The sequence below is a fragment of the Aethalodelphis obliquidens genome, unplaced genomic scaffold, assembly GCF_003676395.1.
Source record: "Aethalodelphis obliquidens isolate GAN/ISIS:26980383/991018 unplaced genomic scaffold, ASM367639v1 scaffold25, whole genome shotgun sequence".
In the NCBI taxonomy this organism is placed as follows: domain Eukaryota; kingdom Metazoa; phylum Chordata; class Mammalia; order Artiodactyla; family Delphinidae; genus Aethalodelphis; species Aethalodelphis obliquidens.
Window position 1 is genome coordinate 16537413 of NW_020837969.1, and position 72089 is coordinate 16609501.

Genomic DNA, 72089 nt, shown 5'->3' on the forward strand with positions numbered 1-72089 from the left:
CTCTCAGGCCAGTTCTTTACCACTAGAAGGCCACCCTAGGCAGCACGCTATTATCATTCTCACCTTTACTCAACGTGTGTCCTAAGTAATTTTGCCTCCACCTTCCCTGCACCTAACCTTGACCTCTTGCACTTCCCCTCCTGGTGTGACTGACTTCTCCCAACTAAACTCAAGCATTTCACCAAAACTATAATTTGAGCTCAGCCCTAGAGTGACCCAGTCTCAGCCTGAACACATGACCTAATCTCAGCAGATCACTCACCGTTCAGGGACCCAGCACCAGGTAACTGGGCCAGCAATCCCATCAGATGCATCCCACAAAGAAGTCAGTTCTACTCTCTGAAGGTGCTTGCTGCAGCCAGTTTGGGAAGAAATCAACACTTAATAATGCAAAGACCTGCAGAGTCAGTAGCTAAAGTTTATTGGGCTTTCCCCCCAATTAAGTGTGTTTGTAGTAATTCCATTGGCAGAAATTACCAGTATACTGAATTGTCATGTATTACCTGTCACTATTTCCATTTTGCCCTGTTAACAAAGACTAGAATTTAATTTCCAAGGTCTCAGCGCAGATGCTCAAATGAAACTGTTACTTTCATAGGAATGAAGAAATAGCAACTCATGTCTGAGGATAAGTCATAATTAGAAGAAAAAATTATTTAAGAAAAATATAAGGAACTAAGGCAGCATAAGGCATCTATCTCTAGGTTTAAAGGAAGTTGAAAGACAAAATAGGATGAAGACAGATTAATAAAGAGCTTCCTGCATGGTTATCAATAAAAATACTTTTTCATAGAAATTAGTGGGTTTTATTTTGGTTGGCTTTTTTTTTCCCGTTCCGGAGCACAGGCTCTGGACGCACAGGGTCAGCGGCCATGGCTCACGGGCCCAGCTGCTCCGCGGTACGTGGGATCTTCCTAGACCTGGGCACGAACACGCCTGCATCGGCAGGCGGACTCTCAACCACTGCGCCACCAGCAAAGCCCTTTGGTTGGCTTTTTATTAGTGGTTGTAACTCTTTCTATTTCCTGGATCAGTGAGTCCAAAATTGGATATTAGAAGCCACAGGGGTACTGCAACTCAGGTAACCCTTGAGGATAAGCAATTAAAACAGATTAGGAAATGGCTTCTTTTCACAGCTGTAGGCTAAGTATCCCGAAACCAGGTTGCTCCCATGCCCTGCTGTGAAACTGAAAATGTTAATGCTCAGCTGGGGAGGTGGGTCTCTCCATACCCCATTTCTGGCCCTTCTTCTCTCTCTGTCACCTCCTTTCTGTTCTCCTGGACTCACAAGTTGAAATGAAGTAGATTTGTTTACACTAAGGAACTGATAGCTGTTAACAGCTTAATATGTTCTCTCTCCCACTGGTATTTGCACTTTGATAGAAAAGAATGCCTTAACTTAGAAGAATGGATTGTTTGGGGCAGGTGACTGGAAGAGATCAGGGTTCAGGAGGGGCAGGTGCACAATCCCATGTTGCTCACTGGGAGAGCTTACAGAATTAGTTCAGAGAGGACCTAGACCATGGATTCTCAAAGGGCAGGCCAGGGACACCTGGGAGGCCCTGAAAGCCTGCCAGTGGTTACATGAGGTCAAAACTACTTTTGCGATAATACTAAGATGTCATTTGCCACTTTACTCTTGTTTTCTCATAAATACAGTGGAGTTTTCCAGAGGCTTCATGATGGGGAGTATCACAACATATTAAATGCAGAAACTGGAGAATTCAGATGTCTAGTAAGTCACATGCTAAGGAGATTTGCAAAAGTGTAAAACAATTCTTCTTTTCCCAATAAAATTTTTTTTTAGGTTTAGAATTTTTAAAATGTTTAATAAAAAAATTTTAACAAATAAGAACGTCAATGAAATTTAAAAGCAAATAAATTTTAATACATTTAAATTTAAAATCTTAAAATTTTAAAAACAAAATTTTTTTTATTTTTTGATGTATTGTGATGTATTTTGTGCCAGCATTTTTTTCTAATGCTTATTATTACATAGTTGTGATCATATATGGAAGGTAACAATAACCCTGTTATTTTCCCATACTATTTTGGAATAAGTACTTGACATATCATTTAAAAAACACTTTTAAATGTTGTAAATGCTGTATAATATTCCATTGTATGAACATGCTGTACTGTACTATTTCTTTTGTTAAATATGTAAGTTTATCATTCCCTGTTAGAAATAACGGTGATGAACATCTTATATCCCAAGTTAGAAACTAAAATAATATTTATTTAACTGAAATTTGAATCCCTAAAATGTATTTTAATTGGGACACAAATATATTGAGGTTGTCTATGTTACACTACACAGAAACATCAAAAATATAGATTTTGGCCCAAATGTTTAGGTAACACCATTCTTTATGTGATGTTGTTCTCATTTTTAAACTTTCATGGTATTCTCAGGATGTTTTGTATATCCATTAGTCCATTTTGGATTATTATGTCAAATCAACCTTCCTAAAAGGCAGCTATTTTTTTATTGCAATTAATGTCTACATGAGAAGTTTTGTAAAAGTCCTGGACACAATTCTCAGTTTAAAAATGGAATGTCAGACACTAAAGGGACATTCAGTTTGGCTGATAATAAAACAAGTGTGGAAAAGCTTTCACCAACTGAGCAGAAGGGCAGAAAAATTAGAATAAAAACACTGAGTGGGTGTGACTCAGCCAGAAGACAAGCACAACCTAACTGAAAAATAAGGCATCAATTATAAAACAAATCTATCCCAGGAAAGGGAAGGAAACTATGTATGGCAACGCTCAGCAACGTGAACGTGTGACAAATGTGATGTATATGACCGTATTTGCACTACTTTTTCTCCCGATTAGACATGGATTAACCAGAAAACAAAGATTCTGCAATAGAAATCCTTAGTACAAGGAAACCCACTTCACAGTCATCCAGACAAACAATCTAACCTCGTGGCCAACCCATGCTGACCATAATGCAGTACAGCAAAAAGTGACCCCAAAGAAGCAGGCAGGGGAAATGACACTGTTTTGTCATCATTTTCCTTGGAGAAACAAGGATGCATGACGTTTTATTAATAGGTACAATCTCTTTATGTAAGTAACCTGGTAAAAGGTAATAGGGTGATTTCATGCTCTGCTGAAAGGAAGTGGGATGTCTTTCTACCCTAAAGCCCTTGGTGCTCTTTCAAGCAATGCATGCAGCATATTTGCTACTTCTTTACCACAGATAGAATCTCAGTGATCTAAAAGAGCTGATCCAGCTTCCTGCAGAAATTCTGCTTAGGCCCACTGTTCATTTCATACACTCCAGGGCCTGTTGGCTCATGCAATCACATCCAATACGGACACTGACTAGTGGAGTAACAATGACAGCAGTCTTGGTTCTTTTGTACCTTTTGGTTATATCACAACATGCTAATTAATGCAAGACCATTAGGTCAGCGCCTTGTCAGGTGGACCTGATACCTTTTACATTATAAAATCTCCTTGGAAATATCTTAATAAGTTACCAACAACCCCCAAATTCTGATGTTTTTAACAGGATTTATTCCTCATAAAGTCCTGGAGATATCTATTCCAGCCTGTTTTGATTCACAAGTGCTATTTACTCACTCAATTAACAAACCTATACCGAATGCCTAGTATGTGCCAAGCACTTCTAGGCTGTAAGCATAAAGCAGTAAATAAAACAAACAAAAATGCCTGACCTCATGAAGAAAAAAAAAGTGGTCCAGAGACAGGGAGTGCCAATTTGACATTTTAAATATGGTGGTCAGGGAAGGCCTCACTTAGAGGAAGCCATTTGAACAAAACGTAGTGAGAAGCAATCCACAAGGATATCTGAGAAATAATGTTCCAAGCAGAGGCCCAGAGGAAGGAGCATCACGTAACAAGTTTGAAGAGTAGCAAGGAGTATAGAGCAGGTGAACAAGGGACAAATACCGGAAGGCAAGCAGGAAGAAGGGCAGTGGGGGCAGCAGATGGTGAGGGTCTTAAATGCTGTTGCAGGGCATTTGGTTTTTACTGAGAGAGGTGGGAAGCCATTGGGGGTTTTGTACAAAGGACTGATCTTACCAGACCTGACTTTTAACAGGACCCCTATATAGAGAATAGACTGCCAAGAAGTACAAACAGAAGAGGGAGACCAGTTAAAAGACTACCGCAATAATCCAAGTGCAAGATCATGGCGACTTGGACCAGGGTATAGCAGGGTAGGTAATGAGAAGTGGTCAGAATATGGGTCAGTTTGGAAGATGGCGCCCCAGAACTAGCTGACAGATTGAATGCAGTGCATGTGGAAAGAAAAGAGGACAAGGATGGTCTCCAACCTCGTTAGATACACAGGTACTCCCTTTTCAAAAGTTTGCTTTACACTTTGCTTTTACGAAAGACCTACATTAGCACCTGTTTTCACTAATGGAAAGAAACCTGAAGAGGATATTTGCTTTTACAGAAAAAGGCAAAAAGTGAAAATGGCATTGAGTGTTTGTTTTGCAGCGAGCTGTTACAGAGGCAGTGTGCACCCCCAGCAGCGCGAGTGGCACCACCAAGCTCCTTCCCCAAGAACTACACTCAGCATCAAGCCCCATAGCTTTGAACTGTGTCTGTGAGCATCTGTGCTTTACCTAGACTTAATCTGTATATTCCTTAGTAAGATGTGTCCTAAGGTAACTGCTTCTTTGCTTCACACCATTTTGGCTTATGAAAGGTTTCATAGGAACACTCTACTTTTGGATAGCGGGAGGGAAACTGTATAGGTTTGGAGTTCAGGGATGGGATCTGGACTAAAAATTTGGATCTGGGAGTCATCTGTGTATGAATGGTGCTTAATGATTTAAGACCGTGTTAGGAGTTCCCCGGTGGTCCAGTGGTAAAGAATCCACCCTCCAATGCAGGAGACACGGGTTCGATCCCTGGTGGGGGAACTAAGATCTCACATGCTGCCAGGCAACTAAGCCCACGCGTCACAACTACTGCCTCAACTAGACACCCCGCGGGCCTCAAACTACAGAGTTCACGTGCTCTGGATCCCGCACGCCACAACTAGAGAGAAGCCCGCGCGCCGTGACGAAGAGCCCTCACGCAACAAAAGATCCCTCATGCCTCAACGAAGATCCTGCGTGCGGCAACTAAGGCCCGACACAGCCAAACAAATAAATCAATTAATTTTAACAAAAAGATATAAGACTGTGTGAGAGCCCTAAGGGGTTAAGTGAAGGTAAAGAAGTTGACAGAGGAGTGAGCTCTAAGGCGCTGCAGTGTGTAGAGGTCAGGACGAGAAGAAACAAGCAAAGCAGAGCGAGCACAAGTGGCCGGTAAGAAAGGAGTGCGGCTGGCATGGTAAACCAAGTAAAGGGGAGGAAACGACCAGGAGCAAAAATGCTGTCAATGGACTGAGAACTGACCACTGGATTTAACAACATGGAAGTTATTAGCACCCTTGAAATGAGCCGTTTCTTTGAAGGGACTGAAGCAAAAATCTGATTGAAGAGGGTCTGAGAGGGAAGGTGAAAAGAGAATTTGGAGACAGTAGATCTGAAAACTCTTTCAAAGAATTTCACTCCAAAGAAAACATAAATGAGGTAGTAGCTGGAGGGAAATACAAGATCAGGAAAGATTATGGTTAGATGGGAGACATTCCACTGCGCGTGTTGTTAGGAACGCTGTAGTAAAGGTAAAAAGGATATTGCAGGAGGCTGAGGGGAGAGTTGCTGGAGTCGGAGAGAGATGTTGGGGTTGGTGTTCAAGGGTAACACAGAGAGAAACAGGGGAGAAGGCAGAGTATTTGGATGTAGATATAGACAAGTGGGTTGATGGGGAGTCAGTTTATAGACGCTCTCATCTTATTACTTCTATTTTGGGGGTATTTTTTCAATGAAATATGGCCCAAGGTCATCAAATAAGAGTGAGAATGGGAGAGGAAATGTTGGCGGCTTCCAAGGAAGGAGAATAATTCTCCTTGAATGAGTGAGGGAAGATAGCAGGATGTCAGGGCACACTAGGAGCCCACTAGGCGTTAGTGACAGCTCCCCTGATATATGACCTGTACAGTCACCCAGGGCCCTGTACTCAGAAGGGTCCAACGATTGGTTTAATGTATTGCTATCTCTATCTGAAATTCTTTAAAATTTTATCTTTGAAACTGTGTTCTCTAAATGAAGTCCAGTGGAACAAGGGAGCACGTGTGTGGGCAGAGAAGATACATCAGGCAGCAGGCAACGCAGGTGGCTGCGGTCCAGCGGCAGCCTGTCCACATGCACAGGATCAAGGCTGGGAGCAGACGAGGTAGCACACTCACAGCTGGCCTTAGGGCAGTCCTGGGCGCCACAGTCCTAGGCAGACAGCCCAGATTGGCAGTTGCAACCACAGAGGCAGCAGCAAAAGTGGCAGGGGTTCCAGGAGAAAGGAGGGCTCCGCATGGGGGCAGCTCCTGGAACTGCTATGGGAAGTCACTTGCCCCGTCCCCAGAGCCTGCCCCTCCAGCGTCCGTACAAGTATTAACTCTCTGGTCTGAGCACTAGGACAGGAACTGTTATCTCTCAGGCAGCAAATTTTGCCAGTAAACTGTTATCAAATAAAAGCAAGTACGTGGATATCACAGTAAAGCACATCAGGGAGTTAGTAGAATTCTTTAAAAAGTTTAGAATCTCCAGTTTCAAAATCTGCTGCAACACTGCAAAGAAAATAGCCACAGGCTTAGAAATAGAAATTTAATTAAAAATCATCACATTCAGCAGAAAGGAATACTATTATCATATGAAGCTTCAGATGAACCGATTATTAATAAAGAGGCCAATTTCTTCTTGTAATCGAAAATATAGCAAAAGAATGCATAAACAAGCATTTTGAAATACATACAAATCATGACACCACTTTCACTTACTGGTACAACCTCCACAAGTTACAGGAAATATCAGAGGAAATATTAAAAAGCCATTGTATAAATTTACATCCAAAATTAAATTCAGACTTGCTTGAAAACGATTTTATGAAAAGTTAAATCTTTTTAGAAAACTTGTCCTGCAAGAATCATCAGCTCTAGAAGTACTAAAATTTATCATCAAAATAATTAATCAGAAATGTAATATACTCATCATACAAGGGATGAGTGCAAGGAAGCAAGGATCATTGGGACCACGTCAGAAGATGCCTACCACAAATGACACTGAGACAGTGATAAACTGTCAATAGCTTTAGGAATCTTTTCTAGAAATTATTGGTTGCTCTGCTTCTTCCCTTATATCTGACCTATGTGCAACCAAAGATGGCTTATTGTTTACTTCTGATAGTAGATAAGAAGTGTTTTGACAGTTCAGGATATTGCAAGCCACATAATACATTTTTCATGTTTCTGCGAATTCCCTTTTCTTGCTATATGACATCGTTTCTCAACAGCCCATGTTTCATCTATTTATAATTAATAATCATGTCAACAAAGATAATAGCATAACAGGTTAAAAAAAAAAGTATGCCAATCTTGTCATAGCCTATACTATAAAAATTCTTAAAAGTTCCAGTAACGATTTCATTATCAGAAAGATCCTCCTCAAAATTAAAAAATTTATCAAAATTTTTTTGCAATCTTACATTTTCCTGAAATTGCTTTTAATTACATTGACTGAAAATGAAGTTTATAAAGAATAAATTTTGATGATGTATTATAAGTGAATTTTCAGAAAGTGAGCCAGAAAAATCTGCTGATCAATTAAGATTTCATATTAATGAAATATTATTTTATTGTTATTACATTAAATTATGCCACTAAATATTAATTTTTATACTTTTAAAATATATGTTATTAATCATGTATCACCTACCATGTACTGTGGTTTATAAGTTATAAAATATTTTCAAAATGAAAAAGCTTTTCTATTTTAGTGCATTTAATGATATTTTTTCCTGCCTTTTGTAAGTGTCATGTAAGACCTCACAGAATGACTATTCTCAGAGTCTCTTTGCATGGATCCAATACTGTCTGAGCTAGCTCACTAGTTCTTATGCTAGAAGTACCTGAAATTTTATCAACTAATGCTGGTTACACTCAGTCTTCCTACCAGTCAGTGGACTGCTCTCAGAGGGTGCAACACCTGAGTAGCTCCCACGGTTTTCTGCGGGAAAGTTACCTTAGATGAGCAAGTATATTGAAACTTTTCAGCTAACAAAATTCTTCACTGTGTGCAGTTTACTTGTTTAAAATGTCACATATTCCTTCAACATGTTTGCTTTCTTTACTACTCTGTTAACATCTGATCATTTCCTGAGTCGGTAATAGTTATCCTAATTACTATTTGTGATAATTAATTTTATTTGTCAACTTGACTGGGCCACGAGGTGCCCAGATATTTGCTCAAAAATTATTCCAGGTGTTTCTGTGAGGGTGTTTTTGGATGAGATTAACATTCAAATCAGTAGACTGAGTAAAGCACTTCCTAATGTGGGTGGGCCTTATCCAATCATCTGAAGGCCTGAATAGAACAAAAAGGCTGACCATCCTGTGAGAGAGAACTCCCCCTGCCTGACTACTTGAGCTAGAACATCAGTCTTTTCCTGACTTAGAACTTAAACTAAAACATGCACTCTTCTTGGGTCTCAAACCTGCCAACTTTAGACAGGAATTTACCCCATCGGCTCTCCTGGTTCTCAGGCCCTCAGACGCAGACCGAAACTACACCATTGGTTCTCTTGGGTCTCCAACTTGCTGACTGCAGGTCTCGGGACTTGTCAGCTTGCATGATTGCATGAGCCAATTCCTTATAATAAACACACACACACACACACACACACACACACACACACACACACGCACACACCCTGTTTGTTCTGTTTCTCTGGAGAACTCTAATATACTGTTATTCCTCAGTTCACAGTTATTATTCTCATTGTAGTAGCCATAATGTGTCAGCATCCCTCAGCCACTGCACAGCCACAGCTGCACCCCAAATTCTAGCCAGCTTACTTGGATATAACTCACAATACAAACCAGGTGAAAGAACTCATGTGCCTTGTCCATCACATCCCACCTCCCACCCCCATGCCCCGCAGAAACAATTCAAACATCTGCTACGCTGATGGTCGCTTAATAGAGTCATTGTCATACTCTCATATTCAACATACGTTAAGAAAATGTAACTGTGAGACATCTTCACAACTATTAACTTTTAAAATTCTTAAAATATTTTTGTGAAGAAAGTATTACTATGCCCAGTTTAAACAACTGGCACAGGGAGATTGAATAGCTTGATCAAATTCATACAGTTAGAATAGAAGAAAGAACATGGGCTTTGTAATTAAAACTTTACTTTCCACTCACCTTTTGTAAGTTACCTAAACTCTCTGAAATTGAAATTTGTCATCTATGAAATGGGGATAATACTGCCTACCATAAGTGCTCATTGCGAGAATTTATGCAATCAAGTATGTTCAAATGTCCAATAGAATGCCTGATGTTTATGACACCCAATAAATTTTAGTCCTCTCTCCTCCAAGCTCTTATTGCCTATCTTGAGGAAGACAGTGCATTGCATGTACACCTCTGAAACAAGAATTAACATAGTCCTTCTAACTCTATTTTATTCAAAGCTGATAATTTATGCCAGGGCTCTTGTTATTGTTGTTTTATGAGCATGGTATTTTTCCTTCAAACTTAAAAATCTTTAGAAGCATATAGACTCCACCATTCCGTTATCCTACATCTTGTCTGATTCACACATTCACATCACCCTCCTAGTCCCTACAAGGTTTGAAATTTCTGCCTCTGCAATGAATGTATCCTATGATTCTACAACCTCAGTGACTTCATAACATCTTGATTTGAGCACAATTATCTAGTTCTATTTCAAAATTTTGGAGAGTGAGACAAATAATCCATATGTTCTGACGGCCAGAAAGTTGTTTTCCCTACTTCATCTGCAAATGTTGTCACATTAGCTACATCCAAAGCCTAGAGCTCAGCAGTAATTTATAACTGTCAGTATACCTAGCAACTCTTAAAAAAAAATTGGGGGCAGGGCAGGTGATTTAATTTACAGCAAGGTAGCCTAATTTTCAAAGTATTGTTAAATCAGTATCTCTAAATTTTGTGTGATGTCCTATTTATTTCCTTTTCTCTGGAGTGCCTTCAAAATTACTATTGTAACTTGAGACGTGGACCATATAAAATGGACCAAATGATAAGATAACGGGCAAAAGCATTTCCAAAATGAGACCTGCTGTCAACCTTGTCTTTGGATCTGGCAAACTTCCACTGGCCCCCAGCCTAGTCTTGTTTCAAACTGATTAGCAAACATTCTGGTTAATCAATCCTGTCCCAAATTAAGTTGTAGGTAAGAAGAAAGGAGCAGTATGATTTGCATTACAAAGCTCTCAGGAATCTGATCCATGAGATGTGACTTTTCTGAGCCTCTTTCCTACTGAGTAAAAATAAGGCTGGTCTTCTTTCTAAATCAAGAGGGAGGGACAAGTAAACCCAGAACACTTTGCATACTAAAGAATGGGCTGAAATTGAGCATTCAGATGTTTCTACTTTTGTAGGCAGATGAAAGTGCGTAGTTTTTTACATAAACTATATTTCTACCTTCACAGGTATCTTGGCTCATATGCAGGAATGCTTGAAAATCTCCGCTTGGTTCGAAAAATTGATATCTAGTCTATTCTGAGACAGAACCACTGTCTTTGTTATTGGCTAATCATATCACTTTAGGCTTTTATTATATATTATAATGCTTCAAAAATTAGGATGTGACCTGGGACATATTGCAATCTGTGGGACAACAATACTGAAATAAAATTCTCTCCTCCAATTATCTGGAGATTTTATAAAAACTGAATTTTATTCCAAGTTACCGCCTGAAATTATGTTACTACTGGAGTAATAAACTCAATCATGGCCTTAGAGCACAGAGCAAATTTTATATTCAGGAGAGGCCTAAGAAGCCATCTAGTTCAAAGCTGTGGTTTTGGAGCTCAGGACATTGTGGCTCAGCAACATTAAATGGTCCGCCTAAGGTCACACCGCAAATTAGTACCAGAGCTTGAGTTAAAATGTAGGTTTTGTGATTCCCAGGCAAATGTTTTTCCAGTGTAAGAGTGGTAATTTTGTGTCTTCAGGAAGCTTACGATATTGTCCCACAGTGACTTAGAAGAATTTGGCTCCTTATGAACCATTTAGTAATACAGAAACAAGCTGGTTTTTAATGAGTCTAGAATTGACTGTGTGACCCTATGTATAAAATATTAAACCAGGAAACAGATGTGATGTGAAGCTGGCAACAAGCCATGTCATGCTATGTATACCCAAACTAGGAGACAATATAATTCTACCTTACCTACTTTATGACAGTATGAGTAGCTTGTAAGTATTCAAATCCTAAAGAGCTGGCTGCAATCCAGGGCTACCTGTGTCAGGGTGCTAATAAGCTTGGGAGCTCTTTAAACTACAGGACCCTCAAATTGTAGGAGAGAAGCAGAGAGCAAGAAAAGAATCAAATCCATCATTACTGTAAACCAAATAGAATTTTTTCATCCTCAGCATTATGTATGGTAAGAAAATAACTTTTTTCTCTACCTTCTTCTATTCTGTATCTGGGGCCTGTGAATTAAACTGACACAAAACAGATAAACAGGAGAAAAAAGAATACAAATTTAACTGATGTTTTTACATTCATAGGGACTACATAGAAAAGAAGTAAAAACTCAAAGAAATGGTTAGACTCGGAAGTTTATATACCATTTTAACAAAGGATGATAGATTATGAAGTGCCTAGACAAAGGAAAGGGGGTTGTGGGCTTCTAGGAAGAGCAAATTGTGGAAAGAAAAATATGTGTGAAAGCTAATGGAAGACAAGGGCTATTTTAATAAGGTTTGTTTGTGCACGCTGTTGGTGCCAACTTCCCATCTTCTTCGTGACCATAAAATTCCCCCAGAGAGGAGATTCATGGCAGTTCTCATTTCTCAGAAGTTCCTGCATTTAGTCACATAAGGGAAGCTCTGAGAAGGCTTCTTTCTGAATCTGTTGATTCTCAATTGCCTTCAGCTCAAAATAATCCACATGCCAAAATGGCATATTAGAAGGTGGCATATTCTGATCCCCTTCAATTCAATAGGAAATGGGAAAGGCCATCCAGAACCATCTTATACAGAGAAAGAATCTGGCAGGTAGAAGAACAAGAGATCTCATGCAATTCTAGAACTTAATTGCTGGAAGATGGCTTAAAGACCATCATGTACAGCTCACTGTTTTTACAGGTGAGGAAAGTAAGTCTGCTGTAGCCTCCCCCAAGGTCTTTAGCTAGTGGATAACAGAGAAAGAGCTTAAGCAGGTCTACTGACCTCCAGTCCAACTCAATACTTCAATAAAGTCAATTAATTAATCAATCAGGGATTTGCTGGCAGATGTGCCCTACAATGTCACATGGGAGACATGGTCTCCATCCTTGAATACAGTCTACATCAATACAAACAGAATAACTGCAGGACTTTCTTAAAAGCACCTGTATCTCTGATACTAAGTGGCATATGAAAGATTGTTCTAATATCAGACATAATTTAATATATACACTCAATAAATGTTAGTTTATTATATGTTTATTATATTAATGTTTAATATATACACTCAAAAATACTCTAGGTTAAAGAAAAACAGATTTCAGTGTACCTTTTCCATCAATTCTATAGAAGCAAGTTATACCTTAAAAAACTATCCAATGTAGGAAAAAAGTGTTCCTATTCCCTAACCAATGTCCATGGATTATTTTCCATAACAACTTAAATATGTACACTCCAAATCCCAATCCATGTAACTTTTGATACTATTGTTCCTTTCATATGAGGTGTCCCAAAGTGCTATCTGGATAGAAAGAAGCTTATAAAACAGAAAGGAAAGAGCATTTGTAGGTTGTAGATTCTCTTACAGCTGTCAGAGAAACATGGAGGCCTATTTCAGAGATTCTTTAAAAATATATTTCTGGCATAATCCTTTACTCTTTCAATAGAAAACTTCAAGTTTTTTTTTTTTTTTTTTTGTGGTATGCGGGCCTCTCACTATTGTGGCCTCTCCCGTTGCGGAGCACAGGCTCCAGATGCATGTGGGATCTTCCCGGACCGGGGCACGAACCCATGTCCCCTGCATCGGCAGGCGGACTCTCAACCACTGCGCCACCAGGGAAGCCCGAAAACTTCAAGTTTTGAGACTATGCTAAAAATGAGAAAGCAGAATCTGGACTTTTGCACTTATTAACACTTCACGGCACAGTTCCATTTTTGTAATTCTGGAATAGCTCTTATTGTGCTCACCAAAGTAGGAGAGGCACACAAATAAGCATTTGAAGATACAAAGTTAAATGGGCAGTACAGAGCATTCATCACGGAGGAATCAACATAAAGCAAACGTATGGAAATGGAAAATTACTAGCTATGTTCCAAGAAATTGTTCCTGGAAATACGTTCCAGGTGAGCAAATTCCACTGCCAGTTTTGGGTGTGGAGTCCAACAGATCTGAGTCTGGACTGGCCCTCTCTGCCTTGTATCAGGAAATTTACCCCTCTTTGATTTCATGTCTGTTTTGTACAGTGGGAGTAAGAATTCTTATAGTGTTGTGGCAAAGATGAAATACGGATAAATGAATATGAAGTTCTTGGCACGTGTCCTAGCAAATAATGAGTTAAACAAACATAAGCAATTATACTGATTATTATGAGTTGTTACAGTACACAGTTATATAGAGAAATAGGAGGATGTGAGCTAGTAAGTGGTTGGGTCCAATGGTGAAACTATCAGTTACACGGTATACTATCAAATCTACTGAAATGGTTACTGAAATCTCAAGTATATGTTAGAAAAATGCTCAGAAGTCAAACCGTTCCAAGAAAAATCACTTGTGCCCATTATTAGCTCATTATCATGGGCCCTTAAACATGCTCTCTCCTGATGTGGAATGTACTATCTGTGAGAGGGAAGGAGACACTTCCATTATGGGAAAACATGCTTTGGATTAGCACCTGGTAGAGTCACTGAACGCTAGTAAATTTTGCTTCATGCTCATTAAAGTGAAAAGCCAACAATGCTAGCTTGGATCCATTTCTGATACAGCAGATAACTAGCAAAATCACAAGCATTGTTAAAGCATTTCAACTAACATATACAACAAAGGCAGTAAACTGCTTTGGATGTCTCCTAAATAAAAATGACCTGTGTGTTTCCTATGTAAAAATGTCATTTTTCTTTAATGTGGAAAATTCTCCTAAGGAACAAGAGATGCCCACTGGCTTGACTTGCAGTTATGTCTCTTTTTATTCACTGTGCATGGTTACTGATAATTCTTAGCAAATGTGTTTAATTCAGATGATGTCATACTCAATTTTTTTATGAAGTTGTTCTTTGTACATCTCTTCCTAGATCCCAGATTACAAACTCTTCAGAGGGAGCACAACAATGTTTTGTGTTTCTCTACGTGCCAAAAGTAGTCATAATAGAGTTCATATGCACATGCAACAAATGTTGCTTGAATAAATTGCACCTTTATCCAAAAGAGTGAAATATCCTTCCTAGTCATTATACTATCTCTACAGGGTGTTTTGCATATAAAGAATCTAAGAATTAATGAAATTAGATAAAAGACCTTGGAGTATCAGACACAGTGAAATTACCTCCAGTTACTAGAGTCTTAGAAAGTCTGCACCAAGAGAGTGTTTCAAGAGATTCATGGGTAGAGGTTGTACAAAATTAACCACTAAGGTCCCTCAAAACTCTGAAATTCTATGATTAAATACTCTACCAATGCTATTTCACAAATATATCTTTTAATGGTCCTTAAGAGATCCTATTTTACTCATTTTTGAAAGGTCATTTAATTTTTTTGTTGCTGTTAATTTCTTTTTGAATTTTATTTTATTTATTTTTTTATACAGCAGGTTCTTATTAGTCATTCACTTTATACACATCAGTGTATACATGTCAATCCCAATCGCCCAATTCATCACACCACCATCCCCACACGCCGCTGCTTTTCCCCTTTGGTGTCCAAAGGGGATTGTTTGTTCTCTACATCTGTGTCTCACCTTCTGCCCTGCAAACCGGTTCATCTATACCATTTTTCTAGGTTCCATATACATGCGTTAATATGCGATGTTTGTTTTTTTCTTTCTGACTTAATTCATTCTGTATGACACTCTCTAGATTCATCCACATCTCTACAAATGACCCAATTACGTTCCTTTTTATGGCTGAGGAATATTCCATTGTATATATGTACCACATCTTCTTCATCCATTCACCTGGCGATGGGCATTTAGGTTGCTTCCACGACCTGGCTATTATAAATAGTGCTGCAATGAACATTGGGGTGCATGTGTCTTTTTGAATTATGGTGCTCTCAGGGTATATGCCCAGTAGTGGGATTGCTGGGTCATATGGAAATTCTGTTTTTAGTTTTTGAAGGAACCTCCATACTGATCTCCATAGTGGCTGTATCAATTTACATTCCCACCAACAGTGCAAGAGGGTTCCCTTTTCTCCACACCCTCTCCAGAATTTGTTGTTTGCAGATTTTCTGAGGATGACCATTCTAACTGGTGTGATGTGATACCTCATTGTAGTTTTGATTTGCATTTCTCTAATAATTAGTGATATTGGGCAGCTTTTCATGTGCTTCTTGGCCATCTGTATGTCCTCTCTGGAGAAAGGTCTATTTAGGTCTTCTGCCCATTTTTGGATTGGGTTGTTTGTTTTTTTAATATTGAGCTGCATGAACTGTTTATATATCTTGGAGATTAACACTTTGTCCGTTGATTCGTTTGCAAATATTTTTTTCCATTCTGAGGGTTATCTTTTGGTCTTGTTTGTAGTTTCCTTTGCTTTGCAAAAGCTTGTAAGGTTCATTAGGTCAGATTTCTTTATTATTGTTTTTATTTCCATTACTCTAGAAGTAGGAGGTGGATCAAAAAAGATCTTGTGATTTATGTCAAAGAGTGTTCTTCCTAAGTTTTCCTCTAAGAGTTTTATAGTGTCCGGTCTTACATTTAATTCTCTAATCCATTTTGAGTTTATTTTTCTGTATGGTGTTAGGGAGAGTTCTAATTTCATTCTTTTATATGTATGTCCAGTTTTCCTAGCACCACTTATTGAAGAGGCTGTTTTTTCTCCATTGTATATCCTTGCCTCCTTTGTCATAGATTAGTTGACCATAGGTGTATGGGTTTATCTCTGGGCTTTCTATCCTGTTCCATTGATCTATATTTCTGTTTTTGTGCCAGTACCATATTGTCTTGATTACTGTAGCTTTGTAGTATAGTCTGAAGTCAGGGAGTCTGATTGCTCCAGCTCTGTTTTTTTCCCTCAAGACTGCTTTGGCTATTCGGGGTCTTTTGTGACTCCATACAAATTTTAAGATTTTTTGTTCTAGTTCTGTAAAGAATGTCATTGGTGATTTGATAGGGATTGCACTGAATATGTATATTGCTTTGGGTAGTATAGTCATTTTCACAATATTGATTCTTCCAATCCAAGAACATGGTATATCTCTCCATCTGTTGGTATCATCATTAATTTCTTTCATCCGTGTTTTATAGTTTTCTGCATACAGGTCTTTTGTCTCCCTAGGTAGGTTTATCCATAGGCATTCTATTCTTTTTGTTGCAATGGTAAATGGGAGTGTTTTCTTAATTTCTCTTTCAGATTTTTCATATTTAGCACATAAGAATGCAAGGGATTTCTGTACATTAATTTTGTATCCTGCAACTTTACCAAATGCATTGATTAGCTCTAGTAGTTTTCTGGTGGCATCTTTAGGATTCTCTATGTATAGTATCATGTCATCTGCAAACAGTGACAGTTTTACTTCTTCTTTTCCAATTTGTATTCCTTTTATTTCTTTTTCTTCTCTGATTGCCATGGCTAGGACTTCCAAAACTATGTTGAATAATAGTGGTGAGAGTGGATATCCTTGTCTTGTTCCTGATCTTAGAAGAAATGCTTTCAGTTTTTCACCATTGAGAATGATGTTTATTGTGGGTTTGTCATATATGGCCTTTATTATGTTGAGGTAGGTTCCCTCTATGCCCACTTTCTGGAGAGTTTTTATCATACATGGGTATTGAATTTTGTCAAAAGCTTTTTCTGCATCTATTGAGATTATCACATGGTTTTTCTTCTTCAATTTGTTATTATGGTGTATCACATTGATTGATTTGCGTGTATTGAAGAATCGTTGCATCCCTGGGATAAATCCCATTTGATCATGGTGTATAATCCTTTTAATATGTTGTTGGATTCTGTTTGCTAGTATTTTGTTCAGGATTTTTTCATCTATAGTCATCAGTGATATTTGTCTGTAATTTTCTTTTTTTGTAGTATCTTTGTTTCGTTTTGGTATCAGGGTGATGGTGGCCTCATAGAATGAGTTTGGGAGTGTTCCTTCCTCTGCAATTTCTTGGAAGAGTTTGAGAAGGATGGGTGTTAGCTGGTCTTTAAATGTTTGATAGAATTCACCTGTGAGCCATCTGGTCCTGGACTTTTGTTTGTTGGAAGATTTTTAATCACAGTTTCAATTTCATTACTTGTGACTGGTCTTTTCATATTTTCTATTTCTTCCTGGTTCAGTCTTGGAAGGTTATACGTTTCTGAGAATTTGTCCATTTCTTCCAGGTTGTCCATTTTATTGGCATAGAGTTGCTTGTAGTAGTCTCTTAGGATGTTTTGTATTTCTGCGGTGTCTGTTGTAACTTCTCCTTTTTCATTTCTAATTTTATTGATTTGAATCCTCTTCCTCTTTTTCTTGATGAGTCTGGCTAATAATGGTTTATCAATTTTGTTTATCTTCTCAAAGAACCAGCTTTTAGTTTTATTGATCCTTGCTATTGTTTTCTTTGTTTCTATTTCATTCATTCTGCTGTGATCTTTATGATTTCTTTCCTTCTGCTAACTTTGGGTTTCGTTTGTTCTTCTTTCTCTAGTTCCTTTAGGTGTAAGGTTAGACTGTTTATTTGAGATTTTTCTTGTTTCTTGAGGTAGGCTTGTATAGCTATAAACTTCCCTCTTAGAACTGCTTTTGCTGCATCCCATAGGTTTTGGATCGTCGTGTTTTCATTGTCATTTGTCTCTAGGTATTTTTTGATTTCCTCTTTGATTTCTTCACTGATCAATTGGTTAATTAGTAACGTATTGTTTAGCCTCCATGTGTTTGTGTTTTTTACGTTTTTTTCCCTGTTAACTGATTTTTAATCTCATAGCGCTGTGGTCAGAAAAGATGCTTGATATGATTTCAATTTTCTTGAATTTACTGAGGCTTGATTTGTGACCCGAGTTGTGATCTGTCCCGGAGAATGTTCCATGCTCACCTGAGCAGAAAGTGTAATCTGCTGTTTTTGGTTGGAATGTCCTATAAATATCAGTTATATATCTGGTCTCTTGTGTCATTTAAAGCTTGTGTTTCCTTGATAATTTTCTGTTTGGATGATCTGTCTATTGGTGTAAATGAGGTGTTAAAGTCCCCCACAATTACTGTGTTACTGTCAATTTCCTCTTTTATAGCTGCTAGCAGTTGCCTTATGTATTGAGGTGCTCCTATGTTGGGTGCATATATATTTATAATTGTTATATCTTCTTCTTGGATTGATCCCTTGATCATTATGTCATGTCCTTCCTTGTCTCTTGTAACATTGTTTATTTTAAAATCTATTTTATCTGATATGAGTATTTCTACTCCATCTTTCTTTTGATTTCCATTTGCATGGAATATCTTCTTCCATCCCCTCACTTTCAGTTTGAATGTGTCCCTAGGTCTGAAGTGGGTCTCTTGTAGACAGCATATATACGGGTCCTCTTTTTGAATCCATTCAGCAAGACTGTGTCTTTTGGTTGGAGCATTTAATCCATTCACGTTTAAGGTAATTATCGATATGTAAGTTCCTATGACCATTTTCTTGTTTTGGGTTCGTTTTTGTAGGTCCTTTTCTTCTCTTGGGTTTCCCACTTAGAGAAGTTCCTTTAGCATTTGGTGTAGAGCTGGTTTGGCGGTGCTGAATTCTCTTAGCTTTTACTTGTCTGTATAGCTTTTGATTTCTCTATCGAATCTGAATGAGATCCTTGCCGGGTAGTGTTATCAGTTGCAGGTTCTTTCCTCTCATCACTTTAAGTATATCATGCCACTCCCTTCTGGCTTGTAGAGTTTCTGCTGAGAAATCAGCTGTTAACCTTTTGCGTTAATCATTTTTCTCTTGCTGCTTTCAATAATTTTTCTTTGTCTTTATTTTTTGGCAATTTGATTACTATGTGTCTCAGAGTGTTTCTCTTTCAGTTTATCCTGTATGGGACTCTCTGCACTTCCTGGACTTGGGTGGCTATTTCCTTTCCCATGTTAGGGACGTTTTCAACTATAATCTCTTCAAGTATTTTCTTGGGTCTTTTCTCTCTTTATTCTCCTTCTGGGACCCCTATAATGCAATGTTGTTGTGTTTAATGTTGTCACAGAGGTCTCTTAGGCTGTCTTCATTTCTTTTCCTTCTTTTTTCTTTATTCTGTTCCACATCAGTGAATTCCACCATTCTGTCTTCCAGGTCACTTATCCATTCTTCTGCCTCAGTTATTCTGCTATTGATTCCTTCTAGTGTAGTTTTCATTTCAGTTATTGTGTTGTTCATCTGTGTTTCTTTGTTTTTAATTCTTCTAGATCTTTATTAACATTTCTTGTATCTTCTCAATCTTTGCCTCCATTCTTTTTCCGAGGTCCTGGATCATCTTCACTATCATTATTCTGAATTCTCTTTCTGAAAGGTTGCCTATCTTCACTTCATTTAGTTGTTTTCCTGGGGTTTTACCTTGTTCCTTCATCTGGTACATAGCCCTCTGCCTTTTCATCTTGTCTATCTTTCTGTGAATGTGGTTTTTGTTCCACAGGCTGCAGGACTGTAGTTCTTTTTGCTTCCACTGTCTGTCCTCTGGTGGATGAGGCTATCTAAGAGGCTTGTGCAAGTTTCCTGATGGGAGGGACTGGTGGTGGGTAGAGCTGGCTGTTTCTTTGGTGGGCAGACCTCAGTAAAACTTTAATCTGCTTGACTGCTGATAGGTGGGGCTGGGTTCCCTCCCTGTTGGTTGTTTGGCCTGAAGCGACCCAACACTGGAGTCTACCTGGGCTCTTTGGTGGGGCTAATGACAGACTCTGCGAGGGCTCACGCCAAGGAGTTTTCCCAGAACTGTGCTGCCAGTGTCCTTGTCCCCACGGTGAGCCACAGCCACCCCCGCCTCTGCAGGAGACCCTCCAACACTAGCAGGTAGGTCTGGTTCTGTCTCTCCTGGGGTCACTGCTCCTTCCCCTGGGCCCCAATGAGCACACTACTTTGTGTGTGCCCTCCAAGAGTGGAGTCTTTTTTTCTCCCAGTCCTGTCGAAGTCCTGCAATCAAATCCTGCTAGCCTTCAAAGTCTGATTCTCTAGGAATTCCTCCTCCCGTTGCTTGACCCCCAGGTTGGGAAGCCTGACGTGGGGCTCAGAACCTTCACTCCAGTGGGTGGGCTTCTGTGGTATAAATGTCCTCCAGTTTGTGAGTCACCCACCCAGCAGTTACGGGATTTGATTTTATTGTGATTACGCCCCTCCTACTGTCTCATTGTGGCTTCTTTGTCTTTGGATGTGGGGTATCTTTTTGGGTGAATTCCAGTGTCTTCCTGTCAATGATTGTTCAGCAGTTAGTTGTGATTCTGGTGTTCTTGCAAGAGGGCATGAGAGCACATCCTTCTACTCTGCCATCTTGAACCAATCTCCTGGGTTGTGGCGGCATTCTTGACTCACAGCCTGTCCTTTCAATTCACCTCCTGCTCTGCTGCCAGAATCACCTTGCTGGTTACCCTTCTTCATCACCCAAACGTGCCCCAGGGCACAGCGAGGAAGCCCATTTAATTTTTTTAAGTGAGTTAATTAGTGAGCAAAATAATCTTGAGTGATTGCAGGTGGCAATACTACCCTATTACCCTACTAAAAGCTAAGGTGACACCAACTTAATTAAGGGTGACTGATAATTCTCCTTTATTACTACACCTGAATTCATATTTAGATACTTTTCATTAATGCTCTTGGGGGTCAGTTAAAAGATAAAGGGGAACTCAGCTCATTAATAAAATTTAGAAGTTGAGTTTCCAGGCTCTATATGCTAATTACTCTCTGCCACCACTAAGGCATTTTAAATCTGCATAGATGAACACACAAGCAATGAGAAGAGACTGTCTGGAAATGAACCTAGAAGAACGAAAAAAAAGTAACACACAGAATAAACAAGATCAACAGTGCTGCCAATTCTTGTCTTGTCCCAGTGGTACTTTTAACTTATTAATGTTGGCTTATGCTGTTCTCGGCTGACCTGCTATTATAAAAGCCTCACTGTTTGGTAACCAAAGGGAAAAGCATTCTTCTAGCTGATAACCTGATTATTACTTTTGAAAACAAGGGACATAGCAGGTAATGATCTTTCTGCATGGGACCTCTGCAATTTGTAATCACTCAAGCTTTCAGAACATAAAGATGTGACCTTGTGCTTCCTATATTGTGCAATGCTGATTGGTACAAGGAAAATGCCAATAGAATCCTCCTAATTGGCTCCCAACACAAGTGGAGTGATCACCACGCAAATCATTAATAAAGACTCATTTCATTTACTCTAAATAAAGGAGCATTAACAAATCTCTTTTATTTGAATGTCCCTTTGCATATGTGTGTCTGTTATTTAAAAGTATGACCAGTTCATCTGGGAGATTGGGATTGACATATATACACTAATATGTATAAAATGGATAACTAATAAGAACCTGCTGTATAAAAAAAAAATAAAATTTAAAAATATATATATATTCCTCCTGTTCTTAAAACAATCCTCCTTTGTGATATGGTATCACAACATTAAAATAAAATCTTTTAGGGCTTCCCTGGTGGTGCAGTGGTTGAGAGTCTGCCTGCCGATGCAGGGGACATGGGTTCGTGCCCCGGTCTGGGAAGATCCCACATGCCGCAGAGCGGCTGGGCCCGTGAGCCATGGCCACTGAGCCTGCACGTCCGGAGCCTGTGCTCCGCAACAGGAGAGGCCACAACAGTGAGAGGCCCGCGTACCACAAATAAATAAATAAATTAAATACAATCTTTTAAACCTTAAAAAAATAAAAAATAAAAAGTATGACCAGGTTTGACCCTGAAGCCTTTTTGTCGGTAATGTAAACTCTTGTTACATTTCTAGCTTTTTCCTGACATTAGCATTCCAGTTGAATGGTGATCATTAAATCAATTTTAACGTAATAATTGAGAGCATTCTTTGATTGCAGTTTTTAAAAAGGTGCACTACCCATGAATATTTCCTTCACGATGCTGAAAACTAGTGAAAATACTACACTGATAATTTTCTATTAAACAGCAAAATGAGAGTTTGACTATGACTTAATAACACCTTCACACTGTATGGAAGGTGATTTCCATAGGAAAATTGATGGCATTTTATCTGTCCTGCATATTGTTGAAGGACCCTGTTCTCTCTTTAAGTAAACTTTCTTACGAAAAACTCACTTACTCCCTTGAAATCAGCACACATTATGCAACCTTCAAATAATACCTCTTCCGGGGAACCTTTCCTGATATCCTCCAGAATGAATCTTCTCCTCCTTATGACACCTACCATTTTTTACTTTTTCTTTACAATTCACAGTTCTGAGGGGTATCATTCACTTAGACATGAACAGCAACCCCTGGAGTTGTGTAGCCACAATGTGCACAAAATAGGTAGCAGTCCTGAGGAGATTTACCTCATTCACCTTCTTGGTAATATTAGCTGGGAGCCAAAGTGTATCATTTAAGGCGATAAAAATCAAATTTTAGAAATATAAGCATATTTAACAGTAAAACAGCAAATACTAAATAAACGTTGATAATGCTATTGATTAAATTCCAGTGGTAAGAGGAAGGGAGGAAGAAGCAAAAGTGGAAACACCTAATTTTAACACCAAGCAAATAGAGAAGCAACAAATACCATGTAAATTAATGGATGACTAAAAACACTATATAAAGCTATCATTTGAAAGGTAACCACTGAGCAATTATCCAAACCTAGCTACCAGAAAAACTTTTCACAAACAAATAAATTAGACTACATGGTGAAAAACTTCTGAAAATTTACAAACACATAAAATCTGACATAAGGCAGATGAAAAGACAATCATGATTATATTAATCAGTGTAAATATAATACATATCACATGTGATATATATAAACAAATGTTACACAAATACAAACAAATCATTAAAACATTGCTGAAAGACACAAAAAAGAATTTGATCAGACTTCCAGGAAAGCCGTGCGATAAACTTGGCATATACATCTCTCCTCAGCAAAACCACCATTTAACTGGTAAATATTATAAAACACAAATGTTTAAAACCTCTGGAAATTGACCTAAGGGCATACCGCAAATCAGTAAGCATTTATTCAAGAAAAACTCCTAAACGTCGATAAGAACAGTGAGAATCGGTGACATTTCAGCCAGAACCTGCTCCCATTCCTTCCGCAACTTCATAATACAGAATGTCTACTCTATTTCTTGAGGCCAACAAGATGCGAGCTCCTTTAACACCACTCCCAGTCAAAAGGCTAAGATTTCACCCCAGGAGAGGCAGGTTGCCAGCATCTCTCACCTCAGTCACCGGCCCTCCTAGTGAAGAGGATTAGTCAAATCATGAGGCAAAGATGGAATATTTCAGTAAACGGTGTTCGAACCAGATAGACATATAAAAAAATGAAATTGAATCCATTTCTCATTTTACATACCAGAAAAAACTCTAAATAAAACAAAAATTTAAATATAAATAAAACCATTAAAGTAACATAAAATAATATGGAAGAATTCCTTTAAAACCGAAAGTGAATACAGCCTAACTATTTCTGAAAACCCAGAATCCTTAAAATACTAACAACTTACTACGTAAAGAAAAAAATTTCCATTTGGCCAGAAATAATAAGCAAAATTAAAGGGTATATGACAGCGCAGAGTGGAGCGGCTGCCAGAGATGCCTAACTTTGTGTTCTGAGGAGCGGCCAGCGTCAAGATGGAGCAGGCCAGGGGCCGTTTACACCTGAGACGGACCACAGAACAGCACGTACCAGAGGTAGAAGTCCAAGCCAAACGGAGAAGAAGAGCCTCACTGAGCAACCAGGAGTGTCACCTGTACCCAAGGCGATCTCAGCAGTACCTGTGGTGGATTTCCAGGTGGAACTGAGACAGGCATTCTTAGCTGAGACACCAAGAGGTGATTAAAGCAGTATTGGAACACCCAGGTAGCTGATTCCAAGAGAGAAAACAAAACAAAACAAAACAGGTTAGAGTTGATGCAGTCATGATCAAGAATAAAGAACTAATTAAAGGGTAGCGTGTTTGGAGGTCATTTAATTATTTGGGATATGTTCAAAAAAATTATTTTTTCTTAAAGGCTTCATACAAATAAACACATAGCAGAAAGTTTAAAAAAGTAAAAGCAGGATCTTAATGCTTTTACCCTGACACTTTTGTCATGTGTTACTTTCCAGACATTGTATAGTCCTTGCTTTTTAGGTAGTTTTATTCATATTTAACTTGTACTGATTTTCAGCTTAACATATGAAAAATATTTCATTATAAATAGCTGATGAATATCCTGCTAATATGTTTTATAATTCCTTTTTGTGAGAAACTTCATTTCTTCTGCTGGTAATTTGAAATAAAGCTTCAGTGAATTGCTTTGCATAAAACTTTAGATAGGATCATTTCCTTGGATATGCAGAGGTAAAAATAAATAGAGTCAAGGAATTTGAAATTAAGGTACATTTTCTGAATTGTATTATGAATTATATTAGTCTGTATTGTTGTGAAAAAATATAGTGCCAGTTACACTTTCATCTGCACTGGTTATGTTAATTACATACAATTTGTTTCTATTGAATTATAAATACACATCACATCCATTAGCAAATGAGAAGCTAAGTATTTCCCATGCTTATTTACTAATTATTTTTTTGTTTTATCTTTTTCTTACCTTGTTTTTACCAATGTGTTTGAATCAGCTGACAATGTAATAAAGCTATTAATCTACGATTTTTCAATGTTATGTAGATTTATTTACAGTGTGTCTTCTTGTGTTGGTTGCTTCGATTTTTAGGAAAATGCTATTAATTTTTATTTAATACTTTATTTTTCCTTTCTGACTTTTTAAAATTTTAAGATCTCAATCCAAAGGGCTTAAAATATACTTTTTAGAAACTAAGAGAGGAAAGGGGTTTATAGATGAGTTTTCTTCTAGATTTTCTTTATTTCTGTTTTGAAATATAACCCCTCAACTCAAATTAATTAGGCCTGTTTATGGCCACCATTTCGAATTTTAAAGCAAAGGGAAAACCCTCCCCAGCTGAATCCTTTACCCAACATTCCCCAGTAATTGCTTGGATTTGATTGCAAACAACAGAATCTGATCATTGTCCTCAGCTGTTCCCCAGAGTAAAGGCATTTTTTAAATAAGTGCTCATATGACTTTTTTTAACCAAGAATTTTTTGGGTCCTCAGTGCAGTTTACATACTCTTGTAAGTTCTGAGTAAAGTATTATTTAAATTATACATTATGATCTATAAGTAGGGCTATCCAATTTGCTGAGTTTCAAGTGCTGGTTTCATCTAAACAGTACTAGTTACTAGGATTGTTCTAGAGCAGGAGTTGGTAAAGTATCTGGCCCATTTATTGCCTGTTTTTGTAAATAAAATTTTATTGGCACACAGCCATGTCTTATTTATTTAAGTATGGCCTATGGCTGTTATGGGCAGTACAGTGGCAGATGGGAGTATTTGTGACAGGTTGAATGGCAGGCAAAGTCTACAATATTTATTACCTTTCCCTTTAAAAGAAAAAGTTGGGTAACCTCTCTCTTAGAGAACCACTTTCAAAGATGAAGACACTAAGGTGGAGGCAGTAGGGGAGTGGTGATACTATACAATGTGGTGAAAGGAAAGGGGCTGTAGAAGGAGAGTATATGAAGTAAATATTCCAGGGTAGAGAACCAGATGAATTTCTGGGATAAGGGTCAGGTCTAAGACTCGTGCTAAAGTTTGCTATACATGTAATGGGTAAAGACATTTTAACAATTGATATGTTTTCTTTTTCATTATAAAAATCTAAATCATGTCAGTGATAGCCAAGAAAAATGGGAAGGTAAACCACAGACTTTAAATACCCATGTTTCAACCGCGGCAGCACGAGGTTGAATTTTCTTTCATTCTGCCCATTTGCTTTTCTTTTGAAAATGTAGTTAATTGTAATCATGCTTTTAAACTATTCCACTTACATGTATATAATTAATGTTCCTTCATTTTATTACATAGTCCTCCCAACTATCATTTGTAATAAATAAATGATGGTCCATTCATAAAAAAAGGGTATATGACAGATTGATGGGGAAACATCTATAACCATATCACAGATAAATGGTTAGTCTTTCTAATATATAGGAAGTTTTAGAAATCAATAAGGGAAGGATTAGCAACGGTAAACAAAAGGATCCAAAGGTACAAACAGATAATTCTCAGAAAAATTCAAATGACTCTTTGACAGATGTCAACCTCAGCTATAAAATGAGAAATGCAAATTACATTACCCTGAAATACCATTTTTAACCTTTCAGATTGGCAAAAACTCAAAGTTTTATGGAGCTGTGGAGTGTAAAATTTTACTATCCCTATGCAAGGCAAATAGGATCTATCAAAGTTACAAATACATATAATTTTTGACAGAGCAATTCTACTTTGGGGTTTATACAACAGATATAAGTACTTGAATATGTGCATAATAATGTATGTATAACTGTATTCATTGAAGCATTATCAACAAAGGATTGGAAAATTACCTTACCATTTTTCAATAGGGGACTGGTCAAGTAAATTATAGTATATTCAATGGGATTTAAAAATTGCATAAACTCTACATACTGACTGAAATGAAATATTGTTTACAAAAAAAGCAAAGCTTAGAACAGTGTGTTTAATATACCATCATTTTTGTAAAAAAGTGAGAAACTAAGGTATATATTTGGTTTTGTTTGCATATACAAATAGAAACGCTGAAAGGATGTGCAAGGAACTAATAATAATAGTATTCTAATGATGTGGGCCATGGGAACTGGATGGAGACAAGTGTGAGATCAGGAGGAAGACTTTTCAATGTATACTTTTTTAATATATTTAACCATGTGCACTAATTTCCCACTCAAAACAAATCGATTTTTTAAATGAAAACTTAAGATGATATAGGTGAGACAATTCATTCTCCCTGGCCCAGTCACCACTCCTTTTTGTGAAACCCTCCAGAAAAATATGCCTACAGACAACAAATGCAAAAAAGTAAAATAAAATGCAACATCTATTACTAGGTGAGTGAGGTTTTGGCCCCAAACTCCACAGATGAACCACCTGGAGAACTCTTTCAGTCTTGTGTGGAGACGTAAATGGACTCCATCCTCTTGAAAGCAAATTGGAATCTCGGAGTTACATACACCCAGGGTCAGAGAAAGAGAAAGCAGAGAGAGAATAGGAACAACATTTTCTCCAAAGCCCAGGGGCAACCTAGGCCTTCTCCAGTCAGAGCTGTAGCTGAGGGCTAGGCTGCCACACAATCAGATTGGTGCCTGAAACCCTCTTTCCTCTGCCTCGTAGAAACGTTGGAAGGGAGATAAATGTCCCTCAGTATCTTATGGTTAGAATGAGAAGAGAAACCACACATACTCTGATTTTCACTCCTTCAAGGCCCCACTTCTAGAAAATGTGAATCAATCCATATCATGGAACTGGAGCACTATTCCTTGTTTGGGGGAAATGGATTTTATTGACCTTGATCAACACTCAGAGACAAGCGGTTAAGGGAGAGCCCTGTGCTCCCCACAGAGGCTAACTAGATGTTTCCAAGAATAAATTCAGGAGTTTATCAGTTATAAAAGACACGGGTTTATTCTTTCCTGTCAATAAATATTTACACATACATAACCTACATGAATTGACTCTACAATGGGCATACACTTTTTATAAATTGAAAAAAATCTCACATTTACCCAAGTGGAAATGTAATTATAGGTAATACAATGCACACAGTTTCAGCTTAAATTTTCAATGGAGCATTTCTGCATGCTAACATAGACACAGAAGCTGTTCTATGGAGGTCCCAGAGACAGATCTATTCAATCATTTGCATACTATTAAACGACACTTTTCTAGTGAAACTAGAAGGTATTAAGCCTCTATCAATGTATTTTCTAATCTATTTTATCAATGTTGCCATGAGAGGTTCAGAGGTTAAATATTTCCATGTGTGGCTCTTCAATTTTTTTCATAATTCACGTGAATTAGAAGTTTAAATGTAGTATAATAGTTTAATAATATAAAACTTAAGTACCTAGTATTTAGAATATGAGGATTCTGGACAGCCAAAAATTCCAGATAATTGAGTCAGTCATCATTATGAATATTAGATCATATCTATATAACATATATAGATATTATATACCTATATAATACAATAGATATATAGAATCTATCATATAGAATATTGTATATAATCTAATATATAATTTATTCTGTATAATCTAATATGTAATCTATTATATGGATCCATAATAGACGTTATATATACATATGCATAATAGATATAAAAAGGCCTATTAAAATATGTGGATTTATTTGCATAGCTTAGCTTTTTCACCTATTTCTTGTTTTTTTCTCCCTGCCATTATTATCAGTGATCCCGTATAGCACTTTTTCTCCCTATTCCTAATTTTCTCATTTTCCATCTACTATGAGCTGAGGAATCATGTTGAAGATTCTTTAAATAAAATGTAATGTAAGATTAGGCTTTGAAATAAGGGCTAAGGGAATCACTTGAAGCCATGGGCATGGGATTTTAATGCAGGTACTTAGAGACATCTACTTTGGCTGGGTAGAGAGCTTTGTTGCTTATTGCTTTGGGCTACCTCTATTAGAAGAGTGTGACACTGTAAAAGTTTGAGCAAAATTAGGCTACCCCATTATTTTATTCCTTGATTTTTTATAAAAAGAATTGTATTAAAATGCATATAAAATCATAAGATAAAATAATTTTTTAAAGTAAAGAAAAAATGAGGTGAAATGTAAGGCAAAGGGAAAGAAAAGAGAGCCAGGGGAAAGACTCATCACAATGCCAACCAGTCCTCCAGATGAGTAACAGATTTGCTTTCATGCTTTGTAGTCAATCCAAAGAAGGTAACAAAATCCATGTTGTCCACTTAGTGTAAATAAAACAAGTTGTTTCAACAAAGCACAGATTTTGTGGATAGGGAGTCCAGAAAGCAATTTTTCCTTGGTTTCTCATCAAGAAGTCATTGTGAAACATAAAAATAACACCCTCAACCACTTTATAAGAGATGCAAGGATAAATATCACCAGACTGTTTTTATAAAATTCTACAACATAAGTCAACAGCACAACTCAATGGAAAAAATTCTATGGGGGAAAGAAAATGTTGCAGCTCACTGAAAACACATAAAATGACTTATTCCAAAACAAAACAACAGTTGACTATGGTTGCTCCTGGTGGCCCAATGGTAGTGTTTTTGACAGTGTCAGGTACACACTTGGTCAGGTGACAGTGTGGATCTACTTAACTCCTCCAATCACTGAAAGAGGTCCTCCAAGTCCCACCAGTCTGCCCCAGTTCCTCAGCACATCAGATAAATCTTGATTTAAGCCAAGGAAACACAGTGGTGAACTTCACTGTTATTCCAAATATCCACATAAAATATGGTTGCTCACTATGGGCTTTAGAACAAGGAAAGTAGAGACAAATTAATCAGAGGAAACAAAACACTCATTGGAGACATTACTGTCAGTGGTTAATAGTCAATGCATGAAGCAACCTGGATGAAGTACTAGCTTATGGCTAAAGGCACATCCAACATAAAGAGGGGAAAAGTGAAAGAAATTTCAACATATGAATACAGTACTACTCTTTTTTTTGCCGTGAAAGCAAGCCAAAATGTTAACACTGACTTCTTAACTTTACTTTCTATATAAACAAGCAGCATTAGCATTTCCCCAGAGCAAAGGGTAGAAAATTGTTCATAATGAGGTAAGATTTGGAATTAAAAACACAAACAGCAGTGTACTTGAACAAAGTCAAATTATCTAGTGCAAACAATGGATCAATTGAGTGAAAAGATAACCAAATCTCCAATGCCCAGGGGCCTAGAAGGATAGCTATTACACTGAAAGATTTTATGCATCAATTTTCTTACATGTTAGAGAAGGGAACAGTTTAACCTTGACACCAAGAGCTCTGCACACACCAATGCCTAAAGGTAACTTAGCGCTCAATTGAAGTAGGTCAGGAACCTCTTGGAAAGATGGATGACCGTCAGCTATTAAATTAATTTTTAACTATATACTCAAAGAGTGGACATTAAAGATTCATTGAGCTTTGCAGTTCTAAAGAAAGAGTGCCAGAAGTACAGTTCTTAGAATGTAAACCCTAAAATACAGAGACTATTTCTGTATAAATCACTTTGCTCAGCACCAAAACCATGTCAATGAATACTAAAAGTACTTAACAAATACTTTTTTAAAAGAGGATGCTAAGGAATCAGGACTCTCGATTGGAAGAGACAGATACCCCTCTCAAACCAGCTATCTCAGAAAAGGAACTGGCAGCTGCCCTAACCAAACTTCGGGAAGATCATGGGCAAAGCTGGGCCTCAAGCTGGGACCAGGACACAAAAAGGCACCAAGACTCCCTATCCCTAGGTCTTTCATTGCCACTTTCTTAGTGTGTTAGCTTTTTCCCCTCCAACCTGAGGCCCACTTCTTCTCCACAGTAGGAAACATAAATCCAGTGGCTCTCTGCTAGCATCTTTCTAAGCTGAGATAAAAAGTTTCTCTTTGTTTACTTCCTTCTGTGATTGGTCCAACTGAATCACCTGCCTACTCTCTGGCCAATCCTGTAGCCACGGTGTGGTTTCTGTCACTGGCCCAGCTTGGGTTATGTGCCTACCCTTAAAGTTAGGGGCAGAGATTTGTGATTGAAATTAGGCAAGAGAAGTAGTTCCTGCAAAAGAAAGAAGAAAGTACTGAACTATAGAGAGAGAGAAGGAATAAGTCAAATAAACTACTCATCGGAAACGTAGCTTATTTTGCTCTACCGAGCATTTTGGACACTTCAGGCCATGCAGAAGTTGCTTACAGGATAGAGAATTGCTTCAGAACACTGGACACATGATCTCATTAAGGTCATTAAGGTCTCAGTAATCTTTCTTTATACCCTGTGCTAGACCAGCATGAATAAAGGCTGATTTCAATGTCCCATAATTGACAGCAAGAGTGACACCAATGTGTACTGCTGGTAATAGAAGCCAGTATTCTATCCATAAGTAACAATCAAAATTATAAAACTCATTCAAAGAAGTACAGTTGTATTAAGAGGGCATCGCAGTAGATCACCATGTGGCTCAACAGAAATACTTGAGAGCCTCATGTGTTAAGAGGCAAGAATGGCTTTTATATAAGATATTATCTCCATGGAATTGGGTGTTTCTAAGGTAGTTAAAACAAACCTCTTCCAGCAATAAGTTGAACTGGATATTCTGAAAAGCCCTTACTGTAAAACATATACAGAATAGTAGATAAAATACAGCAAACATCCATTTAAATACATCCATTTAAATTACATCCATTTAAGTTGTGTTTTCAAGAGAGTGAGAGAAATATCTTGGGGGGGGGGGAGGGGTGGCGCGGGGAGGGGAAAGAAACAATACCACAAAGCAGAAAACCTGAATGGTCAAAGGGAACAAAAACTATGACTGCTCTGGGAACGTTTGCTGATCCCAAGAATCTAGAAACTTCGATTTCAAAGCTGTGCAAGGGACAGAAGACAAGGCTTTGGGCCTCCGCAAGGTAAAGAGTTGGAAGTGAGATCCTTGCATAAATTCAGAACTCATGAATCAGGAAATAAAAGCTTCTAAGAAAAGTAAAGAAGTGAAAAAGGGACTTATCCATCTCGGTCTGAGTCCTGGGAAAGGAAAAAAATTCCCCCTTGAGAATGAAAAACCACAGTCCTACCCTGAAACAGGTTAGGATTTTGAGTTTATACACTTCAGCAGGGTCTGAGAAAACCTAAGCCAAGAAACAAATGTGAAGAAATCCCAGGTAGGGAATGTTTTGGAACCCGAGGCTGAAACAAACATAAAACTTCCTTGAGTGACATATTCACAACTGGGGCCTACAAACTTCCCACCAGTTAAGAATAGCTGAACAAGCACCCACAAATCAAAACTGCAAAACACATAAATTATGTGTTGATTCTGCTGATTCTGGCCCATATTAGCTTATTTCCTTATGTAGAAGTAGAAGGGGGTCAAGAATTTTTAAAACTCCATCAATTCAATAGGAGTCAGGAAAGAAACATAAATAATTGAGGAAAAAAAAAAAAACCACCTAAATAAGACAGTATAATAAATCTGAATGTCAGTAATCACCATAAATCTAAATGGCTTAAACCAGTCACTTAAACACAAATAATGAAACTAGACACAAAAACTTAATCCACCTGTGCAGTTTAAAAGAGCCTACCTAGGGCTCCCCTGGTGGCACAGTGGTTGAGAGTCCGCCTGCCGATGCAGGGGACACCAGGTTCGTGCCCCAGGCCGGGAAGATCTCACATGCCGTGGAGCGGCTGGGCCCGTGAGCCATGGCCGCTGAGCCTGCGCATCTGGAGCCTGTGCTCCGCAATGGGAGAGGCCACAACAATGAGAGGCCCGTATACCGCAACAACAACAAGAAAAAAAGACAATAAAAGAGCCCATCTAAAACATGAGGATATATACAAAGAACTCTTAAGACTCAACAATAAGAAAACAAACAACCCAATTAAAAAATGCACCAAAGACCTTAACAGACTCCTCACCAAAGAAGATATTCATATGGCAAATAAACATATGAAAAGATGTTCCACAACATGAGTCATCAGGGACATGCACTTTAAAACAAGTGAGAGATACCACTATACACTATTAGAATGGCCAAAACCCAGAACACTGACAAAACCAAATGCTGACAAGGATGTGGAGCAACAGGAACTCTCACTCACTGCTGGCGGGAATGCAAAATGGCACAGCCACTTTGGAAGACAGTATGGTGGTTTCTTACAAAACTAAATATACTCTTACCATGCGATCCAGCAATTGTGATCCTTGGTATTTAGCCAAGGCTTTGAAAACTTATGTCCACACAAAAATCTGCACATGGATGTTTATAGCAGTTTTATTTACAATTGCCGAAGTTTGGAAGCAACCAAAATGCTCTTCACTAGGTAAATGGATAAACAGGTGTCCCTACGATGGAATATTATTCAGTTCAAAAAAGGAAATGAGCTATCAAGTCAAGAAAAGAAATGGAGGAAACTTAAATGTATATTACTAAGTGAAAGAAGCCAATCTAAAAAAGACTACATACTGTGTAATTCCCACTTTATGACATTCTGAAAAAGGCAAAACTATGAAGACAATTTAAAAAACAGTGGTTTGTGGGGAGAGAGGGAGGTGGAGGGAATGAATAGGCAGAGGACAGAGGATTTTTAGGGCAGTGAAAATACTCTGTGTGATATTATAATAATGGATATTCATCATTATACTTTTGTCCAAACCCATAAAATGTACAACACTAAGAGTGAACCCTAAGGTAAACTATGGACTTTGGGTGATTAGGATGTGTCCATGTAGGTTCATCCTTGGTAAAAAAAAAATAAATGTACCATTCTGGTGAGTGATGGGAGTAGGGAGTAAACTCAGCATAGAGCACAAGCATTGTTGTGTGTTTCCTACTGGTAAAAGATCCAGACCATTAAAATAATCAGTCCTTTAATCCTTCCTTCTGATGATTCACATCCTCAAAAGTCTATCAAATCTTATCAAAATATCATTTACACAAGAAGCATTCAATGTACATTTTAATAAAAATAGAGCAGGTTTGAGAAGAACTACAGTAGTAATAGCTGCAGTTCAAACTATTCTATTTCATACTTCAAGGTTTCCATCTTCCACTACTACCATTTCTACCTCCCTGCTCTTTGCTCCTCATTTCTCTTATCTAGTTATTGCTTTCCTCTCTTCATTCAGACCCAAAGGGATAAGAAGTGGTGGAAAATCACAGAGGACTGGTAAGATCTAGAAAATGGGGCCCAAGAAGACCTTTTGATCCATCTTGCATAACGTCAGACCTAAGTGCTTTTCCATTTGGGGCCTTTCTCAGTTTCTCCTTTTCTTTTACTTTTGCTCCTGTCTAAGCATCACCTGCTCTGACTTGAAACACTGCTTCTAACATCCCCTAACACAAAGAAATAACCAAAGCCCTGAAAGGCCTGGAGATCAGGGATAAGTATTTGAATCATTTGACTTTAAACCGATTCTTGAAAAATCCATTAGCTTCAACACGGCATCTATATGCACAGAGAAAACTTCACCCACACACCACTACAAAAGCAGTAGCAGCCTTTGCCATGAATCTTGGGAATCCCCTCATTTTTCCTGAGATGCAAAGGTTGGCCAGGCCTGCTTTGTCAGGAATGACATTGTTATGTAAGGATCATAGGTGGATGGGGCTGGGTGTGTTATGGTATATAAGGGATGAAAGTGGGGATATTTCTTATTTACAAATGTATGTCCTTTATTTTCCAATGTCTGAGTTCAAACACCTCTCAGTTCATATCTTTGAACAAAATCTCACTGCATTAATAATGTCATAATTCCATTGACTTTAACCTGATTAAATATGCACTTGTCTTTAAAGAAAAAACTGGAGAAAATGTGCTTCATCAAAGAATTTACAATGCCTGCAGTGTATGGAAATGGTTTTGTTTCAGACATAATGTAGGATCATGTCTAGAAAGCTGTGCTGCATCTGCACATCTCATATAGATTTACTTCCTGGACTTGATTTGCTGTTGTTTTTTCCTTTGTGCCAGGCATTGCAGAATTAATATTTTTATCATCATTAGAGAATAATAGTTTATTTACTGAATCAAAAGTGCAATCTTATTCCGTCACATTTCAAAGTCAGTACATGCTCAGGGGCCCTTTTGAAGGTCATTAAGCATCACAGAGCGAGTCACGATATACATTTCCCTCCACACTGAGGATGCAGAAATCACAACACTCTGATTGACCTTGGCTGTATTGTGAGGAGACCGTTTTGGTAACCACAGGTTACTAGCATTGAGCTGCTAGGTGACCAGTTGCACAGAACTTCACTTAAGTTACTGAATAAAAACTGACTTGGGATCTTTAGTGTGATGGTAGTTGGGGTTGACAGCAGTGCTACAGGAATAAGGACTGGTTCCCAGAGCAAGTCTATAAAGAGCAAAGTGGTGAATGTATTATCAACCACACAATTTCTCCAACAGGTCAACTGTAATTTTCATACAGCTGAACCAGAGTCCTGAAGTGAATATTGAGTAAGAGCAGCCCTATCTTTATTCCAAAGCACCTGAATTCTCTGAATTTTATTAATACGCTATTTTGTTCTATCAAATAAATTCCACTTGATTCCTTAAAACAACTTCTGCAGCAGTTTGTAGGTAAAATTATAAATTTGCATAATTACTTCATTTGAAGTTATTAAACTGCTAAGGCAGCAAAAGTGATTAAACTAACTTTCACTGAACTCTAATCATTCAGGGAAACAATACCTTTCCCCTCAAAAAAGTACCAATTTCCTAGAAATGCACTTCATGGCTTTATTTCCTTTGCTAATTCACCCTGGTTATTTAATTCAATAACTTTTATAAAGTTAAAATTATAAAGATTTAATTGACTTTTGCTTCACTTCCAATTATGTCTAATTTGTTTCTATTCAGTCTCATTAAATCCAATTATGGTTGGACTAATTGTAATTATTCCCAATAGTTCATTTACTCTAAAATAAGGACTCTCTCCTCTGTTACTTTCAAGTAATTTTTCATCAGAGTTAGGTAGGGTCTATTAATTATATTAATATAAATGGCTTCTTATGTGCATCAATAAGTTTGCATTTAGCAGTCAGGCAATCCCTGCAACTCAGCAAAGCTAGCAAGACCTTAGATACAGTACAGCTATATAGGTAGCTTCCCAGTAGCCGTCATTAGTATCAGTTGTAATTGGTAATCAGTTGGTTTCACATTTCATTACCCTAGTTATAGAAACTTGTAAAAAACTACAGAATTTGAATAAAAGGAAGAGAAGGACAATATGAATAACATTCACAGACATTTGGAAGAGGTGGTACTTTCTCAGAAATGATGCATTCCTAGAGCAAGACCATTTTGTATTTTGTTTTTTAAATATCTATTTCCATTTTGACAAATTATCATAAAAGCCCAGAAAGGAACACGTATAACAAAATTTTTTTAAAAGGTAATCTGGGCTTTCATTTAAGACTATATTAAAGATTCATTACTAATTTTTCTTAGAAGGAAAAAGCAATAAGTTACTTTTGTATGATGAAAAGCAGAGAGGACGAGAAAATGGAACAATAAATGTTTCAAGTGGGAAAAATGGGATTTTTTTTTTTTGGTTTCTTACTGATTTTCTATCCTGATATCAGAAAATATGGGAAAAGACAAAGCACATTTTTCAAGATATATAGGACTTGAAACAAATCATTGTTAAAAATTATTTTGCAGAGCTAACAAAAATCTCTGTGACTCATTTCTTCCATCTAAAGAACCTAAGATACTGTATGATTCTATTTATATGAATTCTTGAAATAAAATTATAGAGATGAAGAACAGAATAGTGGTTACCAAGGGTAAGAGCTGCAGGGGAAGAGGGTAGGTGTGGCTGCCAAGGGATACATAAGGAAGCCTTGTGATGATAGTACAGTTCTTTATCTTGATTGTAGTGGTAGTGATGACACAAATCTACACACATGATAAAACTGTATAACTATATCAGGTTTTGATACTGTACTATAGTGATGTAAGATGTCACCATTGGGAGAAAATGAGTCAAGAGTACATAAGATGTCCCTGTACTTTTTTTGCAAGTTTCTGTGAATTTATAATTATTTCAAAATAACTTTTAAAACGTAACACCTAAAATCCATCACTTTCAGAAAGAAAAAAAATGAGGACTAATGGATCTGTTCAATAATGTCAAATATGCACTAGTCCATAAGAGAGCCATTTTCTGTCCATTCACAATGTAGCCGCCATTTAGCCTCCTTCTGTTGTGCTCTGAAGGACTTGAGCACTTCCTATAACATTTGTTACTAATTTCATACTGAACCAAAAAATGTAAAATGATAGAATAATTGTCTGTAATAACTGTGAAATAAAAATTATATCTCTGCCCCTGGTTCCTGACACAGAGCTCCTAAAAATCCCTATAGTTTCCTCATTGATAAGAGCACTAGGAGCATCTTTTGTTCCAATCTTTGACCCCATCCATGACACAGGGCTCCTAAATCCCCTGGAAGTTCCTGGTAGTAGTGTCTTTTGTCTTAATGAGGTGAGTCTTGGTGGGCTCCTGGGTGGGGCTGGTCACCAGAAAGGCCAAGCCAGGATTAGAGGCTTAGAATTTTCAGCCCCATCTCCCATTCTCCAGAGAGGGGAGAAGAGCTGGAAATAGAGTTAATAATTGACCATGCCTACATGATGAAGCCTACATAAAATCCTAATAGTATGCAGTTTGGAGGGCTTCCAGGTTGGTGTATACTTCTCCGAATCAGGAGGGTGATGCAGCCCAACTCCACGGGGACAGAAGCTCCTATGTTCAGGACCCTCCAAGACCGTGCCCTAAGTACCTCTTCAATCTAGCTGTTTATCTGTATCCATTGTCATATCCTTTACTATATAATAAACCAATAAACATAAGTATTTCCCTGAGTTCTGTGAGCCACCCTAGCAAATAATCAAATCCGAGGAGATTGTCATGGGAACCTCCTATTTACAGCTGATTGGTCAGAAGCACACGTAACAACGTAGACTTGCAACTGGCATCTGAAGGAGTGGGGGCAGTCCTGTGGGACTGAGCCATTAACCTGTGGGACCTGACACTATCTCCAGGTAACTAGTGTCAGAATTGAGTTAAACTGTAGGACAACCTACTGGTGTCACAGAGTTGCAGGAAAACACACACCACAGACACACACACACACACACACACACATACACACACACAACACATCTGGTGTCAGAAGTGTGAGTGTGATAGTAACAGAAAAACAAAAGGAAGAGTAGAGTAGGTTTTCTTTCCAATAACAACTAGTATTTTTATTTATAAGGGAAATAATGATAAAAAATTAAACATTTGGGGCTTCCCTGGTGGCACAGTGGTTGAGAGTCCGCCTGCCGATGCAGGGGATGGAGGTTCGTGCCCCGGTCTGGGAGGATCCCACATGCCACGGAGTGGCTGCGCCCGTGAGCCATGGCTGCTGAGCCTGCGCATCCGGAGCCTGTTGCTCCGCAACGGGAGAGGCCACAGCAGTGAGAGGCCCGCGTACCGCAAAAAAAAAAAAAAATTAAACATTTGGGGTAAAGGATAGGATATTGATAATGTTGCGATGGCAAAATACATCGGAAAGACAGCAAAATAAAGGAATTGGAAATAAAATAGCTCAGTACTATGAGGAAATCCTGGAACTGAGAAGCAGAAGAGTTGAGGTTACACTGTGTTTCTGCCTTAAACCTGATGAATAAATTTGGATAACTCACTCCCTTTCCCTGAGTCTCAATTTTTTTTTTCTACAAAATATTGATAGAAGGAAATAGACCATCTCCAAGGTCCCAAAATACTGGCATTCTCTAACTCTATATAATTGGATCTCTAATTTCAATTTTAATAATACTTATGTGCTGCACTGCAGGCAGTATGTCTAAACACTCATGTTGGTCCTAATAAATAATTAAATCTAGCATTTGGCAGCTGGAGGCTATTGCACTGTTAAGTATTCTTGAAACTCATTCTATCAGTGTATCAAGAAAAAATGCTAACAACTTAATAGATATAAAGCCTATTAGCAATGGCAACTGCTGTGTTATCTCAGAAGACCTTGTGAGGATAATGCTAAGAAGAGGCTTATGCTGAAAATTAGCCTAATTTTCCCCCAAGATGCATCAAAATGATTAACCATTTCATTCATAGCAATTCGCTGCTCTGAAATATCCAAATATCTTCCTAAAATTTGCAGTTTCCGGACTGACATTATACCAGTTCTTTATGCAAGTATTAATTGCATCCTCATTTGCTGAAGCATCATGAATAATAGCAACCTTGCAATTCGTTGCAACATCTTTACACACTTGTTTATACTTGTGATCATAATAATGTCAACCTTAAAATTCTTATCAAAAAAACCCAGGAAAGAAAACATGTAACATGGGGCTAAATATCTAGGATGCCCATAAACAGTCAACAGATAAAAGGCAATACAAGTAATCTCTGACAGTGCTATGAAAAGACATCAAGTTGAGCATTATCAAGTTAATAAAAAAAATTTCTTAACTAGCTGCTGAACATTAAAGTTATAATGTCTGCAACCGAGATATAAGCCTATTCGAGAATAAAGGTAATATACACATGAACATCTCTGGTAAACTCTAGCTGACCCCAGCATGAGAGAAAACAGGGAGGAAGTGTAATGAGATATTAGATGTCCCAATATAAGGCCTGACTCTCCAGGAGGTGAAGGAACAGTATTACTGCCCCACATGACTCTTTTCCATCTGTTTTGATCATCCAGGCAGACTTATACTGAAACAAAATGAAAGCACTAACATACAGTTTCCTTGGCTGCATTTTTCTTAGTTTCACACAGAGAAATGCCTAGTCATAGTGTCACACACCACACTCCTAACCCCAGGATTTTGCATTCTCAGGCTATTGGTCACAAAATGCACAAGGCAGTGCAAACATATCACTATAACTAGAAATACTGCACAAAAGAGACATTCCACAGATAGCTGGTCAGAGCAAAACAATGATTCTGGGGCACCAGCAATCCCACCTGACACAATGTCCTAGCTTCTTTGTGGGCTACCAGTTGATTCCCATCCCCCTGAAGGCACAACAGAATAGAACACAGAACAATTCATAGAGTAGCCACTCAGCGGGGGGCCTGACATTAAAAATTCTGCACATACAGGAACAAAATGAACCAGTGGGATTCTCTTTTTGGGAAATTTAAATTGGGAATGTATAGAAATCGGGCACTCGGCAACAGAAGCCAAAGTGGAAAAATTATGAGATAGAGAGAGGTTTTGAAGGACCAAAAGTGAGCCAAGGTTAAACCAGGAGTTCAGAGTAACTGCTGGTCCCTCCCCAGCCCCAGTCTAGGGACTGAGCTAGGGTATAGGAATATCATGGAGACAATTTATAGCTCAGATCCAAGAGATAATATTTTTAGCCACCAAGTTGAAAGGGAGCTATATTCCTAGTGCCAGGCTCCCCCACACTTTATCAGGGCCAGACAGAATTGGTATGGATACTTTTACCCACCACAAAATGATATAATAAGGGACAAAGAGAGTTTTAAGAGAGAACATTCAGAAAGCCAGAGACTACCCTTCCTCCAATTTGCCTGATTACATGAGAGGTGGGTAGTGTAAGGCCAGCATGCTCAAAAAGTCTATGAAATTTGGATCACACCAGGATCCCAAAGAGTAAAGATTGGTGTGTCAGAGATTCTCAGGCCATTTGTGGGCCCAGAATAGCCAAAGAAGACAGCAAGGTCACGGATGGCCAGATAATCTCCCTCATCAAAGGGCTTCAAGTAAGCTAAATAGACTTTTATGGAGGACCTACAGATAGAACTGCCCGCTATTGGCGGGAGGAATGGAGCTATACCTTGTATAAGGCTAAGAAAGTGATACATAGCTTTCCACTAAAGACCACTGATTTCCCACAAAAAGACGAAGTCTCAGCTGCCTATACCTGTATTTCCAGAGACCAGACCAAATAGACAACAACCCAGAGCCACCAGTGACATGACAATGAAATAGCTGCTCAACTACCCATTTTAGACACCCATAATAGTAGACTGCCCTCCTTCCTTTCTGCCTGCTCTTTCTGGACATGAAAAAAAAAAAATGTAGTCATGGAGTTTAGGGATAGCCTGCAAGAAATAAAAAGGAAGCTGAAAGGAAGAAAGAGCTTAGAACTGTGAACAGCGATTGAGATATTAATACCTGCCTTAAACTTTTAAAAATATTACCACAGTAACCCAAGGTTACTCAAATGGGACGGGATATGGTCTAGGGAGACTAGGAGTTCAAAATTAAGAAAAGACTAGAGTGAGATTCCATTTCATTAGTCTTCAGAGAAATATAAGAAAACATTGGGATAACACTATACCTCCACCAAAATAACAAAAACTTAAAAATTGAAAATACCAAGTGTTTACAAGGATGTGGAGTAACTGGAACACTCATGTACATCTGGTGAAAATCAAACTGGTACAATTTTGCAATATTAAAACTGAACCTTTTCATATCTTGTGGTCCAGCAATTTCAACCCTAAGGACAAGAGCACTAAGTGACATGGTAGCCAAATGTAACAAGGCTCTACTGATACTTACATTCAGAAAGCTTCAAGCTTCACAAAAGGGGTCAGATTGCCCTTAGCACAGGACACTCACAATCTAGTCTGTTATAAGTGCTCAATAAATTTTTATGAAAGGGAAAGGAAAAATGGAGGGAGGGAAGGAAAGAGGGGAGGGGGGGATAAACACAAGCACTTGGGAATTAATTCCATGTAACCATTTCTGATCAAAAATGTCAAGTTAGGGGCTTCCCTGGTGGCGCAGTGGTTGGGAGTCCGCCTGCCGATGCAGGGGACACGGGTTCGTGCCCTGGTCTGGGAAGATCCCACATGCCGCAGAGCGGCTGGGCCCGTGAGCCATGGCCGCTGAGCCTGCGCGTCCGGAGCCTGTGCTCCGCAATGGGAGAGGCCGCAACAGTGAGAGGCCTGCATGCCGCCAAAAAAAAAAAAAAAAAAAAGTGAAAAATGTCAAGTTAGGAAAAAAAAATATCACTGGAAAACCACTTCATTTCTTCTTAGGTACATGTTATCCCTTGAAAGAACAGAGAAATTATAGTTTATATATTTTATGTAATAATTAAAGAAAATTAGAATCTGAAGAAAATTCAGATAAATACACGGAAATACAAAATTAGACACCTAAAATTCAGAAAAGTTGGTAAATATTAATGAAGTGAAAGATTAGACAAAGAAATCAGGGAGTGGAGTACGAGTTAGAGAGTAGGCCTGGAGGACTTCCCTGGTGGCACAGTGGTTAAGAATCCACCTGCCAATACAAGGGACAGGGGTTCAAGCCCTGGTTCAGGAAGAGCCCACATGCCGCAGAGCAACTAAGCCCGTGTGCCACAACTACTGAGCCCACACTCTAGAGCCCACGAGCCACAACTACTGAGCCCACATGCCACAATTACTGAAGGCCACGCCTAGAGCCTGTGCTCCACAACGAGAAGCCCTTGCACTGCAACGAAGAGTAGCCCCAGCTTGCTGCAACTAGAGAAAGCCTGCACACAGGAACGAAGACCCAATGCAGCCAAAAATAAATAAATGTTTTTTTAAAAAAAGAAAGTAGACCTGAATAAAAGAATTAAGTTATTTTTAATGTAGTTGAAGGACACTGGTTGGGATGGAAATCTACAGGATTCTGTCTTTTCTACTTATACCACTCTGATGGCAGTATAGTGCTTAAAAGAGATAAGGAAGATTGGAAAAATCACAGGTGATCTTTCTGCTTAAATAAAATTGTATCCAAAACCAGAAAAAAAAAGAATTTTTGTAATGGTCTCCTACTGTGGAAATCTCTATTTTAATAGAATTTTACATGTTTTTTGATTATTTGACTGGTTAGATTTCCACTACTTAAAATGCTTTTCCCCTCAAGTCTTGTTATTTGCTGAGGTTTCCATTGCAGATGCCCTCTATCCCCTTGTTACCAATTCCCAATTAATAGAAAGAGTCCATCTCTCTACAATGTAACCTCCAGGTTTTATTGATGCTGCTTTTAACTCACATCAGTTGTGTAACCCAGGACCCCTGATTTGCTCATGTTTTCATTTTGTGGCGTAAAACTTAACATGTCCAGCAGAAACATGAATAAGCAATTATCTATTAAATCAGTATTTCCCAGATGCAAGTTACTTAATGTTTCTATTAACCCTAAGAATGGCAAAGTTATGCAGCCTGCAGAACCAGTGAGTACTCAGTGGGAAATTCAGCTACTGTATATACACAATCATCATTTTAAAACAAAAGAGGAAAAAATTAAAATGTCTCTCTAGGCAAATAAACCTTTTGAACAAGCCTTCTTTTAACATTTCCCTATGTAATAAAATACAAATCAAAACAATTTTAGGTCACTTACAGAGGAAAAAATGATTTTTAAATCTGATGCTTCAAAAAAATGAGAGATAAATCTAGCCAGCTTAATCAAAATGAAATGCTTTAGGAATTATGTATGATTAGTGTCCAAATAAAAACCTTAGCTTACTCTACATAGGAAGAGAATATAAATATTGGATGGGAAAACTCTCAGCATCTCTGTCTCGTCTTTTCTCAAGAGCACATTGAAATCCTTCATCTTTCTCATCATTTCAAACACAAACCAAAATACACACAAAAATTTTGCTAATCATAAGGATAACAGCAAATTTTAAATCTTGATTCTAAAAGCCATTCTCAGGCTACAGTTATTAAAATGTGTCTACCAGCACTTAGCACAGAATGGGGTACTAGGAGGCAACGAATGGGTACTCATTAGACTGCTTATCGCAGCCAAACTAGCGCAACAAAAATGCTGCTGGAAGCAAGTCCTCTCGCAGCATGTTCCTCCTTTGTACTATCCTATTCCCCACTGGATTTCTCCATCCCTTTTTCTTATCTCTGCCCCTAGGAGCCCTACTGTTCACATGAGCCTGTCCTGGGCCAGCCACTCCCAGCCTAGTGAGAGCCTTACCCTGTCCGCGGTCAGGGCAAAGACAGCAGGTAAAGCAGGAGGGAGCAGATCAGGGGTAGGGCCCAGGTGACAGCAGTAACCAAAGATGGCTTAGCAGGGGCTAGAATTTAAACACTCTGAAAATGAGACTTCTGACCATATAGGGAGAAAATTTAGCACCTACCTATACCCTGTGCAAAGAGGGCTAAGCAGAGCCACCATACTGAGGGCCTGATCCATTACCTGCTTGCTGGATGCTAGCTTCCCCCACCCTACCCCACACACACCTTGTCCTCTCAGGTCTTTCCTCACCAACTTCACCTCTGAGGTCTTTCTTCATCATTTCCCACCTCTTTCCTTTATCTTCATCCTATCCCATCATTCCTTCTTAGTTCTCAAGAACGATTATGTCTCTTCAAACTAAAAAAGGAAAAAAATCTTTTCCTAACCTTGTGTCTCCCTCTTTACTGATGGTTCTCAAACAGGGATGATTTTGCCACCCCCAGCCAAGAGGACGCAACTAGGGGATAGGATGCTGCGGGCATTTCATGAGTAGAGGCCAGGGATGCGGCTAAACATTCTACAATGTACAGGACAGCCCCACAGCAAAGAATCATATGGCCCAAAATGTCAGTAGTGCTGGGGTTGAGAAACCGTGCTTTAGACATCACTCTCTAAACTTCACAGCTAAGCTTTCTGACATGTTGTCTATACTTAACAGTTTCTACCCTCACCCTTCCAACTCACAGGTAGACTCACAAGGATTTGCCGTCTGCCTTCTGTTTCACTCACACTGCTCTTGCAAAGATCACACACAATTCTCATACAGAAAAATTCAATAGATGCTTTAGTCTCTCCTTTCTACTTTACTTTGCTTTTCAAAAGAGATAACCTTTTCATAATTGTGTTCTCTGCTGGTTTCTGTGACCTCATCACATCATTGGCATCATGCTTGCAGGATAAAATCTGGATACCTCTCCCTGGCTCTCGAGGCCCTTATCTTCACGTTCACCATTGAACCCCAAGGGTCCTCCACTCACATCTTGCTTCCAGCCATGCAAACAAACCAGTTGCTGATTCCCGAAGAGGCCAGGCACTCTCTAACCTCTTCTTTTCTTCACATGCCACTTACTCTGCCTAGATGTTCCTCCTACCAGCCCACCTAATGAACCTTCACCCAACTTTCAAAATTCAGGGCAAATATCTCCTCCTCTGTGACGACTTTCTATGTCACAGACAGAATTCTGTGCTACTCTGGATGCCTCCCCCTGCCTGACATTATAACTCATAACACTTTTAGTTTATACCTGTTCTTATGTCTCTTACCACTCCCTTCCCCATGAAAATAGGAGCTCATGGAGCTGGGTTCTCTGTGTGTTTGTATAGCCAGAGCCTAGCACAATGTCTGGTAAATAGCTGGGGCTAACTAATAAAAGTTTGTAAAATGAATAAATAAACTAAATGACTTCAAAGCAAAAAACACAACTGTCATCTAAATAAGTTCTCAAGTTTATCCCATTATCTTTAAATTCTCTCTGCTTTTTCTTCTCTTCCCCATCCCTTGCAAATGAAAAGACCCATGATCTGTAAACCTTCCTAGCAAGGCTTAGGGTTTTAATGAGTTAATGTAATGAATTAACCTGCTTCAGAGACGAAGGAGACAGAGCACAAAGAAGTTAAAAAATTTACCCAGGTGGGAGCTGTGACCTAAAGCCTGTATTCTTTACACTAATACTAATCCAAGCAACGGAAGGCCCAGGGAAGGGAAACATTAAACCATGAAGGCAAGCGAGAGGGCAATCTTGGGAAGACTCCAGAACAGAGCCTAGCCCCCAGGACAGGCTCTTGTGAGATCCCTGGAAGATGGTGAGACGGCTGGCCAGGTCATTAAAGCAGGACTGAAAGAGGCAGGGACAATGTCCCCTTACGATATTTACCTGCAACTGAACTGACTGAAATGTTACCATGTTCCAGGCAGCGATCTGTCAGGTAGGTGTAGAAGATATTATGTGTGACTCTGACGTACTTTGTTCTGGTTTGTTCTGTTTTTTGACTGGGGCTGTAACTCAGAGTCAGGTATTACTGGACGTGACCCTGGCTCTGGTCCACAGCAGCTACACTAGTCAAATTTTCCTAGAGTGCAAATGGCACAGATGATTGAGCATCCTCCCCAAACACAATTCCCTATATTTTCATTCTTGCGGATACATTTGCTTTTGACAACTATTTCAATCAGACAGGATCATTCTTGAGGCTTAATTCCCAACTCCAAAGTAAACACCACATGAATCCCTAACTTGGTTTAAATAAAAATAAAATTCATGCTAAAATATCTGTTGGTTTAAAAAACAAAAATGTTTCAACTACTCAGTTCAGTGGAAACCAGAAGGGAAAATTTGGTCTAAATTTATTTGTCCAAAGGGCTCTATCATTTCTTTAAAGTAAATATTACTCGAAGGGTAGAGTTTATATAAAATGTCAACAAAAAAATGGAATTCTGCTTGAAAATGCAGTTCCTGTAAAATACTGTATTTTTATATAAAATACTGAATAATATGTAATATATGCTTATAAATTATATAATATACACAATCTGTATATCAACATTTTATAAGCAGAGTTATATTGACATAATTTTGTTATAATTTTGAATATCACTATATGTTTGGACAATTTATTTTAACAATATGTTTAAAATGTTGAACTGAATAGTAATTGATGCATTAATGCCTTTTTTATCTTTCCACAACAAACATTTAACATTCAGTATTTATACACGGCCCCAAGTAAATAAACTTTATTTCTCACTTGCCAGCAAAGTTTCTTGGAAATATAAACTTAAAAGAAACATCTGTTTAAAGATGTTTCAGAGATTGGTTCAAGATGGCGGAGTAGAAGGAGGTGCTCTCACGCCTTCTTGCAAGAACACCAGAATCACAACTAACTGCTGAACAATCATTGACAGGAAGACACTGGAACTCACCAGAAAAGATACCCCACATCCAAAGACAGAGGAGAAGCCACAATGAGACAGTAGGAGGGGCACAATCACAATAAAACCAAATCCCATAACTGCTGGGTGGGTGACACACAAACTGGAGAACAATTATACCACAGAAGTCCACCCACTGGCATGAAGGTTCTGAGCCCCACGTCAGGCTTCCTAACCTGGCTGTCCAGCAACGAGAGGAGGAATTCCTAGAGAATCATACTTTGAAGGCTAGCGGGATTTGATTGCAGGACTTCGACAGGACTGGGGGAAAAAGAGACTCCACTCTTGGAGGGCACATACAAAGTAGTGTGCGCATATCAGAACCCAGGTGAAGGAGCAGTGACCCCATAGGAGGCTGAACCAGACCTACCTGCTAGTGTTGGAGGGTCTCCTGCAGAGGTGGGTGGTGGCTCTGTCTCACCATGAGGACAAGGACACTGGCAGCACAAGTTCTGGGAAGTACTCCTTGGCGTGAGCCCTCCCAGAGTGCTCCAATACTCCCACCAAAGAGCCCAGGTAGGCTCCAGTGTTGGGTCACCTCAGGCCAGAAAACCAACATAAGGGGAACCCAGCATCACCCATCAGCAGACAAGCAGATTAAAGTTTTACTGAGCTCTGACCACCAGAGCAACAGCCAGCTCTACCCACCACCAGTCCCTCCCATCAGAAAACTTGCACAAGCCTCTTAGATAGCCTCATCCACCAGAGGGCAGACAGCAGAAGCAAGAAAAACTACAATCCTGCAGCCTGTGGAACAAAAACCACATTCACAGAAAGATAGACAAGATGAAAAGGCAAAGGGCTATGTACCAGATGAAGGAACAAGGTAAAACCTCAGGAAAACAATTAAATGAAGTGAAGATAGGCAATCTCCCAGAAAAAGAATTCAGAATAATGATAGTGCAGATGATCCAGGACCTCAGAAAAAGAATGAAGGCAAAGATTGAGAAGGTGCAAGAAATGTTTAACAAAGATCTAGAAGAATTAAAGAACAAACAAACAGAGATGAACAATACAATAACTAAAATGAAAAATACACTAGAAGGAAACAGCAGCAGAATAACTGAGGCAGAAGAATGGATAAGTGATCTGGAAGACAGAATGGTAGAATTAACTGCCACTGAAGAGAATAAAGAAAAAAGAATGAAGACAGCTTAAGAGACTTCTGGGACAACATTAAACACAACATTCGCATTATAGGGGGTGCAGATGGAGAAGAGAGAGAGAAAGGACCTGAGAAAATATTTGAAGATATTATAGTCGAAAACTTCCCAAACATGGGAAAGGAAATAGCCACCGAAGTCCAGGAAGTGCAGAGAGTCCCAGGCAGGATAAACCCAAGAAGAAACACACCAAGACACATAGAAATCAAATTGACAAAAATTAAACACAAAGAGAAATTACTGAAACCAACATGGGAAAAACAATAAATAACATACAAGGGAACTCCCATAAGGTAAACAGCTGATTTCTCAGCAGAAACTCTACAAGCCAGAAGGGAGTGGCATGACATATTTAAAGTGATGAAAGGGAAGAACCTACAACCAAGATGACTCTCCCTGGCAAGGATCTCATTCAGATTCGATGGAGAAAGCAAAAGCTTTACAGACAAGCAAAAGCTAAGAGAATTCAGCACCACCAAACCAGGTCTACAGCAAATGCTAAAGGAACTTTTCTAAGTGGGAAACACAAGAGAAGAAAAAGACCTACAAAAACAAACCCATAACAATTAAGAAAATGGTAACAGGAACATACATATCTATAACTACCTTAAATGTGAATGGATTAAATGCTCCAACCAAAAGATGCAGGCTCACTAAATGGATACAAAAGCAAGACCCATATATATGCGGTCTACAAGAGACCCACTTCAGATATAGGGACACATACAGACTGAAAGTGAGGGGATGGAAAAAGATATTCCATGCAAATGGAAATCAAAATAAAGCTGTAATAGCAATACTCATATCAGATAAAATAGACTTTAAAATAAAGAATGTTACAAGAGACAAGGAAGGACACTACATAATGATCAAGGGATCAATCCAAGAAGAAGATATAACAATTATAAATATATATGCACCCAACATAGGAGCACCTCAATACATAAGGCAACTGGTAACAGCTATAAAGAGGAAATTGACAGTAACACAATAATAGTGGGGGACTTGAACACCTCACGTACACCAATAGACAGATCATCCAAACAGAAAACTAATAAGGAAACACAAGCTTTAAATGACACAATAGACCACATAGATTTAATTGATATTTATAGGACATTCCAACCATAAACAGCAGATTACACTTTCTTCTCAAGTAAGCATGGAACATTCTCCGGGACAGATCACATCTCGGGTCACAAATCAAGCCTCAGTAAATTTAAGAAATTTGAAATCATATCAAGCATCTTTTCTGAGCACAACGCTATGAGATTAGAAATCAATTACAGGGAAAAAAATGTACAAAACACAAACACATGAAGGCTAAACAATACGTTACTAAATAACCAAGAGATCACTGAAGAAATCAAAGAGGAAATCAAAAAATACCTAGAGACAAATGACAATGAAAACACGATGATCCAAAACCTATGGGATGCAGCAAAAGCAGTTCTTAGAGGGAAGTTTATACCTATACAAGCCTACCGCAAGAAACAAGAAAAATCTCAAATAAACAATTTAAACTTACACCTAAAGGAACTAGAGAAAGAAGAACAAACAAAACCCAAAGTTAGCAGAAGGAAAGAAATCATAAAGATCAGAGCAGAATGAATGAAATAGAAACAAAGAAAACAATAGCAAGGATCAATAAAACTAAAAGCTGGTTCTTTGAGAAGATAAACAAAATTGATAAACCATTAGCCAGACACATTAAGAAAAAGAGGGAGAGGACTCAAATCAATAAATTTAGAAATGAAAAAGGAGAAGTTACAACAGACACCGCAGAAATACAAAACATCCTAAGAGACTACTACAAGCAACTCTATGCCAATAAAATGCAAAACCTGGAAGACATGGACAAATTCTCAAAAAGGTATAACCTTCCAAGGCTGAACCAGGAAGAAATAGAAAATATGAACAGACCAGTCACAAGTAATGAAATTAAAATGGTGCTTTAAAATCTTCCAAAAAAAAAAAAATCTTCCAACAAACAAAAGTCCAGGACCAGAAGGCTTCACGGGGGAATTCTAACAAACATTTAGAGAAGAGCTAACACCCATCCTTCTCAAACTCTTCCAAAAAATTGCAAAGGAAGGAAAACTCCCAAACTCATTCTATGAGGCTACCATCACCCTGATACCAAAACCAGACAAAGATACTACCAAAAAGGAAAATCACAGACCATTATCACTGATGAATACAAATGCAAAAATTCTCAACAAAATACTAGCAAACAGAATCTAACAACACTTTGAAAGGATCATACACCATGATCAAGTAGGATTTATCCCAGGAATCCAAGGATTTCTTCAATATACGCAAATCAATCAATGTGATACACCGTATTAGCAAACTGAGGAATAAAAACCTATGATAATCTCAATAGATGCAGAAAAAGCTTTTGACAAAATTCAACACCTATTTACGATAAAAACTCTCCAGAAAGTAGGCATAGAGGGAATCTACCTCAACGTAATAAAGGCCACATACAACAAACCCACAGCAAACATCATTCTCAATGGTGAAAAACGGAAAGCATTTCCTCTAAGATCAGGAACAAGACAAGGATGTCCACTCTTGTCACTATTTTCAACATAGTTTTGGGAGTCCTAGCCATGGCAATCACAGAAGAAAAAGAAATAAAGGGAATATAAATTGGAAAAGAAGAAGTAAAACTGTCACTGTTTGCAGATGACATGATACGATACATAGAGAATCCTAAAGATGCCATCAGAAAACTACTAGAGCTAATCAATGAATCTGGTAAAGTTGCAGGATACAAAATTAATGCACAGAAATCTCTTGCATTCCTATACACTAATGATGAAAAATCTGAAAGAGAAATTAAGGAAACACTTCCATTTACCGTTGCAACAAAAAGAAGAAAATACCTAGGAATAAACCTACCTAGGGAGACAAAATACCTGTATGCAGGAGACTATTAGGCACTGATGAAAGAAATTAAAGATGATACAAACAAATGGAGAAATATACCATGTTCTTGGATTGGAAGAATCAATATTGTGAAAATGACTATATTACCCAAAGCAATCTACAGATTCAATGCAATCCCTATCAAATTATCAATGGTATTTTTTACAAAACTAGAACAAAAAATCTTAAAATTTGTATGGAGACACAGAAGACCCCAAATAGCCAAAGCAGTCTTGAGGGAAAACAATGGAGCTGGAGGAATCAGACTCCCTGACTTCAGACTATACTACAACGCTACAGTAATCAAGACATTATGGTACTGGCCCCATAACAGAAATATAGATCAATGGAACAGGATAGAAAGCCCAGAGATAAACCCATGCACCTATGGTCAATCTATGACAAAGGAGGCAAGGATATACAATGGAGAAAAGACAGTCTCTTCAGTAAGTGGTGCTGGAAAACTGGACAGCTACATGTAAAAGAATGAAATTAGAACACTCCCTTACAGCATACAGAAAAATAACCTCAAAATGGATTAGAGACCTAAATGTAAGACTGGACACTATAAAACTCTTAGAGGAAAACAAAGGAAGAACACTCTTTGACATAAATCACAACAAGATCTTTTTTGATACACCTCCTAGAGTAATGGAAATAAAAACAAAAATAAACAAATCTGATCTAATGAATCTTAAAAGTTTTGTATAGCAAAGGAAACTACAATCAAGATGAAAAGACAACCCTCAGAATGTAAATAAATATTTGCAAACGAATCAATGGACAAAGGATTAATCTCCAAGTTATAAAAACAGCTCATGCAGCTCAATATTAAAGAAACAAACAACCCAATCCAAAAATGGGCAGAAGACCTAAATAGACATTTCTCCAAAGAAGACATACAGATAGCCAAGAAGCACATGAAAAGCTGCTCAACATCACTAATTATTAGAGAAATGCAAATCAAAACTACAATGAGGTATCACCTCACACCAGTTAGAATGGGCATCATCAGAAAATCTGCAAACAACAAATGCTGGAGAGGGTGTGGAGAAAAGGGAACCCTCTTGCACTGTTGATGGGAATGTAAATTGATACAGCCACTATGGAGAACAGTATGGAGGTTCCTTAAAAAACTAAAAAGTGAATTACCATATGACCCAGCAATCCCACTACTGGGCATATACCCAGAGAAAACCATAATTCAAAAAGACACATGCACCAATGTTCATTGCAGCACTATTTACAATAACCAGGTCATGGAAGCAATCTAAATGCCCATCGACAGATGAATGGATAAAGAAGATGTGGTACATATATACAATGGAATATTACCCAGCCATAGAAAGGAAAAAAATTGGGTCATTTGTAGGACGTGGATGAACCTAGAGACTGTCATACAGAGTGAAGTAAGTCAGAAAGAGAAAAACAAATATCATATATTAACACATATATGTGGAATCTAGAAATATGGTACAGATAAACCGGTTTGCCAGGAAGAAATTGAGACACAGATGTAGAGAACAAACGTATGGACACCAAGGGGGGAAAGTGGCGGCACGGGGATGGTGTTGGTGGTGTGATGAATTGGGAGATTGGGATTGACATATATACACTAATATGTATAAAATGGATAACTAATAAGAACCTTTTGTATAAAAAATAAATAAAATAAAATTCAAAAAAAAAAAGATGTTTCAAAAACTCTAGAAAACTTACCTAACGTACAAAAATGGCCCATAATTTATAAAGGTAAACTCGTATTTAAATGTTAAATTCCATTTTATTTTAATGACTTCTATTTATTTTTTTTTAGACCTTAGGCTGTTTATTTTATTAACTATTTCATTTTTCAAATGTACTTATAAAAGTACATTTTGCAGTGTGTATATATACATATGTTTAACACAAATAGACTCATAGTGTGTATACTCTTCTGCAAGTTGCCTTTTCTTACTTGATATGTAGTGGACATCTTTCCGTACTAGTTTATAAACCTCAGCCTCTTTTTTTTTTTTTTTTTTTTTTTTGCGGTACGTGGGCCTCTCACTATTGTGGTCTGTCCCGTTGCGGAGCACAGGCTCCGGACGCGCAGGCTCAGCGGCCATGGCTCACGGACCTAGCCGCTCCGCGGCATGTGGGATCTTCCCAGACCGGGGCACGAACCCGCGTCCCCTGCATCGGCAGGCGGACTCTCAACTACTGTGCCACCAGGGAAGCCCAACCTCAACCTCTTTTTAACAGCCACATAGGATTTATGATAAGGATGTACTATAAGTTATTTAAATGTTTTGCCTCTTTTAGGTATTCCCAGGCTTGGGTTTCGTTTTGTTCTGCTTTACTTTATAAACAATACTGCACTGAACATCCTTGCCCACAGATCCTTGTGTGGGTGGCCACACCCATTTTAGAAGGCACCATCCTCGAATAAGGGGCCAGTGTCTCAAGGAGGATCTGGCAGTCATGGTGGTGTTGTGTTCAGACCTGACTTCCATCCTGGTTCTATTCATACTTCAGGGCCCCCCCCACCGCCCGCCATGTAAACAGTTTGCAAATCTGCTACAAAATTTCATGAGGAGCCAGGTTTCCATAAACACTAGGATCACCAATCCCTCCAACCCCTGTTTACCCACCTTTACTTCAAATATCCATGCAGTGAGCTTTCTCTTCATTGTCTGATAACCAAAAATAGGTTTATTTCTACCTATTCAAGGTCAGGTTTTACTTTTTACATTTTCTTCTCAGAGTTTGAATGTGCTCACAATCTGCCCATTCCTGACTGCCTGTTCATATTTTTATTTTGCTTTAGAATCTTGCTGTAGAATCAACTCCTACATGAAGGAATCAGCTTCTCCTTATTTCAACCCATACAACTATGAACACTTAACTCCTTTAAAAAATTATGTCTTGATGTAGCTATAAATATTGACATCAAACCACTATGTGTGTGGTTAAAAGATCAACTAGTACAGAGGACCCAGGAGGAAAAGCAACAATCCCCTTGACTTTTATAATTTTAAAGCTTCCTTTACCATTTTTCTTAACCTAAAAAGCAATTAATAAACAATAGTTAATAATGTTGCTCTATACTAGGGATACCTAAGGCGCTATTTGCATTCTTCTTAACTGAGTTGTATAAGCAGAGTAAAAAGTTTCTCCGAAAAATAATTAGGCTTTAGAAACTGAGATGGTTACTATATTAGGTCAGAGATGTTCACAGCAAAATTTATCATTTTCATATGTCTCTTTTCATCTGCTAAATATAATTGCCTTTTTATTTGCCTTTTGTAACCATAAAATAAAATTCAGTACGCAAATAAAAATTCCATGCAGCTCAACACATAAAAGTTGTTTTTACAGTGATTCAAAATCAAAGCCATCCTGTCCCATCCTGGCCTCAGTGAAAATGGTTTCAGTTGGAGCAGAAAGGTGGTGATGACTAACAGCCAATCTGAAACAAATGCAAGACCATGAAACTACAGAAGATTAGAAGTCACCAGTGTTCAAAGCTTAATTTCCCAGATGTCAAAAGTACAAGATTACATGCTTTTATAACATCAAGATAGTTAAGATAGTTCACAAAATTTCTCCCAGTGATTTTTAAATCCAGTTGACCCCAGTGGTCTATAAAAAATGTAAAGACGCCTTTATCTCAGTAGCACTACCCTTGCTGCTCCTAAAAATGCAATTGTAACATCATACTTCTACCTCTGAACAGAACTGAACAAAAACTATGTACTAATACCTGGGATTCTGGGAGTGAAAAAGAAAATATGAGCTGACTGCCTGTCTGCCACTGTGCTAAATACTTTCATAGATTTTTATCCTCACTTTAACGCTTTTTGTTGCAGATGAGAACGTGGAGTTCCAAAGAAACTAAATAAACTTGCCCCAGCCAATGGCAAATCTGGGAGCTGTACCATCATCCATTGGTCTAGAAGACTGTTTCTAAAAGACTTCACTAGCACAGGTCAGATTTAAACATATAAACACAGAATGAGCACAAATGAAAGCATCAGTTATGTGGTCTCGTCCCCCCCTTAATCATGTGTTTGATCAGTCAGATGAAAAGGAGCAATATTATATTAATAACTATCACATCACATTAGTTGTCTTGAAAGAAGCTCTTTTTCTTTGCCCCCCCAGTTTTATTGAGATGTAATTCACATAGAGCACTGTATAAGTTTAAGGTGTACAACATAACGATTTGACTTACATACATCATGAAATGATTGCCACAATAAGTTTAGTGAACATCCATCATCTCATACAGATGTAAAATAAAAGAAAAAAAATTTTTCCTTGTGATGAGAACTCTTAAGATTTACTCTCTTAACAACTTTCATATATAATAATTTTCATGTTAATTATAATTATTATGTTTTACATTACATCCCTAGTAGTTATTTACCTTATAACTGGAAGTTTGTACCTTTTGACCACCTTCATGCAATTCCCTCTTCCCCTACTCCCTTCCTCTGGCACCCACAAATCTGATCTCTTTTTCTATGTTTGTTTGTTTGTTTTGAAGTAATTGACCTACAACACTATGTTAGTTCCCAGTGCACAACATAGTGATCCAGTGTTTCTATACATTACAAAATGATCACCACAATAAGTCTAGTTACCATATGTCACCATACAAATATTACATTATTAATGATTATATTCCCCAGGCTGTACTTTTCATCCCCATGACTCATTTATTTTACAAATGGAAGTTTATACCTCTTAATCTCCCTCACTTATTTCTTTTTCTTTATATATTCCTAATGTCATATGGTTTCAAGCACTGACTCAAAATATACAACATGCCACTATTAAAAAAATGTGCTGAAACTGTAATGATAATCCTCTCACATCAACCACTACCCATATGGACTGGCCCATCCTACAAAATTCATTGTCACCAGCTATAAATAAAACAGTCATTAGAGCTGACAAAAAGTTGTAACAGCAAAGTGTCAATCATCTTTCATGATTTGAGGTTTTTCAAAGTGGCTGAGCATATGCGTGTAAACACATTTCACTGGATCACATTTTGTATTTCAGATTCATATGTTTCTTAGTAGAAACCCAAGTTGAACTTAGTTCATAATATCAAGCACCAGATCATACAGCCCTTCTCACAGAATCAAGTCAGAAGGATCTGTCAGTGAGGTTAAGGGTTTTGACAAGAGCTTATGTGTGTGTATATTTCTCAAGGAATGAGACAAAGAGAGAGAGAGAGAGAGAGAGAGAACAATTTGGGGTTTAACAGCAGCTATCATAATACAGTCAGCTCTTCCTGAATCCCAAGCACCTCAGCGCTTAGAGTCGTGCTGTCAGATATAGTAGTCATTAACCACATGTGGATATTGACCACTTGAAATGCACTAGTTCAAATTAAGATGTGCCAGAAGTGCAAAATACAATCTGGATTTCAAAAACTTAGTACGAAAAAATAATGCAAAATACCTCATTAAAATTTTTAATTGATGCCATGTTTAAATGATAATACTGTGGATATATTGAGCTCAATTAAATATATTATTAAAATTAATTCCACCTGTTTCTGTTTTGACTTTTTTAACACGGCCACTAAAAAATTTAAAATTAAAAAAAGTCTTAATTACCCATATATCCAAAAGAATTAAAAGCAGGATCTCAAAGAGATATTTGTACACCCATATTCATACCAACATTATTTACAATAGCCAAAAGGTGGAAATGACCCAAATGTTCATCAACAGATAAATGGATAAACAAAATATGATATGTCCATACAACGAAATCTTATTCAGCCATAAAAAAAGAATGAAGTACTGACACATGTTACAACACGGTTAAACCGTGAGAAAATTATGCTAAGTGAAAGGGGCCAGTCACATAGTATGTGATCCCATTCACATAAAAGTTCATAACAGAGAAATCTATAAAGACAGAAAATAGATTAGTGCTTGCTAAGCTCTGGGGGCAAGAAGATGGGGTGATAGCTAAGGGGTACAAGGTTTCTTTTTGGGGTGATTAGAATGTTCTAAAATTGACTATGGTGATGGTTGCATGTATCTGTGAATATCCTAAAAACCACTGAATTGTACACTTCAGATGGGTGAATTCTATGGCATGTGAATTATATCTCAATAAAGCTGCTTTTTTTTTTAAAGAAAAAAAGGGGGGCATCAGAAAAGGTAATCTAGGTGGAAAAGAGGGAGAAGAAAATTTCAGGCAGAGGAAGTGGCAGCTGCAAGCAGACAAAGCTGTGAAAGGGCAGATTTGTTCTTTCCCCTGATGGAAACCCCACAGTTCAGGGTTTCCAACACCACCATGGCACAGGAGCAGAATCCTTACCAGGTGAAGCTCTCCAGGTTGACCCTGCCCACAGCACTGCTGACTGCTCCCCTAAATGTGCATGCATGCATACCCACTGAAACTTGTACCCCTCCTGTACCCTTCCTGGAAATGATTAGAAAAAGAGACTGCACAGAAGAAGAGAAAAAAATAAAAATAAAAACCCTGCATTTTTGCAGTTGCAGTGGTTAATAGAATGCATTAACCATTAACTTGTTAGCAAAGCTACGTAATTAGCATAGTTGCTAAGAACCACAGAAGCTGCTAAACAAAGATAATGTAACTTCTTGAACTAATGAATCACATGGGAGTATTTATAAAATCAGGAGTAGTGGGGGTTTTTTTCTTACTGAATTGCGTGAAAATACCGTATATTTGAAACACAGAAAAATGCTTTTCCCCCAACAGCATTTTAAAAGCCAGAAATATGACTAACACCATTCCATTAAAGAACTGAAACACTTTGCATTATTGCTTTTTACAGTCCTCTCTGAGTCTACACTCCTCACCCAACTGAATAAAAGGCTGCTAAACTGCTACAGTGCAGGGGAACTTTTGACCGGTGATTCACTGAACTAGCAGAATGATGGAAAGGCTGACCTGCTCAGCCTACAAATGAAAGAAGAGAATCCAAGATGAAACTGTATTGTTATGTGACCTGTTCACCCCTTGTACTTGAAACAAGATGGAGACATCAGGATTCACCCCAAAATTAAAGCTGAAATGCTCTTCTCCCAAACAGAAGCAGAAGGCTACACGGTACAAATGGCCCCTGTCATGTGACCGAAAACACGAAGAGAACTATGGTACTTTTCAGTCCTTTTTTTTTTTTTCATTCAAATACCTGTGGATTCATTACCAAAGCTTGTTGAATAATCTCTCAGGTAGTAAAGAAGTCAGGAAAAAACAGAACTTAATTATACACCCTTTTCCACATTTTCAAAATGTACCCTAGTCTTGGCCAGGAATGCTTTAGGTTCCTAAACGGTGATTTACGTGATCCCATGACATGGCCTAATAAGACTAGCATGCAACTAGCATATATTCAAAACCCAAACTTGGGATGCACCGTGTGGTATTAAGGACCCAAACAAGGCAAAATTTACTTCTCTTTCACATCACTTTCTGGAGGCGGGCAGGTGGTTCAGAGTGGGTGAGCAGCTCTGCCTCATGAAGTCATCCAGGGGCTCTGATACTTTCTGCCTCCTTCTGACATCCCTCAGGGAATTCTAATTAGCCACATAGTTAAAACTGTCTACCCACAACGTCTACATTTTATCCTATGGGAAGAGGCAAAGAGAGAAAGTGGATACAAAAATCTCCTTTTAAAGGCATTTCCTTGCTGGGGGGCTTAGACACGCAGCCTTGCCTGTTTGTAAGGGAGGTTGGTCTATGTGGTCTCTTGCTGGGCAGCCATATGCCCAGAAGGGTAGGACTTTTGATGCTAAGGAAGCTGGGAGATGGACACTGGAGGAGTTAGTGCAGCTACACTTGGTTTAACAAAGCATTTTTTTGTTTCTTCTCAATGCAGGAGTCTGTACACTTTGAACGAGTTGGATTTTTTAAAGTATTTGACATTTTTTAACTCATCTGCATACTTTTCTATATATTCCATAATTTTCCATGGAACTCCATCCTCCCAAACTCTTGTACTGTGTCCCTAGAAATGGACTATCTGTATCAGTTCCCTAAATCTTCTCTTAGAACCTTAAGTTCCACTTTGAAAATGCCCTTCACCTCCTTGCCATTGGTGAAGACTACTTTCCCAGGCTCCTTCTCAAGAGGAAGCAGTATTTTTTCTCTTCCTACCCCACCAAATATGCAATGGCTTAAGGTGGGACAGGTACCCTCCTAGCTCCCACTGATATGGCCAAACTGTTTCTCCTTCTTTCTTCTTCAAAAGCCCCAGTTCCCTGAAGCATGTGCCATTCGACTCTACCACCTGCTATTCCCTGGAATCATTTTCAGACTTCCCAGGTTCTTTGCTGCATGCACCGAGGAATTTAGTGCCAAGTTCTGTCTTTCCCTCATCCCTCCTCTTGTTATCATTTTCAGTGACATTAGCTTCCATGTGGATAATCCATCCAGCAGTGAACTCTCAAATCCTTTGTCTCCTCTCTTGCAACTCTCTTTCCTCTGCCACACCATGAGGCCCACACTCATGATCATGCCTCAGCCCTTGCCATATAACAACGAATGTACCACCCTAAAGGTATTAAATTTAACATCTCACTCTCCACTAGTCCTCTGTGTCTTCCCAGCACACTCTAGGATACCTACTTCAACAACTTTCCAACGTTGTAAACCACAAATCCATTGACTTTATCATGTTTTTATTACTCTTCATCCCCTCCTTCCTTACTTTGCTCTTTCCCACCTTAGAGTCCAGGGCCTATCATTAAAATAATCATATTATTAAATTACATAAATTATACCTAGAGATTTTTGTTCCATTTAATTCACACAACAAAACAATATCCCTGGTGAAACACCATTATTCTTTTACTTAGCCCTGTCACTGAGTAGCTGCAATGATTGTTCACACTTTAACTTCATGGCTGCTAATCTAAAACTCATACTTTTCATCTTGTTTATGTTTTCCTTTGCTGTGCAAAACCTTTTAAGTTTCATTAGGTCCCATTTGTTTATTTTTATTTCCATTTCTCTAGGAGGTGGGTCAAGAAGGATCTTGCTGTGATTTATGTCATAGAGTGTTCTGCCTATGTTTTCCTCTAAGAGTTTTATAGTGTCTGGCCTTACATTTAGGTCTTTAACACATTTTGAGTTTATTTTTGTGTATGGTGTTACAGAGTCTTCTTCTTTCATTGTTTTACATGTAGCTGTCCAGTTTTCCCAGGACCACTTATTGAAGTGGCTCTCTTTTCACCATTGTATATTCTTGCCTCCTTTATCAAAGATAAGGTGACCATATGTGCGTGGGTTTATCTCTGGGCTTTCTACCCTGTTCCATTGATCTATATTTCTGTTTTTGTGCCAGTACCATACTCTCTTGATTACTGTAGCTTTGTAGTATAGGCTGAAGTCAGGGAGCCTGATTCCTCCAGCTCCATTTTTCTTTCTCAAGACTGCTTTGGCTATTCGGGGTCTTTTGTGTTTCCATACCAATTGTGAAATTTTTTGTTCTAGTTCTGTGAAAAATGCCATTGGTAGTTTGATATGGATTGCACTGAATCTGTAGATTGCTTTGGGTAGTATAGTCATTTTCACAATATTAATTCTTCTAATCCAAGAACATGGTATATCTCTCCATCTGTTTGTATCATCTTTTCTTTCATCAGTGTCTTATTTTCTGCAGACAGGTCTTTTGTCTCCTTAGGTAGGTTTATTCCTAGGTATTTTATTCTTTTGTTGCAATGGTAAATGGGAGTGTTTCCTTAATTTCTCTTTCAGATTTTTCATCATTAGTGTATGGGAATGCAAGAGATTTCTGTGCATTAATTTTGTATCCTGCTACTTTACCAAATTCATTGATTAGCTCTAGTAGTTTTCTGGTAGCATCTTTAGGATTCTCTATGTATAGTATCATGTCATCTGCAAACAGTAACAGCTTTACTTCTTTTCTGATTTGGATTCCTTAATGGGAGAAAATATTTGCAAATGAGGCAACGGACAAAGGATTAATCTCCAAAATTTACAAGCAGCTCATGCAGCTCAATATCAAAAAAACAAACAACCCAATCCAAAAATGGGCAGAAGACCTAAATAGACATTTCTCCAAAGAAGACATACAGATTGCCAAAAAACACACAAAAGGATGCTTAACATCACTAATCATTAGAGAAATGCAAACCAAAACTACAATAAGGTATCACCTCACACCAGTCAGAATGGCCATCATCAAAAAATCTACAAACAATAAATGCTGGAGAGGGTGTGATGAAAAGGGAACCCTCTTGCACTGTTGGTGGGAATGTAAACTGATACAGCCGCTATGGAGAACGGTATGGAGGTTCCTTAAAAAACTAAAAATAGAAGTACCAGACGACCCAGCAATTCCACCACTAGGCATATACCCTGAAAAAACCATAATTCAAAAAGAGTCATGTACCACAATGTTCATTGCAGCTCTATTTACAATAGCCAGGACATGGAAACAACCTAAGTGTCCATCAACAGATGAATGGATAAAGAAGATGTGGCACATATATACAATGGAATATTATTCAGCCATAAAATGAAACGAAATTGAGTTATTTGTAGTGAGGTGGATGGACCTAGAGTCTGTCATACGGAGTGAAGTAAGTCAGAAAGAAAAAACAAATACCGTATGCTCACACATATATATGGAATCTAAGGGGGAAAAAAATGGTTCTGAAGAACCTAGGGGCAGGATGGGAATAAAGACGCAGACCTACTAGAGAATGGACTTGAGGATACGGGGAGGGGGAAGGGTAAGCTGGGACGAAGTGAGAGAGTGGCATGGACATATATACACTACCAAACGTAAAATAGATAGCTAGTGGGAAGCAGCCGCATAGCACAGGGAGATCAGCTCGGTGCTTTGTGACCACCTAGAGGGGTGGGATAGGGAGGGTGGGAGAGAGATGCAAGAAGGAGGGGATATGGGGATATATGTATATATATATAGCTGATTCACTTTGTTATAAAGCAGAAATTAACACACCATTGTAAAGCAATTATACTCCAATAAAGATGTTAAAAAAATAAAACTCATACTTATTGCTATTCAGCTGTTCTGCTACATTTCCCTTGTAAACAATATCCCAATATCCAAGACATCTGAGTATTTCACGTCTTCTCTTTTCTCCTCTTCCTTCTCAGCTGCGGAATTGAAGCAACCCAACAGAAACTCCCTCATCTTCCCGCCACCAACTACAATCTACCAGAGCTTTGCCTCTTCTTGTGACAGCATCAAGGTGTCCCTATTCCTATCACAAGGTCACACCTCCACCTGCACTCTGGGCCCCATCATCTCTCACCAGCTCAAAGACTGTGTTTCAGCCCATATCCCCTGTCTCCCCTGCATCATCATAACTTCCTGTACACTAGGTAATTCTCATCAACATAGAAACCGACTGCAAAATATCCCTCAGTTAAAAACCCTCCCTTAGGAGAAGTAGCCGCAGCGGTGAGGAGAGCCATGGGTCAGGCGGCCAAGGTTTTACAGCTCTTTAAAACACTGCACAGGACCAGACAACAAGTTTTTAACAATGATGCTATGGCATTAGAAGCAGCCAGAATAAAGATAAACAAAGAATTCAAATGTAAAGAAGTGAAACTTCTCCTAAGAAAACAGAAGAACTAATAAAAATAGGTTCTAATGTTGGATTGATACTGAGAACATCTGTTATACAAGGTATTCACACAGACCACATTATGCTGAAATTGGTCCCTAGGAAAGACCTTCTTATAGAAAATTTGCCATATTGTGATGCACCAACTCAGAAACAATGAATTTTTTTAGAATAAAATTAAGTCTTTGTCATTTTTAATTTTAAAATATATAACTCTGGCTAAACTCCTGGAAATGCAAATATTTTTCTCTGAAATGGCATATTGAAAATGAGTGCATTAGAGTATAGTTTCATAATTTAAAAAAAAAAAAACCCTCCCTTGACTCAAGGTCTCTGTCTCTTTCCCTCATTTCCACTCCCTCACATCACATCCTCACTTCCTCCCATTCTAGTCAAGCGTCCATCCCATGGCTTCCTTGAAGCTCCATGCTGCCAAATACAGCAATTCGTTTCCTTGTTGCATCTTACTCTGCTTCTCAGCAGGATTTGACAGAGCTGATCATAACTGTTGAAACACTGGCTTCTATGACATCATATTCTTTTGGTTCTCCCTCTACTTCTCTGGCTACTCTTCAGTCTTCTTTGATGACCTCTCTTCCTCTACGAGACTTCTAAATCCAGGTTTTTGCCCTGGGCCTTCTTCCCTTCTCTATTGATCGTCTCTTCTGGCTAAGCTAATTCAGGCCCATGCTATTAAATCCTACCTCTAAGCCAATAACTCTCAAATTTATATTTTCTAGTACTGAGGTCCAGACTAGTATGTCTAACTGTCTTTTCAATAACACTACTTAAATGTCTAATAGGCCTTTGAAACTTAACACATCCAAAGCAAGACTCTTGACTTTCAACCCAAGTAAATGGTACTATCCAACCAGTTGTTCAGGCCCAAAGTCTATAAGTCCCATCCTTTTCTCCTCATTCCCCACAGCTAGCCCACTAGTTGAACCACCCTTTTCCCTCTATTGCAATTATACCATCCTACTCCTACTCGTTATCTATTTCCTAAACTATTATAATAGCATCTTAACTGATTTTCCTAATTTAATTCTTGCCCTCTTATAATCCCTTATCCACAAAGGGACCACAGTGATTTTTTTTTTTTTTTTTTTTTTTTTGCGGTACGCGGGCCCTGTTGCAGAGCACAGGCTCCGGATGCGCAGGCTCAGCGGCCATGGCTCACGGGCCCAGCCGCTCCGCGGCATGTGGGATCCTCCCGGACCGGGGCACGAACCCGTGTCCACTGCATCGGCAGGCGGACTCTCAACCACTGCGCCACCAGGGAAGCCCCACAGTGATATTTTTAAGTCATAAATCAGATCACGTCATTCCTTGCTTAAGCCCTCCAGTAACTTACCATTTATTTATCTTAGATAAAACTCCAACTCCTTACTACAGCCCACAAGGCCCTATATGATTTGTTCTTGCTCACCTTTCCATTCTTAACTCCTTTGGCAACCTATGAGTATTTCACACATACTCCATTCTTTACCGCCCCTGAAACTTTTGTTCCTGCCTTTTCTTCTATCTAAAATGTTCTTCCTCCTGATCTTTGTATCTGTCTCCTCTATTTCCTAACAATTTTGTTCATTTTTTATTTGTGGCAAATATTCACATAAATGAGTTTAAAACACATATATATTTGACTCTATATTGTATTTAGATCAACCACGGGTTTATATAAGTGTTAAACTTAGTTCCAGCAATTTAGATCATCCATGAATGCAAGTATGATTCTTTTTAACATGAAACATAGTTTAATATAGAAAAGTTAAAAATCTAATGAAACAGTCATATTGGTTGGAAAATATATTTTTTAACTTTATTGGAGATCATTGATTCTCCTTCCACTTAAATATTATACTATGTGAATCATGCACTTTCTCAAAACATAGAACGCCCTTGTTCAAAATTAAAAACTGAAGTGATAGGAGCAAGCTCAGAATTGAGAAAATACTTTGACTTGAATAGAGTCATGTGTTTGTTGTACTCTACTTTGTTATGGTTTGTATATAAATATTCTTATAAATAGTTCAGAATTAAAGCATTTGACAAATTTTAACACTACAATCAATTTTTCTAATTTACTAATAAGTAAATTTCTAATTACCAATAAATAAATTTCTAATTTTCTAATAAGTAAAGTTAATTTTCTTTATCACTATAAAAATTTCTCATGGAAAAAAAAATTTCTCATGGAACTCTATTCTAGTGGTGGGAGACAGGCAATAAACAAATGCGCATATGGATAATAATGTCTGATAGTGATAAAGCCATGAAAAAATTTAACACTGTAAAGTGATGTTGAGTGGTTGGGAAGTGGGTCTAATTTAGACAGCAGAGGCAGGAAAGGTCTCTGAAGAGATGATGCGAGTTCTTAAGTAACGATAATTGTGTTGTGAAATGATGTATTCAGATCTTCAAGTGATTTGAATACTGTATCTTTATTCATTGCATATCTAGTAGTGAGTTTTGAAGAAAAACAAGAATTTGAATGAAAATGTTAGAAAAACAAAAGCAAAAGATAAGCCTACCTCAAACCATTCTTGAAATATGATTGTGCAGACTTTCCAACTCAAAGAAGTAAAAAGTTACTTTAATAAGTTTCTGAAATGCCTGAATGAATCAGGGTAGCCATCCCATTCAGAAGCCTCCCCATTTAGGTTTCTACTGCTTCTCATTTTATACGATTCAAATATGACTGTCCGGGACCTCCAAGGAGCAGCGGTTCTTCCTCAAGAGCAGGGATCATTCATCTTTGTCTTCCTACAGCCCTGCACACCTCTGGGCATATCATAGGTATTCAATATTCGTTTAATCAACTAATCAATCAATCTTCTTATCCTCCAATGTCAAGCTAACCAAGTTCCTGACATACAGAGGCACTAAATGAATGTTTGTTGAATTAACAGGTTACAAATACATCATTCACCTAAATCCCTGAGATTAGACAGCAGCAAATCAAAAAGAACGTTGTCTTTGAAAACAGACAGGTCTGGAGTCTAGGGAGCCCAGCTCCATTCCTCACTATCTATTTAAACTTAAACAAGTTAAGTAATCTTTCTGGACTTCAGACCCTTCATCTGTTAGAAAAGGATAATAGTTTACAATGTGCTGTGAAGATTTAAAAGGCAATGTGTGGAGCTCCTGCTAGAGTTTCTGACCCAAGGTAAGCTCTGGAAAAGCAAGAATAGATACCACAGTGCTGTTATTGTTAAGTATCTTGTACATATTTATGACTTGGGTGCCCACAGATATAATTAGTAATGGTTATCTTCATCATTGTGGGCACCTAGAGTACTTATGAGATTTTCCTCCAAGGAGAACAAAACCAAGAACAAATATTAATACTCCAAACACTTAGTCTCAAAGACTGAGCAGAACAAGACATGAGAGTCATCTCTCTGGCTAAGTGCCTCTGCTAGAAGCAAGCTGATGGGATATGCATAAAATTAGGGCTTCTGCCAGAGAACCATAAGTTGTAGATAGGTTTCTTCTCAGAAAAGAGTTATTCTGTTGGCATTTCTGAATGACAATGGTATGAAATTACAATACAAAAACAGGTGTTGTTGTTATAACATCTTTTACAACAGTTTCCTTTTTTATTTCTATATATAAAGGATTTTTATCAATGCATGACTCAGGCCATAAACCTTAGCACCATCCTTGACTCTTTTCTTTCTCTCATACACTACATCTCATCCCTCAGGAAAATCTGCTGTTCCCACTTTCAAAATATAATCAGAATCTGACTTTCCTCACCACTTCCAGAGCTACAACTTGGTTCAAGCAGCCATCATTTCTCACCGGGATATTGCACTAGCCTCCAACTGATCTCACTGCGTCTACCATTGACCCCTACAGTCTATTCTGGGCACCACAGTCAGAAATACCATTTTAAAACTTAAGTATTATCACACCACTTCTCTGCTCAACACCTGCATGGCTCGCCACTCAGCATAAAAGACAGCATCCTCTAAACGGCCTACGAGGCCATCCATGATCTGGCCCCTCACCTGTCCAACCTCCTTTCCTCCACTCACTGCCGCAGACACACTGACCACTTTGCTTGCCCAGAAACGCAAGAGACAAGTGTCTACATGTGATCTCTGCTCTACCAGCTCCCTCTATCTAGAAAGTTCTTCTCTCAGATATGTTTTAATTTGCATGACCCTAATACTTAGTGATGTTGAGCATCTTTCCAAACATGCTTATTGCCATTTGTTTATCTTCTCTGGAAGAATGTCAAGTCCTTTGCCCATTTTTGAATCACGTTTTTTGCTATCGTTGTTGTTATTGAATTGTAGGTGTTCTCCATGTGGTCCAGATATTAATTCCTTATCAGATTTTTCCACTTCTACAAAAAGTCATTGGGATTTGATAGGGATAGCATTAAATTTGTAAATCACTTTAGGTAGTGTTGGCATCTAAACAATGACAAGTCTTCCAATCCATGAATACAAGATGTCTTTCCAATTTATGTCTTAATTTCTTTCAACAATGTTTTGTAGTTTTCAGTGCACAAGTCTTTCACCTCCTTGATTAAGTTAATTCCTAAATATTTCATTCTTTTTGATGCTATTTTAAATAAAATTATTTTCTTCACTTCCTTTTCAAATTGTTCATTGTTATTGTACAGAAAAGCAGCTAATCTTTCTAAGTTGATTTTGTATCCTATTAATGTGCTGAATCTGTCTATTAGCTCTAACAGGTTTTTTGGTGAAATTGTTAGGGTTTTCTTCATATAAGATCATGTCGGGCTTCCCTGGTGGCGCAGTGGTTGAGAGTCCGCCTGCCGATGCAGGGGATGCAAGTTTGTGCCCCGGTCTGGCAAGATCCCACATGCCGCAGAGCGGCTGGGCCCGTGAGCCATGGCCGCTGAGCCTGCGCGTCCGGAGCCTGTGCTCCGCAACGGGAGAGGCCACGACAGTGAGAGGCCTGCATACTGCAAAAAAAAAAAAAAAAAAAAAAAAAAAAGATCATGTCACCTGCAGATGGAGATAATTTTATTTCTCCTTTCCAATTTGGGTGCCTTTTCTTTCTTTTTTTTTCCTTGTTGCTCTGGCTAGAGATTCTAATACTATGTTGACTAGTAGTGCCAAGAGTGGGCATCCTTGTCTTATTCTTAGAGGAGAATCTTTCTTATATTATATTGACCTAATTTTCTTCTATTCCAAGTTTGTTGAGTATTTTTATCATGAGGGAGTGTTTAATTTTGTCAAAATATTTTTCTGTATCAATTGAGATGATCATGTGATTTTTCTCCCTTCATTCTGTTGGTAAAGTTAAGTCCCCTACATATGAACCTTCAAGTTGTGAACTTTCAAAGACGCAAACATGCGTTCACATGTCCAGTCATGTAAGTTATTTCACGTGTCTGGCATACATTGTCACGTGTGTGCATCCTCTACAAGTGGTTGTGCTTTGTGTACTTTACTGTATAGTACTGTATAGAGTACAGTAGCACAGTATCTTTATTTCAAGCTAGATCTTCAAGAGGACAACTTCACTGAACTCCTTGCTGTGCAACATGATCTTACTAATGAAGACCTGATGGAATTGGTCTTGATGGAATTGGAAGCCCAGAGAAAGGACGAAGACAGACAGGAGGAAGAAGTAACTGAAGAACTGAAGAGATTCACAATGCAGGAAATGGCAAGGGGATTTTCTTTATTTCAGGAGGCACTGTTAGTTTTGAGGCACAGGACTGGAATGTAGAACGGTACACAAAGGCTGCAACAACCATTCAGAATGCAATCCAGTGCGACAGTGTCATCTATGACAAGAAAAAAAGGGCTACTACCCAGACATCACTGGATCGTTTTTTCAAGAGGGTAGATAGAATTGAATCCAGCAAGGAACCAGAACCTGTGCCATCAACGTCAGGCATGAGTGAAATTGCAGCTTGCCTTCCATCTCCTATTGCTGACGATCCTTCAGCTCTACCATCCCCCACCTCCTCTCCCTCCTCCAGTCATTAACTCTTCTTGCCTGTTCACTCAATGCCAGCCCCTGCATGCCAGCTGTTGTAGTGTACTACTGTACTTTTCAAGGTACTGTACTGTAAGATTTAAAATATTCTTTATTTTTTGTGTTTTTTATGTATTGTTTGTGTGAAAAGTATTATAAACCTATTACAGTACAGTACTATATAGCCGATTGTGTTAGTTGGGTACCTAGGCTACCTTTGTTGGACTTACGAACCAATTGGACTTACGAATGTGCTCTCGGAATGGAACACATTCATATGTAGGGGACTTGATATATTACGTATTACATTGATCAATACTGTATGTTGAACCATCCTTACATTCCAGAAATAAATCCCATTGGTCATTATATATAATCCTTTTAATGTGCTACTGAATTAGGTTTGCTAGTATTTTATTATGGACTTGTGTATCAATACCCATCAGGGATATTGGTCTGTAGTTTTCTTTTATTGTAGTGCTTTGTCTGGCTTGGTATCAGGGTAATGCTGGTCTCATAGAATGAGTTTGGAAGTGCTCTCTCCTCTTCAATTTTTTGGAGAAGTTTGTAAAGGATGAGTGTTATTTCTTCTTTAAATGTCTTTTAGAATTCACCAAAGAAGCCACCAGGTCCAGGGCTTTTCTTTGTTGGGAGGTTTTTTACTATTGATTCAATGTCCTTATTAGTTATAGGTTTATTCAGGTTTTCTATTTCTTTGTGATTCAGTCTTTGTAGGTTTTGAGTATCTAGGAATTGGTCCATTTCATCTAGGTTATCAATTTGTTGGCATAAAATTGTTCATAGTACTCTCCTAATCCTTTTTATTTCTGTAGAATAGATAGTAATGTCCCCACTTTTATTTCAGATTTTAGTAATTTTTGTCTTCTCTTTTTTTTCCTGACTCAATTTAGCTAAAGATTTGTCAATTTTGCTAATATTTTGAAAAATCAATTTTGGTTCCATTGATTTTCTCTACTGTTTTTCTATTCTTTATTTTATCTTTCAGTTATAAACATTTCCCTCCTCTGTTAGTTTTGGGTTTAGTTTTTTTCTTATGAACATAATTAATTTAAAAATTTTCTTAATGTCATCACTGAGGTTCCCCTCCCCAAACACCACAGTGCTTTTTATGGTACTTTTCACTACTTAGTATTATTCTTATTTATGTAGTAGTTCAGCAAGGCTAGAGTTAATGTCTGATTCATTTTTGTAGCCCTGTAGATCAATACTTTGATCATAGGGATAAGAATTTACAGTCATTTAGTGCCTACTTACTATATATGAAGTATTATGCCAAGTGCTTTCCATACATAGTCTCATTTAATCATTACATAGTATCTCCGTTTTACGGATAAGAAAACTTAGGCTTAAAGAGAAAATAATCGGCAAAACTCATATGGCTATTAAGTAACAGAAACAGGATATAAACCCAGGTCTGTGTGAACACAAAGACCATGCATCACTATTAAATTATACCCCTCTTACTCATTTATTGATTCAGTCAATATGTATTGATCATCTATCATATGTATCCAGAACTGTTCTGCTATTGAGAATACATTAATGAATAAAAGAGACAAAAATCCTTGCCCTATCGAGTTATGTTCTACTGGGGGAGAAGACAACAAAGGGCAAGGTAGTATGCAGTATTAAATAAAGTGGTCTGGGATAAGCAAAGACTTGAATACAGAGGGAATAGCTAGAGCAAAGACCATAAAGCAGGATGAGGCTTTTGGATTCACAGACTGCCAGGGAAGCCAGTATGGCTATAACAGATTGAGTGAAGGAGAGATTAATCGGAGAGGAGAAGATCAGAGAGATAACAGGGTAACAGGGGTAATGGGATAAATTTAAGTAAATATTTTTATTATTATAAAATATTTCATATATTTAAAGTATATTCAATGTGTAATACATGTATATATTTTAAAGAATAACCTTAAAATGAACCCTTTTGTACCCACCCTATCATTAGAAAAATTTGTGTGCCACTCCCCTTCTAAAGAGAATAATTTTTTCTATTTTTTTATTATCCCCATACAATATATTATTTAACCTAGCTTGGTTAGGACTTTTATATTAATTGAATCAAACTGTATGCATTTTTCTGTCCATTGCTTCTTTCAATATATATTTGGTTTTGAGATTCATTCTTACTTATATTTGCAACAATACCTCATTAATTTACACTTCTATATTGTATTAACCCATTGTGTGAAAAATACCACAATTTATCCATCATCCTGTAAATGGGCGCATGGGTTTTCTCCCAGGGTTTTGCTACTATGACCAATGTAGCTATGAACATGCTTGTTTGTGTCTCCTGTGAACATGTATAAGAGGTTTTTTTTTAAGTACTTAAGGAGTGAAATTCCTGGGTCATGGGGAATGCACGTGCTCAATTTTGCTGGGTAATGTTTACTGTTCTCCAAAGCATTCTGAACACATAATAAGCATTCAATAAATATTTGAAGAAAGAAGGGGCTTTTTACATCTTCTATTTAATTTTGGAATAATATTAGACTTACAAAACAGTTGTAAAGATAATGTAGCATTTCCCTATACCCTCCATCCAGCTGCCACTAATGTTAGCATCTTACATAACCATGGTATATTAATCAAAACTCAGAAATTAACACTTGTACAATGCTATTAGCTAGACTACAGACTTTATTTGGGTTTCACTCATTTTTTTTACTAATGTCCTTTTTCTGTTTATGGATCCAAGCCAGAATACCACACTGCGTTTAGTTTTCATATCTCCTTAGGTTCTTCCAATCTGTAACAGCTTCAATGTCTTTCCTTCTTACGCATAACCTAGACACTCTGGGAGAGTACTAGACAGATATTTTGTAGACCGTTCATCAGTTTGAGCTTGCAGATGTTTTCTCATATGGATTTGGGGAAAATATACCACAGAGGCGAATTAGCCTTCTCACTGCATCGTATCAGAGTGTACTTGATGTTAACATGACTTATTACTAGTGAAGCTAAAATTTACTAGGGCTTTTTCACCATAAAGTTACTATTTTTCCCTTTCCCATACCCTAGTCATTATAAGTAAGTCACTAAACCCAGCCCACCCTCACAGGAAGGGAAATTAAACTCCACCTCCTAGAGGACCATCAAAGAATTTGTAGACATGTGTTAAATTCACCACAGTAATTAATAAATATTTGGGGAGAGATATTTGAGCAAATATCCTGCTTCTTAATATTTCAGCCATTAATTTTAGCATTCATCCATGAATCTTATCTCCAGCAATTATTACTGTGGCATTCTAGTGGTCTTTTTTCCACTTCCCTCATTCCTTCTATATTTACTATTTGGAATTCTTATGTAAGGAAGATTTGTCACTTTTCCACCACTTAATTATTTATTCAGTCATTTATTTCTATCAATATGAACTTATGAATATTTTATTCTCCAGGTTGTAATTCAGTAGTATTTATT

General features: G+C 38.1%; 2 pseudogenes; both read left to right on the top strand.

Moving 5' to 3' along the window:
- Positions 1 to 23692: 23692 nt before the first annotated feature.
- LOC113628949 (SNRPN upstream reading frame protein pseudogene) lies at positions 23693 to 24260 on the top strand (annotated as a pseudogene).
- Positions 24261 to 62041: 37781 nt separating this feature from the next.
- Positions 62042 to 62981, top strand: LOC113628786 (complex III assembly factor LYRM7 pseudogene; annotated as a pseudogene).
- The last annotated feature ends 9108 nt before the right edge of the window (positions 62982 to 72089 follow it).